General features: G+C 48.0%; 3 protein-coding genes and 1 pseudogene across 4 annotated transcripts; all 4 read right to left on the bottom strand.

Annotated features, from left to right (window-relative positions):
* Nucleotides 1-25128: 25128 nt before the first annotated feature.
* On the bottom strand, nucleotides 25129-39804 carry LOC123394991 (annotated as a pseudogene).
* A 1623-nt stretch (nucleotides 39805-41427) lies between these two features.
* LOC123399464 (pentatricopeptide repeat-containing protein At3g13880-like) lies at nucleotides 41428-46291 on the bottom strand. Of its 2 annotated transcripts, XR_006610375.1 has the most exons (3): nucleotides 44706-46291; nucleotides 42595-43989; nucleotides 41428-41654 (listed from the first exon to the last, which is right to left on the bottom strand). XR_006610375.1 is itself a non-coding variant. In XM_045093871.1 (2 exons), the coding sequence occupies exons 1-2, from the start codon at nucleotides 46232-46234 to the stop codon at nucleotides 43233-43235; spliced, it is 2286 nt and encodes a 761-aa protein (XP_044949806.1). In that variant the 5' UTR covers nucleotides 46235-46291; the 3' UTR covers nucleotides 41428-43232. The 2 variants fall into 2 exon arrangements, 1 of the variants encoding a protein (XP_044949806.1); XM_045093871.1 differs by having other exon boundaries at nucleotides 41428-43989.
* A 907-nt stretch (nucleotides 46292-47198) lies between these two features.
* Nucleotides 47199-49355, bottom strand: LOC123394990. The gene is made up of 2 exons (XM_045089900.1): nucleotides 49119-49355; nucleotides 47199-48347 (listed from the first exon to the last, which is right to left on the bottom strand). The coding sequence occupies exon 2, from the start codon at nucleotides 48332-48334 to the stop codon at nucleotides 47534-47536; it is 801 nt and encodes a 266-aa protein (XP_044945835.1). The 5' UTR covers nucleotides 48335-48347; nucleotides 49119-49355; the 3' UTR covers nucleotides 47199-47533.
* A 3340-nt stretch (nucleotides 49356-52695) lies between these two features.
* On the bottom strand, nucleotides 52696-58735 carry LOC123397380 (ATP-dependent zinc metalloprotease FTSH 4, mitochondrial-like). Its single transcript, XM_045091946.1, has 6 exons — nucleotides 58609-58735; nucleotides 55645-55845; nucleotides 55115-55315; nucleotides 54450-55009; nucleotides 53854-54330; nucleotides 52696-53766 (listed from the first exon to the last, which is right to left on the bottom strand). The coding sequence occupies exons 1-6, from the start codon at nucleotides 58733-58735 to the stop codon at nucleotides 52966-52968; spliced, it is 2367 nt and encodes a 788-aa protein (XP_044947881.1). The 3' UTR covers nucleotides 52696-52965.
* Nucleotides 58736-71769: the final 13034 nt, after the last annotated feature.

Genomic DNA, 71769 nt, shown 5'->3' with positions numbered 1-71769 from the left:
CCATCACACTCGGCGTCCGTCGCCTGATGGTCTATGGCGACTCAGATCTGGTGGTTAATCAAGTAATGAAGGAATGGGATGTAAGGAACCCCACCATGACGGCATACTGCAACGCAGTAAGGAAGCTCGAGAAGAAGTTTGAAGGTCTGGAACTTCACCATGTTCCTCGACTGAAAAACCAAGCAGATGAATTGGCAAAACTTGGATCCACTCGGAGACTGGTCCCGAGTGATGTCTGCCTCGAGCACCTACACCTCCCCTCAGTGAAAGAAGAACCTTTTACAGAGGAACCAGTACAACCGAAGAGCTCAACAGATCCGACTGAAGTCGAGGTCCCCGCTGTGGTTGATTTGATCATGGAGATTCAAGCTGTCATTCCCGAATGGACTGTGTTGTTCATTGCGTACATCATGAGGCAAGAGTTGCGAGAAGACGAAGTCCAAGCTAGGCAGATTGTTCGCAGATCGAAGTCCTTCACCGTCATTGATGACCAGTTATACAGGAAAAGTGTTTCAGGCGTCCTTCAGCGGTGTATCTCTCCTGAGGAAGGACAGTTAATCTTGGAAGAAATCCACTCGGGAACCTGCGGACATCTTGCCTCCTCAAGGGCAATCGTCGCCAAAGCGTTCAGAGCTGGTTTCTTCTGGTTGCAAGCCAATGAAATGGCAAAAGATATGGTCGACCGTTGCGAAGGCTGTCAGTTCTATTCAAACAAGTCCCACAAGCCAACGTCTGCGCTGAAGACAATTCCTCTTGCTTGGCCATTCGCCGTGTGGGGATTAGATACAGTCGGACCATTCAGAACAGGCCAAGGAGGGTTCACTCATCTGCTGGTAGCAGTCGACAAGTTTACCAAGTGGATTGAAGCCAAGCCCATCAAGAAGCTTGATGCCCTTACGGCCATCAAATTTATCAGAGACATCATCGCCAGATACAGGGTTCCGCATAGCATAATCACCGACAATGGCACAAAATTTGACTCGGACAGGTTCAAAGGTTTTTGCACACGCCAAGGTATCCGAGTGGATTTTGCTTCCATGGCGCACCCCCAAACAAACGGGCAAGCAGAGCGGGCGAATGGACTTATTCTTCAAGGGTTGAAGCCTCGACTCCTGCGAGAAGTTGGACATGCCGCTGGCGCATGGGTCACCGAGCTGCCTTCGGTGCTGTGGGGCCTCCGCACAACTCCGAATAGATTGACAGGGCGATCCCCGTTCTTCCTCGTGTATGGAGCAGAGGCAGTCCTTCCGAGTGACTTGCTTCACAACTCTCCACGAGTCGAACTCTTCTCCAAAGCCGAAGCAGAGCCAGCCAGGCAAGACGGAGTGGATCTTCTACAAGAAGAGTGCGAGATGGCACTGATCCTGTTGGAATTATGCCCTAGAGGCAATAATAAATGTATAGTTATTATTATAATTCCTGTATCAAGATAATAGTTTATTATCCATGCTATAATTGTATTGAATGAAGACTCATTTACATGTGTGGATACAAAGACAAAACACCGTCCCTAGCATGCCTCTAGTTGGCTAGCCAGTTGATCGATGATAGTCAGTGTCTTCTGATTATGAACAAGGTGTTGTTGCTTGATAACTGGATCACGTCATTGGGAGAATCAGGTGATGGACTAGACCCAAACTAATAGACGTAGCATGTTGATCGTGTCATTTTGTTGCTACTATTTTTCTGCGTGTCAAGTATTTATTCCTATGACCATGAGATCATATAACTCACTGACAATCCCGCGATCAGTCCCACGATCTAGTACCTCCGGTGTCAGTGAGTTATATGATCTCATGGTCATAGGAATAAATACTTGACACGCAGAAAAACAGTAGCAACAAAATGACAGGATCAACATGCTACGTCTATTAGTTTGGGTCTAGTCCATCGCGTGATTCTCCCAATGACGTGATCCAGTTATCAAGCAACAACACCTTGTTCATAATCAGAAGACACTGACTATCATCGATCAACTGGCTAGCCAACTAGAGGCATGCTAGGGACGGTGTTTTGTCTATGTATCCACACATGTAAATGAGTCTTCATTCAATACAATTATAGCATGGATAATAAACTATTATCTTGATACAGGAATTATAATAATAACTATACATTTCTTATTGCCTCTAGGGCATAATTCCAACAGGATCGAGGGACGTGAGGACGTTCCACTACATCAACCGCGTTCTCTAACGCTTCTGCTGTACGATCTACAAGGGTACGTAGATCACTCATCCCCTCTCGTAGATGGACATCACCATGATAGGTCTTCGTGCGCGTAGGAAAAATTTTGTTTCCCATGCGACGTTCCCCAATAGTGGCATCATGAGCTAGGTTCATGCGTAGATGTCTTCTCGAGTAGAACACAAAAGGTTTTGTGGGCGGTGATGTGCGTTTTGCTGCCCTCCTTAGTCTTTTCTTGATTCCGCGGTATTGTTGGATTGAAGCGGCTTGGACCGACATTACTCGTACGCTTACGAGAGACTGGTTTCATCGTTACGAGTAACCCCCTTTGCTCAAAGATGACTGGCAAGTGACGGTTTCTCCAACTTTAGTTGAATCGGATTTGACCGAGGAGGTCCTTGGATGAGGTTAAATAGCAACTCATATATCTCCGTTGTGGTGTTTGCGTAAGTAAGATGCGATCCTACTAGATACCCTTGGTCACCACGTAAAACATGCAACAACAAAATTAGAGGACGTCTAACTTGTTTTTGCAGGGTATGATTGTGATGTGATATGGCCAATGATGTGATGTTATATATTGGATGTATGAGATGATCATGTTGTAATAGAAATATCGACTTGCACGTCGATGGTACGGCAACCGGCAGGAGCCATAGGGTTGTCTTTATACTAACATATTTGTGCTTGCAGATGCGTTTACTATTTTGCTAGGATGTAGCTTTAGTAGTAATAGCATAAGTAGTACGACAACCCCGATGGCAACACGTTGATGGATGATCATGGTGTGGCGCCGGTGACAAGAAGATCGTGCCGGTGCTTTGGTGATGGAGATCAAGAAGCACGTGATGATGGCCATATCATGTCACTTATGAATTGCATGTGATGTTAATCCTTTTATGCACCTTATTTTGCTTAGAATGACGGTAGCATTATGAGGTGATCTCTCACTAAAATTTCAAGACGAAATTGTGTTCTCCCCGACTGTGCACCGTTGCTACAGTTCGTCGTTTCGAGACACCACGTGATGATCGGGTGTGATAGACTCAACGTTCACATACAACGGGTGCAAAACAGTTGCACACGCGGAACACTCGGGTTAAGCTTGACGAGCCTAGCATGTGCAGACATGGCCTCGGAACACATGAGACCGAAAGGTCGATCATGAATCATATAGATGATATGATTAGCATAGGGATGCTTACCACTGAAACTACTCTCGACTCACGTGATCGGACTTGGGATAGTGTAAGTGGATCATGAACCACTCAAATGACTAGAGAGATGTACTTTTTGAGTGGGAGTTTAGCAAATAATTTGATGAAGTTGAACTCTAATTATCTTGAACATAGTCTAAGTCCACTTTGAATATATTTGTGTTGTAGATCATGGCTCACGCAAGTGTCATCCTGAATTTTAATACGTTCCTAGAGAAAGCTAAGTTGAAAGATGATGGAAGCAACTTTGTAGACTGGGCTCGTAATCTTAAGCTAATCTTACAAGCTGGAAAGAAGGATTATGTCCTTAATGCTGCACTAGGAGATGAACCACCCGCTACGGCTGATCAGGATGTTAAGAACGCTTGGTTAGCGCGTAAGGAGGACTACTCAATAGTTCAATGTGCAGTCTTGTATGGCTTGGAACCGGGACTTCAACGTCGCTTTGAGCGTCATGGAGCATTTGAGATGTTCCAGGAGTTGAATTTTATCTTTCAGAAGAATGCCCGGATCGAGAGGTATGAGACCTCCGATAAATTCTATGCTTGCAAGATGGAGGAAAACTCGTCTGTCAGTGAACATGTGCTCAAAATGTCTGGGTACTCAAACCGTCTAGCTGAACTGGGGATTGAACTCCCGCAAGAAGCTATCACTGACAGAATCCTTCAATCACTGCCGCCAAGCTATAAAGGCTTTGTGTTGAACTACAACATGCAAGGGATGAACAAGTCTCCCGGCGAGTTGTTTGCGATGCTGAAAGTCGCAGAGTCTGAACTCCGTAAAGAGCATCAAGTGTTGATGGTGAGCAAGACCACTAGTTTCAAGAGAAACGGCAAAGGCAAGAAGGGAAATTCGAAGAAGAGCGGCAAGCCTGTTGCCAATCCGCCGAAGAAACCCAAGGCTGGACCTAAGCCTGAAACAGAGTGCTTCTATTGCAAGGGTATGGGTCACTGGAAGCGCAATTGCCCCAAGTATCTGGCAGATAAGAAGGCGGGCAAAGAAAAATCAGGTATATTTGATATACATGTTATTGATGTGTACATAACCGGCTCTCGTAGTAGTGCGTGGGTATTCGATACCGGTTCTGTTGCTCACATTTGCAACTCGAAGCAGGAACTGCGGAATAGACGAAGGCTGGCGAAAGACGAAGTGACGATGCGCGTAGGAAACGGTTCCAAGGTTGATGCAATCGCCGTCGGCACCGTGTCACTTCAACTACCATCGGGATTAGTGATGAACTTAAATCATTGTTATTTAGTGCCTGCGTTGAGCATGAACATTATATCTGGATCTTGTTTATTGCGAGACGGTTACTCTTTTAAGTCTGAGAATAATGGTTGTTCTATTTCTATGAGTAACATCTTTTATGGTCATGCACCGAATGTGAGAGGATTGTTCATATTGAATCTCGATAGCGATACGCATATACATAACATTGAGACCAAAAGAGTTAGAGTAAACAATGATAGCGCCATATTTTTGTGGCACTGCCGCTTGGGTCATATTGGTGTAAAGCGCATGAAGAAACTCCATGCTGATGGACTTTTGGAGTCACTTGACTTTGATTCACTTGACACGTGCGAACCATGCCTCATGGGCAAGATGACTAAGACTCCGTTCTCCGGAACAATGGAGCGTGCAAGTGACTTGTTGGAAATCATACATACCGATGTGTGTGGCCCAATGAGCGTGGAGGCACGCGGCGGATATCGTTATTTTCTCACCTTCACTGACGATTTAAGTAGATATGGTTATGTCTACTTGATGAAGCACAAATCTGAAACATTTGAAAAGTTCAAGCAATTTCAGAGTGAAGTGGAAAATCATCATAACAAGAAGATCAAGTTCCTACGGTCTGATCGTGGGGGTGAATATCTGAGTTTCGAGTTTGGTACTCACTTAAGACAATGTGGAATTGTTTCGCAGTTAACACCGCCTGGAACACCACAGCGTAATGGTGTGTCCGAACGTCGTAATCGTACTTTGTTAGAGATGGTGCGATCTATGATGTCTCTTACTGATTTGCCGTTATCATTTTGGGGTTATGCATTAGAAACAGCTGCATTCACTTTAAATAGGGCACCATCAAAATCCGTTGAGACGACACCATACGAACTGTGGTATGGCAAAAGACCAAAGTTGTCGTTTCTTAAAGTTTGGGGATGTGATGCTTATGTCAAAAAGCTTCAGCCTGAAAAGCTGGAACCCAAAGCGGAAAAATGCGTCTTCATAGGTTACCCAAAAGAGACAGTTGGGTACACCTTCTATCTCAAATCCGAAGGCAAAGTGTTTGTTGCTAAGAACGGAACTTTTCTCGAGAAGGAGTTTCTCTCGAGAGAATTGAGTGGGAGGAAGATAGAACTTGACGAGGTTGTCGAACCTCTCATCCCTCTGGATGGTGGCGCAGGGCAAGGGGAAACCTCTGTCGTTGCAACGCCGGTTGAGGAGGAAGTTAATGATGATGATCATGAAACTCCAGTTCAAGTTTCTGTTGAACCACGCAGGTCGACGAGATCACGCGCTGCTCCAGAGTGGTACGGTAATCCCGTCTTATCAATCATGTTGTTAGACAACAATGAACCTGCAAATTATGAAGAAGCAATGGTGCGCACAGATTCCAACAAATGGCTAGAAGCCATGAAATCCGAGATAGGATCCATGTATGAGAACAAAGTGTGGACTTTGGAGATACTACCTGAGGGCCGCAAGGCTATTCAGAACAAATGGATCTTTAAGAAGAAGACGGACGCTGACGGTAATGTTACCGTTTATAAAGCTCGACTTGTGGCAAAGGGTTTTTCACAAGTTCCAGGAATTGACTACGATGAGACTTTCTCTCCCGTAGCGATGCTTAAGTCCGTCAAAATCATGTTAGCAATAGCTGCATTTTTCGATTATGAAATCTGGCAGATGGATGTCAAAGCGGCGTTCCTTAACGGTTTCCTTAAGGAAGAATTGTATATGATGCAACCCGAAGGTTTTGTCGATCCTAAAAATGCTGACAAGGTGTGCAAGCTCCAGCGATCCATTTATGGACTGGTGCAAGCATCTCGGAGTTGGAACAAACGCTTTGATGAGGTGATCAAAGCATTTGGGTTTATACAAGTGGTTGGAGATTCTTGTATTTACAAGAAAGTGAGTGGGAGCTCTGTGGCGTTTCTAATACTATATGTGGATGACATATTACTGATTGGAAACAACGTGGAGCTTTTGGAGAGCATAAAAGGTTACTTGAATAAAAGTTTCTCTATGAAGGACCTAGGAGAAGCTGCTTACATTCTAGGCATTAAGATCTATAGGGATAGATCAAAACGCCTGATAGGACTTTCACAAACCACATACCTTGATAAAGTTTTGAAGAGGTTCAAAATGGAAAAGTCCAAGAAAGGGTTCTTGCCAGTGTTACAAGGTACAAGATTGAGTAAGACTCAGTGCCCAGCAACTGATGAAGATAGAGAGCATATGCGCTCCGTCCCCTATGCTTCAGCCATAGGCTCTATCATGTATGCAATGTTGTGCACTAGACCGGATGTTAGCCTGGCCATAAGTATGGCAGGCAGGTTCCAGAGTAATCCAGGAGTGGATCACTGGACAGCGGTCAAGAATATCCTGAAGTACCTGAAAAGGACTAAGGAGATGTTTCTCGTGTATGGAGGTGACGAAGAGCTCGCCGTAAAAGGTTACGTTGATGCAAGCTTTGACACAGATCCGGACGACTCTAAGTCGCAAACCGGATACGTATTTATTCTTAATGGGGGTGCAGTAAGCTGGTGCAGTTCCAAGCAAAGCGTCGTAGCAGATTCTACATGTGAAGCGGAATACATGGCTGCCTCGGAGGCGGCTAAGGAGGGTGTCTGGATGAAGCAGTTCATGACGGATCTTGGAGTGGTCCCAAGTGCACTGGATCCAATAACCTTGTTCTGTGACAACACTAGTGCCATTGCCTTAGCAAAGGAACCAAGGTTTCACAAGAAGACCAGACACATCAAACGACGCTTCAACCTCATCCGCGACTACGTCGAGGAGGAGGACGTAAATATATGCAAAGTGCACACGGATCTGAATGTAGCAGACCCGCTGACTAAACCTCTTCCACGGCCAAAACATGATCGACACCAGAACTGTATGGGTGTTAGATTTATTACAATGTAAATCACATGGTGATGTGAGGGCTAGATTATTGACTCTAGTGCAAGTGGGAGACTGTTGGAATTATGCCCTAGAGGCAATAATAAATGTATAGTTATTATTATAATTCCTGTATCAAGATAATAGTTTATTATCCATGCTATAATTGTATTGAATGAAGACTCATTTACATGTGTGGATACATAGACAAAACACCGTCCCTAGCATGCCTCTAGTTGGCTAGCCAGTTGATCGATGATAGTCAGTGTCTTCTGATTATGAACAAGGTGTTGTTGCTTGATAATTGGATCACGTCATTGGGAGAATCACGTGATGGACTAGACCCAAACTAATAGACGTAGCATGTTGATCGTGTCATTTTGTTGCTACTATTTTTCTACGTGTCAAGTATTTATTCCTATGACCATGAGATCATATAACTCACTGACACCGGAGGAATGCTTTGTGTGTATCAAACGTCGCAACGTAACTGGGTGACTATAAAGATGCTCTACAGGTATCTCCGAAGGTGTTAGTTGAGTTAGTATGGATCAAGACTGGGATTTGTCACTCCGTGTGACGGAGAGGTATCTCGGGGCCCACTCGGTAATACAACATCACACACAAGCCTTGCAAGCAATGTAACTTAGTGTAAGTTGTGGGATCTTGTGTTACGGAACGAGTAAAGAGACTTGCCGGTAAACGAGATTGAAATAGGTATGCGGATACTGACGATCGAATCTCGGGCAAGTAACATACCGAAGGACAAAGGGAATGACATACGGGATTATACGAATCCTTGGCACTGAGGTTCAAACGATAAGATCTTCGTAGAATATGTAGGATCCAATATGGGCATCCAGGTCCCGCTATTGGATAATGACCGAGGAGTCTCTCGGGTCATGTCTACATAGTTCTCGAACCCGCAGGGTCTGCACACTTAAGGTTCGACGTTGTTTTATGCGTATTTGAGTTATATGGTTGGTTACCGAATGTTGTTCGGAGTCCCAGATGAGATCACGGACGTCACGAGGGTTTCCGGAATGGTCCGGAAACGAAGATTGATATATAGGATGACCTCATTTGATTACCGGAAGGTTTTCGGAGTTACCGGGAATGTACCGGGAATGACGAATGGGTTCCGGGAGTTCACCGGGGGGGCAACCCACCCCGGGGAAGCCCATAGGCTTTGGGGAGACACACCAGCCCTTAGTGGGCTGGTGGGACAGCCCCAAGGAGGCCTATGCGCCAAGAAAAGAAAATCAAAGGAAAAGAAAAAAAAAGAGGGAAGAAGTGGGAAGGGAGGGGGACTCCTCCCACCAAACCAAGTCCAACTCGGTTTGGGGGGGAGTCCTCCCCCCCTTGGCTCGGCCGACCCCTTGGGAGTCCCTTGGACCCCAAGGCAAGGTCCCCCTCCCTCCTCCTATATATATGGGGCTTTTAGGGAAGATTTGAGACGACTTTCTCACGGCTGCCCGACCACATACCTCCATAGTTTTTCCTCTAGATCGTGTTTCTGCGGAGCTCGGGCAGAGCCCTGCTGAGACAAGATCATCACCAACCTCCGGAGCGCCGTCACGCTGCCGGAGAACTCTTCTACCTCTCCGTCTCTCTTGCTGGATCAAGAAGGCCGAGATCATCGTCGAGCTGTACGTGTGCTGAACGCGGAGGTGCCGTCCGTTCGGTACTAGATCGTGGGACTGATCGCGGGATTGTTCGCGGGGCGGATCGAGGGACGTGAGGACGTTCCACTACATCAACCGTGTTCTCTAACGCTTCTGCTGTACGATCTACAAGGGTACGTAGATCACTCATCCCCTCTCGTAGATGGACATCACCATGATAGGTCTTCGTGCGCGTAGGAAAATTTTTGTTTCCCATGCGACGTTCCCCAACAGATCCGTTCATCAATTTATCAACAAGATCTGCGGCGATTTCACGTGCGGCACGTCAGGAGCCGCACATTCCAAGCAGTCGACCTGGTGCTCCGAGTGGATCAGCAGAGACCACACAAGTTGGCTCCCGCCTGGGAAGGACCGTTCATCATCTCTAAGTTGCTGAACAACGGAGCATATCGACTCTACAACCTCAACAGGGAAACGGACGAGCCGCGAGCATGGAATGGAGATCTACTGAAGCGCTTCTACACGTAACCGCCGACGGAGAAAATGTAAAGAACAAGTATCGTTGAAGTAATACAAAGCAGATTGATTTCTTGCCGATTCAAAATTCTTCCGCGTTTGCAGACTCCGGTCTAATAAACTAACTCCGAGTGTGCACTAAAAGTCACACTCGGGGACTTAGCTGCGACCCAGAGTCGCCTAAGTACAAACTCGCTCCAGGTGTGCACTAAAATTCACACTGGGGGACGTAGCTGCGACCCAGAGTCACCTAAGTAAAAACCCGCTCCGAGTGTGCACTAAAAGTCACACTCGGAGACTTAGCTGCGACCCAGAGTCGCCTAAGTACAAATGCGCTCCGAGTGTGCACTAAGAGTCACACTCGGAGACTTAGCTGCGACCCAGAGTCGCCTAAGTACAAACTCGCTCCGAGTGTGCACTAAAAGTCACACTCGGGGACTTAGCTGCGACCTAGAGTCGCCTAAGTAAAAACCCGCTCCGAGTGTGCACTAAAGGTCACACTCGGGGACTTAGCTGCGACTCAGAGTTGCCTAAGTAAAAAGCTTCCTCCGAGTGTGTACTCGATATACACTTGGAGGCTTAGCAGACCCTCATTGAGGCTCATGTGGATGTGAAGACAACTTACAACTACATGAGTAAAACTCGCTCCGAGTGTGCACTAAAAGTCACACTCGGGGACTTAGCTGCGACCCAGAGTCGCCTAAGTAACAACTCGCTCCGAGTGTGCACTAAAAGTCACACTTGGGGACTTAGCCGCGACCCAGAGTCGCCTAAGTAACAACTCGCTCTGAGTGTGCACTAAAAGTCACACTCGGGGACTTAGCTGCGACTCAGAGTCGCCTAAGTAAAAAAGCTTCCTCCGAGTGTGTACTCGAGATACACTCGGAGGCTTAGCAGACCCTCATTGAGGCTCATGTGGATGTGAAGACAACTGACAACTACATGAGTAACAACTCGCCCGGAGTGTGCACTAAAAGTCACACTCGCGGACTTAGCCGCGACCCAGAGTCGCCTAAGTAAGAACTCGCTCCGAGTGCGCACTAACAGTCACACTCGGGGACTTAACCGCGACCCAGAGTCGCCTAAGTAAAAACTCGCTCCGAGTGCGCACTCGGAGGCTTAGCAGACCCTCATTGAGGCTCATGTGGATGTGAAGACAACTGACAACTACATGCTCTGCATGTTTTCCATTGGCTTCACCAAGAGACGCCAAACAAAAACCACGAGCCAAAATCGTGTCAAAAAAAACTCAGCGAAAGAAGAGCAAAAGATCCGATTCGAACTCAAGTTGGATCCACGATCAGTCGGCTTGGTGTGAATCAAGTTTATCCACACCGAACCACGAATGTGACGGCCAACAGCAGTGGCCAAAGTTTAATACAGATACCACTCGGCATACCGAGTTAAATGTGCGTTCACCATAAAGTTTTTTCAAGCGTCGCCGGGACTGGCAGGCTCCACAAAGGTGTCAAGGTCGATTCCGTCTGCAATGCGAGTGGCTGTGTCGAGGAAGGTATCCATGAAATCTTCGAATCGAAGCTTCTTGGTGTTGGCGCCTTCAACGTCTTCAGTTTTTCTTCACAGGCTTCCTTGCAGTGCACTCAGACCAGAGATAGCGCCACGTCCGCACCACACCGAGCGACAGACTTCTTCCAAGCCTGCACTCTGCCTGGGACGTCCTCCGGGAGTCGTCTTCTGGCCACAGCTCCTTGTCGATTCGGCCAACAACTTTTCTCAGGCGGCCAATGAAAGGGCCCACCCTGTTAAGGCGAGAATGCGCTCGAAGCATGTCCCGGTTGGCTTCATCGCCGAGTGGAACATTCGGAACAAGCGACCGTTCAATTTCGGCTGCTTCAGCCTCAACATCCCGACAGAAATCTGCAAAGAAAAGACAAGCAGAAAATAAGCGCGGAGTGAACTCCAAAGTCAAAAAACACTCGGCATGAACTTACCGCCAAGCAGTGCGACCATCTTCCTCGCCCATTCGCTGACGTAGTTCTCCTACGCTCTGCACCGAGTGTTCATCACCTTCAGCTGAGCCATCCAGTCATATCTCTCCTTCTTCATTTTGTCTACCTCGGCCACTAGTGCCTTGTTGGTCTCCAGGGATTCCTCCAAAGATTTCTCTCGGTCAGCAAGAGCCTTCTTCACACCAGCCAGGTCATTCACAGCCACCTCCAAGTCCGCAGCAAGCTGAATCTTCTCAGCCTTCAGAGCATTGTACGTTGATCCCATTTCACAAGTCTTCTGCCAAAGACACACAAAGGGAGGATCAGCCACATTCAACAAGGAAAAAGTCTCCACAGATATGGCAAAACAATCAAAGCTCAAAATTCTTCAGACCCCTGCCGATGCAAGCAATCGACAGCGGTCTCGGGGACTACACCCAGTGGGTTCACTGAGAGTGACCCCACTGGTATGAAGCTCGAACAGGTCGGCCCTATTGAGCTCCATATCAAACCAACAACACTATGAGATTACTATTACTCGACCCGAGTAACACTACTCTCGGGGACTACACCCAGTGGGTGCACTCGGAGTGCCCCCATTGGTACCATTCGGGCAGATCAGCTCTGATCTGTTTAGATTACAGAAAATACATATAAAGACAACTGCCGGTGCAAGCACTCGGCAGAAGTCTCGGGGACTACACCCACTGGGTTCACTCGGAGTGAACCCACTGCAAAATCATCCTACTGTATCCGAGTATATCGCTGAAACCCCCAGTGGGTAACAAGAGGAAAGTAAACACTTACTAGCGCACTTACTCGGATATCGTCCCGAAGCTCCAAGCTCTTCTTGTATAGGGACGCAATGGAATCATACGCTCCCTTGGCGTCACCCACCATCAGCTCCAACTGCACCATGGCGTCCTTGGCAGCTCCTACCTGATCCTCCGGGAGGCGTCGGGCATCATATTGAACAGCTGACGGACCCGGCGCAGCAGAAGACTCCCTGGGCATCCCGAGCTCCACTCTAGTCGGTTCCGCCGTGAGGGCCACCATCTCAGTCGGCGGCACCGTCTCAGTAGGCGGCACATTCATGGTGGGATTGACAGCAGATGGGATAACTCCAGGGACAGGCGCCAAAGCCGGCTCCGACCCCCTTTGGTCGTCGTCCTCCAGATGGATCACCTCCGAAGGAAGCTCGACTGAACAAAATGAAATTACAGAAAAAGGTCAAGATCAAAGATAGCACTCACGAAACAGTAATGCAGCTCTCGGAGTCCTGACAACGTACCTTGCTGGGACGTGGCGACGTTATCCGTGTCCATGGGATCATCGTCCTGGCACGGCAGAGAGGTGGCGGAGGTAGCAGCTCTGTTGATGAAATCCACTCGACGGATAAGCATGAGTTCCCAAAAAGAGAAGTTCAATCGGATACCGAAGGAAGATAGAAGAACAAGACACTTATGCTGAGGCGACCGAAACAACGATCCTCATCCGAGGCAAAGCTTTCCGAGGCTTAGGCCCACTAGGTTTGGCCACCTTGGACAGCTGGTTCACGAGCTCGGCAGAAGCACCCCTGGCTCTCTTCACGCTCCGAGCACTCGGAGCCACGGGAGGAGCTGTTGGAGCACTCGGGGCCGCGGGAGGAGCCGGCGGAGCAGTGGGGTCATGACGGCGCTTGGTTCGGTGCTCTGGTGGTGAGGGTGGTGAGCTCTGCTCCCCATCCTCCTCCTCCTCCTCTTCCGACTCCTCCTCCGTCTCCCCACTGTCAGAGACGTACTCGGCGCTATCCACGCTGCCCTCCTGGCTGCCCTCCTCTTCCTCGGCTGGATTCCCGTTCGAGACTGCAGAATGCCAGTTAGTCCACTCCTACACAAAACACAGTCGGCTACGTCAGTCAGCGGGACAAGAAAAGCAATAAAGCTGAGAAGATTAAAAGCACTCGACAAGATGTACTCACCTCATTCGGAGGAGGATTTTCAGCGCGGAAGGGCTTCACTCGCCGGGCTCCCACGGGGTTATCACACGCGCCTGTGATGCCGCAGACCCACGCACTCACAGTCTCCCCGCTCACTCCTCTGGATGAGACCGAGTGGAATCCGAAGGCCCCGCGTAGTGCCACATGGCGTGGTGTCGGGCCTGCAGCGGCTGGATGCGCCGACCCAGAAAAGTCTCCAGCAGGTATTAGATATTGTGATCAAGACCCGCCAGGGGGAGACACTACTGGAGGACCTCAAGGAAACATTCGATAATCTACGGGTGTATCAGATGAAGCTAAATCCCACCAAATGTGTTTTTGGTGTGCCTGCAGGGAAATTGCTAGGTTTCCTGGTATCAGAGCGCGGCATTGAAGCTAATCCGGACAAGATCGAAGCGGTTACGTCCCTTGGAAAGCCGGCGAACGTTAATCAAGTTCAACGACTGGCGGGTCGCATTGCGGCCCTAAGTCGTTTCGTGAGTCGCCTGGGGGAGAAGGCGATCCCCCTTTATCAGTTATTAAGGAAATTCGATCGATTTGTTTGGACAGACAAGGCAGACGAGGCGCTCGAAGCCCTGAAGCGCCAATTAGTCAACCCGCCTGTCCTGGCCGCCCCGACTGAAAAAGAGCCCATGCTTCTGTATATCGCGGCAAATTCCAAAGCAGTAAGTGTGGCAGTGGTCGTTGAGAGAAAAGAGGAAGGGAAGGAATACCCAGTGCAACGCCCGGTATATTTTATCAGCGAGGTGCTAACTCTTTCCAAGTAGCGGTACCCACACTGGCAGAAATTGGTGTATGGGGTGTTTATGGCGAGCCGAAAACTTAAGCATTATTTCCAAGAACACCCAATCACAGTGGTAAGCTCTGCCCCTCTTGGGGACATCATCCAGAATCGGGAGGCAACAGGGCAAATCGCCAAGTGGGCGATAGAACTTGGGCCCCATCACATACAGTATACTCCCCGCACTGCCATCAAGTCCGCATTAGTTGATTTTGTCAACGACTGGACGGAGTTGCAGGCTCCGGAGGACCGGCCCGATCTCACTTACTGGACTATTTATTTTGATGGGTCTAGGCAGCTGGAAGGCTCGGGGGCTGGTGTGGTGTTGGTATCCCCTCAAGGAGATAAGTTCTGTTACATTCTCCGACTCATGTTTCCGTGCACTAACAATGCAGCGGAATACGAAGCTCTGCTTCACGGCTTGCGACTCGCCAAGGAGATGAATCTAACACGGGTCAGATGTTTTGGCGACTCTGATTTGGTGGTACAGCAAGTTTCGGGTACCTGGGATTCTCGGGACCCTACGATGGCGGCCTACAGGCGGGCTATGTCTGATGTGGCGGGTCATTTTCATGGCTATCAGGTGGACCATATTGATCGGCGCCTCAACGAAGCAGCTGGCCCTCTCACGGCTTGGCTCCCAGAGAAAGCCGGTCCCTCCTAATGTTTTTTTGGATATCTTACATAAACCATCCGTGATTTTACCATCAGAGGAGGAATTGGCGATACCGGATCCTGAGTCTCAGCTCGTGGCGGCTCTCCATGTCACTCCGGATTGGGTTCTCCCTTATCTGGCTTATCTCGCTCGGGGCGAGTTACCGGCCGACGAAGTTTTTGCTCGCCAAATCGTTCGGCGCAGCAAATCCATGGTCATCATTAATGGCGAGTTATATAAACGGAGCGCCTCTGGAGTTTTTCAGCGATGTGTTTCCTCCGAAGAAGGATGCATAATCTTAAATGACATTCATTCCGGAGATTGTGGGCATCATGCCGGGTCACGTTCTTTAGTATCGAAGGCTTTTTGTCATGGTTTCTTTTGGTTGACGGCTCATGCAGATGCAGAGGATATAGTTCATCGGTGCGAAGGGTGCCAGCGTTACGGGAGGCAGGCTCATGTGCCGGCTCAAGAATTAAGAATAATTCCCATTACTTGGCCTTTCGCAGTCTGGGGGCTGGACATGGTCGGCCCCTTTAAAATGTCCTCCAACAAGAAAACCCACATGTTGGTGGCGGTTGACAAGTTCACGAAGTGGGTTGAGGCGGAACCTGTTGGAGCTTGCGATGCGGAAACGGCGGTCAAATTTTTGAAAAGGCTGATTTTCCGGTTTGGATATCCACATAGTATCATTACTGATAATGGTACTAACTTGTCCCAAGGGGCGATGCAGGAGTTTTGTCGTCGAGAACATATCCGACTTCATGTTTCTGCAGTCGCTCACCCACAATCTAATGGGCAGGCAGAGAGGGCGAATCAGGAGGTTTTGCGGGGGATTAAGCCCCGACTCATGGTTCCCCTGGAAAAAACCCCAGGATGTTGGGTTGATGAATTACCTTCGGTGTTGTGGAGTATTCGGACCACCCCGAACCGGTCCACGGGTTTCACCCCTTTCTTTCTGGTCTACGGAGCAGAGGCTGTTCTCCCTACTGACATAAGGCATGACTCACTTAGAGTCGCCGCATATGTGGAACACGATAATGAGTTGGCGCGTCAAGACTCTTTGGACGCCTTAGAGGAGGCACGTGACCTGGCTGCGGCTCGTTCGGCTATCTACCAGCAGGATCTGCGGCGTTACCATAGTCGTCGGGTTAAGAGTCGGACCTTTCAGGAAGGCGACTTGGTTCTTCGGTTGATCCAAGATCGAGTCGGCATGCACAAGCTGTCACCACCTTGGGAAGGGCCGTTCATCATCAGCAAGAATCTCCATAATGGCTCTTATTATTTGGTGGATCTCCGGCCTAATCGGCCAACCACAGAGGCTGAGTCAACTCGCCCCTGGAATATTACCCATCTGCGGCCTTATTACACTTGAGCTTTTAAGCTCTACACTTTGTAAGTTTTTCAATTTCATTATGAAGTAATAAAGTTGCAAATACTCCCTGGCTTGGGGGCTTCTTCATCATAGAGCAAATTGTGTCATCCTGTCGGGACCTTATGAGCCGACAGAATCATGCATTTAGGGTGTGTGCACGAGCTTTTTGACTCACCTCATCCTGTCGCGACCTTATGAGCCGACGAAACTTGCATTTAGGGTGTGTGCTTGAGCTTTCTGACTCGCCTCATCCTGTCGCGACCTTATGAGCCGACGAAACCTGCATTTAGGGTGTGTGCATGAGCTTTCTGACTCGCCTCATCCTGTCGCGACCTTATGAGCCGACGAAACTTGCATTTAGCGTGTGTGCTTGAGCTTTCTGACTCGCCTCATCCTGTCGAGACCTTATGAGCCGACGAAACCTGCATTTAGGGTGTGTGCACGAGCTTTCTGACTCGCCTCATCCTGTCGCGACCTTATGAGCCGACGAAACCTGCATTTAGGGTGTGTGCTTGAGCTTTCTGACTCGCCTCATCCTGTCGCGACCGTATGAGCCGACGAAACCTGCATTTAGGGTGTGTGCTTGAGCTTTCTGACTCGCCTCATCCTGTCGCGACCTTATGAGCCAACGAAACCTGCTTTAGGGTGTGTGCACGAGCTTTCTGACTCGCCTCATTCTGTCGCGACCTTATGAGCCGACGAAACTTGCATTTAGGGTGTGTGCTTGAGCTTTCTGACTCGCCTCATCCTGTCGCGACCTTATGAGCCGACGAAACCTGCATTTAGGGTGTGTGCACGAGCTTTCTGACTCGCCTCATCCTGTCGCGACCTTATGAGCCGACGAAACTTGCATTTAGGGTGTGTGCTTGAGCTTTCTGACTTGCCTCATCCTGTCGCGACCTTATGAGCCGACGAAACCTGCATTTAGGGTGTGTGCACGAGCTTTCTGACTCGCCTCATCCTGTCGCGACCTTATGAGCCGACTAAACCTGCATTTAGGGTGTGTGCACGAGCTTTCTGACTCGCCTCATCCTGTCGCGACCTTATGAGCCGACGAAACCTGCATTTAGGGTGTGTGCACGAGCTTTCTGACTCACCTCATCCTGTCGCGACCTTATGAGCCGACGAAACCTGCATTTAGGGTGTCCACACGAGCTTTCTGACTCGCCTCATCCTGTCGTGACCTTATGAGCCGACGAAACCTGCATTTAGGGTGTGTGCACGAGCTTTCTGAGTCGCCTCGTCCTGTCGCGACCTTATGAGCCGACGAAGTTGTTGTTGCTATTTTTTCTTCGTGGCATAGCCTCGAGGGTTTTTAAGCCTTTCTTTCTGACACCTTTTGAAAATATTTATCATTTTTTTTTATTTCACATATGCTATTTTTAAACCTTAAGTCAGGAGGATGATCAGAACTGTTTCATCCATGGCAAATTAAGCATCATAAAATATTCTTATAAAGACGGGTCAAATATTTCAAATCGCCTTAAGGGCGATATAAAGATTCTTGCAAAGGGTATCACCAAAACAGTACTGATTTATGGAAAAAGACCTATTACATGGCTCTCGGGCCAAAATCAATAAAGTTTATCTTGTTGGCGCCTTAGGATCATCCTGATGTGAGCTTTGGCCGACTTCGATTTGCAAGTCGCCCAGTACCCAGTTGCACTTAGCCAAAGCTGCGAAGTCGTCTTCATCAGTTAGGATTGATGCCAGGTCTGCTTCCAAGTCGAAAGGGTTCTTGGGTCGCCGAGGAGTTAGACTGGTCGTCACAAAGGTTGGCGGGTTGACCTTCTTGTTTTTGCTATCATAAGCCACCTGATACTTTGATAAATCAAGGCTTGCTGCGAGTTGGGTTGCTGCCAGCCGGGAGTCCTTGACGACACGTTGATATTCCTCTTCAACAAATTCTGATCCATCGTCTTTAAGCTGAGGAAAGCCTGCTGCTACCTCTTCCAGGTTGATTTCTGGAGCATACGCCAAGCAGCGACTCAGGGCAGTCAGAACACCCTTTCGGGCGGCTGACCGAGTTAACTCGCCAATCTGAGGGGGAAGTGTGGATAAGCAGCCAAGCACCTTCTTTATGGAAGTTATAGGTTCTTTGGCACCCATCATAGCTTTAACAGTCAAGACACTGCCTGCGTACAATTGCTCTGTCAGCGTGTAAATCGCCTTCAGCATCAGCACGCAGTCTTCTTGAAGGTTGGCGGCTCTCGGACCTGAGCAAGGAATCATGTTGATCAGCGACTTATGATAAGATTTATTTAAAAAAAAGAGGAGATCAAAAGTTTAAGTAAGCTTACCGAAGACAGCTTGTGTCATGTTGGAGATATGACAGTTCAAGCCGGACAATTCCCGTTGTACAGTGGCCAGCCTGGCTTCAGCCTTCTCTACTCTTTTCACGGCGGCATCTTGGTCAGCCTGAGCTCTTTTCAACTCGGCCTTGAGTTTCTCCAGTTCGGCCAAGGCCAATTGACATCTCTCCTCCGACTTAGCTCGGGCGGCTTGTTGACCAGATAAGTTTTTCTTTAAATCGCCCAGCGCCGATTCAGTCTGAGCAAGAGTTTCCTGTTGAAAGAACAAAATAAGGGCAAGTCTCAGAACTACTGCAAGCAATATTCCTGACACTTGGGGGCTAATGTATAATTTTTCAGATGAAATTATACAAAATCAAGACCCGGCTCATCTTTTACTGATGACCCGACCCTTGGGGGTTACTGGTCGCAAAGTTTTTCTAAATTTTTCAAGACCCGGCTCATCTTTTTACTGATGACCCGGCCCTTGGGGGTTACTGGTCGCAAAGTTTTTCTAAATATTTCAAGACCCGGCTCATCTTTTTACTGATGACCCGGCCCTTGGGGGTTACTGGTCGCAAAGTTTTTCTAAATTTTTCAAGACCCGGCTCATCTTTTTACTGATGACCCGGCCCTTGGGGGTTAATGGGAATAATATAGTATAACAACACTCACCTCATGTTTATTTTTTAACATCCATAGCAGGCTTTTCTCCATCTCATAGCTCACCTCCAGGCGACTTGCAAAGCCAGAGCACAGTTCCTTAAACTCCAGATTTTCATATTCGGAAAGCTTCGCTTTGGAGAGCTCAGACTCGGGAATGGCTTGAGAGGAGGATGCTACATGTTTGGACAAAATTGTTGCCGCCGGCTTAGAAAAGCCGGTACCAGTAATAACCACAGCATCTGGGTCTTCTGTTGTCATCAATGGACTTGGCAGCTTAGCTGTATCCATTGTTTCCTTTGGCGACTCAGGAAGATCCATTTGATTTTCAGGCTCAGTTTGATCCGGGTTGTCTTGAATCGGAGTTGATTCTCTAATGGGTTCTGAAGTTGCGGCAGGAGTTGATCCACTGGTTTTCCTTTTCTTGGCTTGTGCCCTAAAAAGAGGGAATAAGCATATTAAGGAACTGAAAATTCATTACTCTCAAGATTCAAAGCAAGGTTATCAAAAGACTTACCCTGGAACTCGAATCATTGGTGGAAGTGTTGACATCACTGAGTCACCAGATGTGGGAGGAGAATTCTGCAAGAATTATACGTCAATAATACAGGCGGGTTACAAGCGTGATCCAAAGAGACATGAAGAATTGTTATTCATAAAGTACCTCGTTTGTTTTCCTTTTGCTCGTTGCTGGTAAGCCGGATACCAGATCGCCGGAGTGACTTCGTGTTTTCCGATTTGAGGTATGCTGTGCTTTCTTCAGTAGGAAATTTGGGTCCAAACAAGCATTTGGATGTGAGAAGGGAACTTTCCCAGAAATTCGCCTGGCCGGCTTAGGTGGAGAAGGAGATGAATCGGAGGAAACAGAAATTACCTCAACAGAGTCCTCCTGGCTTTCGTTGTCTTCATTCTATTACAAGGAGAGGGAGAGATATAAATACAAAGGTTAACAGTAATGGATGGCGAGTGAAAAGAGGACGAATTTTTACCTCCGAAAGTGCATCGCCGACTTGAGATTCATCGACTTCGGATGGCTCAGCCGCAGCAGATTTGCCCTTGCCCTTGGTTTTCTTTGAGGGCGGCTTAGCATTCTTCATGGCTGGCCTTTTGGGCTTCCTGGACCAGAACTTATCGCCTTTCTGAAATGGCATATGTTATGAAACCATAATACAAATGAAGCATAAAGAGTAAAGACCAAAGGCGGGTTAGGTTTGTTCACCTTGGGCGCCGGGTTAATTTTGCAGAAAGGCTTGAGGCCGATTTGGCCGCATTTTCCCGCAGGCTCGCCAGTCAGCTTTTTGATAATGGTAACAATGTCCTTTTCTGTTAAAGCTGTATGGAAATAACATTGAGGATGATCCAGGGTGCCATCAAATTCACACATCAGACCATCCCGGCGGCTCAGAGGAAGGATACGCCATTCAACCCAACAACGGATTAGGTCGACCCCAGTAAGGCCGTTGTTCGTCAAGGATCTTAATTCACATAGTATCGGGATGAATTCCGATTCTTCCTCTCGGTGAGCTTGTCTGGGAGCTTGAAGTTGGTCGGAAGGCGAGTTGGCCTGTAGCCCAGAAGCTTGTTTTCGCCTGCAGGAGACGTCTCTTGACAGTAAAACCAAGACTCGCCCCAGCCTTTGGGATGGCTAGGCATGGTGAGTGAGGGGAACGGGCTATCCCTGCGGCGTTGGACATTGACGCCGCCGAGTTCCAAGCTGGGGCCATTGTGGAATTCCGTTTGGCGATTCAGATGGAAAAAATGCCAGAATAAAGGAACAGAGGGCTCAATCCGCAGATAAGCCTCGCAGAAAACTTGGAATTGGCACAAGTTACTTATGGAATTGGGTCCCAAATCCTGGAGGCGGACGTTCATGAAAGTCATGGCGTCCCTAAGAAACATTGATCCGGGCGGCTTAAAACCTCGTTCCAGGTGTTCAACAAAAACGACTATTTCCCCTTCTTTGGGGTTAGGGAGATCTTCTCCGAACCCGGTGCGCCAGCCAATAATATCCTGAGGATCCAAGCTGCCCGTTTTCACATAATCGGCTAATATGGTGTCATCGACCTTGGTAGGAAGCCAGACACTTTTGAAGACGGCGTCCATGCTACAAATGAGTAAAGTATGAAATTACATGCCTTGAACATCTACTGTATGGGATGAAAATCAGTTCATTTGACTCGCCGAGTACTTTGATTAAGGAAGGGTTTGACCCGCCAGATCAAAGGGCCGAGTTGGGTCACTATGGCGACTTACGGAGTGTGGCTATTCGCAAGGGCTACGTTCTAAATATGGTAAAGGCGTTCGTTTGAAGTGCCAGGGTATGAAGACTATAAACAACTTTTTGCAAACAGTAAGTAAAGAGTGGATCTACCAGGCAGACGGGAAAACCTAAGAAAAATGACTGGACGCAGCAGTTTATTATCAGATGACGCCCTTCGCTTGGTGAAAACATTATTTTCAAATATTCACAAGTAAAGGTATTCGAAACATTAGCTATCCTATCAACATTCATGCTAATCGGTTCAGAGTAAGCGGCGTCTGTATGCAAGGAGTGTCAAGAACATGGCAATGGCTGGAGTTTCAAACGGAGATTGAATCTACTCCTAACAATGGGCGGAGGCCTCACCTGATGCTGTCGGGTAAAAGGAGCCGATGGTGATGGAGTTTGTTGGAGAAGCACGGGCGTCCCGTCGAGCAAGGAGGTCTTCGGCGGCGGCAGAGTTCGTGGTGAATGGCGAGGCGGTCGACGGTGATGCAGTCGACGATGACGACGGCGGATGTGTTGGTTGCGGCACGAGACTGGACGACGACGAAAGCCTACAGGCGGCACCGAAGCTCCTCGCGTGAAGGCCGAAAGCACGGTCGGCGGCGGATTCCTCGAGGGCGATGAGGTTTTCTCGCTGCGTAGGTGGGGAGGAAGGTGACGGGACAGGTAGGTGGGAAGCGCCAGTTCTGTCCCCCCTGGCCTATTTATCAAGGCAGGTGCTGGAATCGAGGCGCCGTGAGCGGGAACCGCCGGGGGATAAAAAGATTCGCTATAAATGCGTGCCGAAGATTTCGGGATAACAATGCGCTAAAGATCCGTTGGGGTTGTGACTGTCTTCCCGAAAATCGAGGAATAAGAAGAGGCCAATCAGTAATGGTTTGGCGACTTAAGGGATTCTCAGTGCCCAATGGCGGGTGTACAATTTGTGACATATGAAGAAAAATGAGGGATGAATCGCCTTCAATGGAGCAGAGGCATTGGCGTGAAAAAGAAAGGTTCAAGTCAATTTGGGGCCTAATGTTGGGGATATTACCTGTGGATGACCCGCCCTAGTTAGGGTCGGGTTATCCATTGGGCGATTCACCCAAACATTTAGTTGGGCCTCGTTTTGGCCGAATCAAGGTCGTATGACGGTTATGGCTCTTGGAAGGTCTCCAGGCTTCGGAAGGTGGCGACTTAGAGACCGCAGGGGTCACGAGTTGTAGGAAGGAAAGAATCCTTGTAAACCCTAGGGAATCGACCTGTATATAAAGGTGAGTCCCGGGGGACAGAGTGTAGGTTAGAAATCATCGAGTGCTAGGCTTGGCGAATTACGCCCCCCTTGTAATCGAATCCATATCAATACACACAAAAGCAGGACGTAGGCTATTACCTCCTCTCGAGGGGCCGAACCTGGGTAAATCGCCGTGTCTTTCCCGCTTAACCCCTTTGAGTCGCCACCAAGGTGCGATGGCTCCAGTATTAAGTCCTTTCACGAGGACATCTGCCGTGAAAAAACCACGACAAGGTCCGTGCCGGTGACTCCCTTACGAACGACGGCTATCAGCGCGTCGACCAAAGGCTGGATCTGGATTCTTTCCCCCTTAGAGATTGCAAGCTTCCTAGGAGGGCCCGGATGGTCTAAACTAAAAGGTGGCAACCCGCTCGAAGCATTCGGACAAGCAATGTCCTGGCAATAGAACCAGGACGATTGCCAGTTCCTAACTGACTCGGATAGCTGGAGGGGAGGATAGCTACTCTTTGTTTTCTTCTCGAAGCCTAAACCCCCGCAGAGCTGGAGGATGTGGGTCGTATCGTCCGACTGGCTAAGCTTTTTGACGGTTTGGGATCTAGCGGAGAAGACATACTTAAAGAGCCCCCAGTGGGGAGGACATCCGATGAAGCACTCGCACAGGGTGACGAATGCAGCAAGGTGAGCTATTGCGTTCAGAGGAAAATGATGGAGCTGCGCCCCGAAGTAAGTCATGATACCTCGGAAGAAAGGATGGGGAGGCAAGGAGAAGCCTCTGGCCTGAGCAGCAGAACGCGCTCCCCCTCCTTCGGCGCCGGCTCCGTCTCGCCTTCCGGCAGTCTCCAGGTCTTGTTGACGACCATGCCATGCTCCACCAGCTCCAGCACGTCGTTCTCCGTCACCGAGGAGGGGAGGAAATCCCCCTTGATCCAACCCACCGGCAGCGCCCGCTGCCGCCGCTTTGTAGGGGCCGCCCCCTTCTTCTTCTTCTTCTGCGACTCGAGCTTGCTGGTCTGCCCCTTCGTCATGGCGAAGGCGACGGATTCGCAGAGGAGGAGGGGAAGGAGGAGGCTTGAGGTGTGCAGAGAGCTGCGGGAGGAGCGAGATTAATGAGAGGAGGTTGAGCAGCGCCACAGGAAATCCCGCCGGGGAGGCTTAAATAGGCTTCCGACTGGGTCACTAACAGGTGGACCCGAGATCTTATCCCCCCAGCCGGCCGCTGCGAGGTTAGTGGAGAAGATAAAGGCGCGGTAATCGAGGAGGCAAAACCTACTCGATGGCGATGTCGTCATCCCTGCTGAGCGCGCGGCAACCGAAATTTGAGGATCCCGGAAAGTCCGGCGCTGTCAGTTTGACCAGTCACGTCGAAAGATTCCGCGGAAGCACTCGGTCCGTGACGGTTCGTTTCACTGGTATATTCACTCGGATCACTGGTTGAAAGGATAAAATGGATCGAGGCAAACAACGCCAAAGTCACCTCCATACCAGTCAGTTCCATACTCCAGACATCACTTCATCGTTCCAACCCTGATCCATTCGGGGACTAATGATGGGGTTATAGTCCCAGGGTAGGGTCATAGGCCTGCCCTATAGGTCCTACCGAAGGACTACCCTTCATAGAAGACAAAGCCCTTAGACAGTTCCGACTGAACTAAGGACGCCCCCATCATCCAGTCGGCGACGATCCACTCGGAGCATATTTAACGTACCGACTGGAATCCACTCTGTACATCGTAACCTCCCAGGAGGGCAACGGTCATACGTTTTCATACACCATTATTAGCATTTAAGGCTTACGTTGCCTGTAACGTAGGCATTTATTCGTCACTATTCCACCCTTGTCCATCGGGCCATTATGAAGGGCAGCGCACTCTATATAAGCCGCCCTTCCCCACTGATGCAAGGGTTGGCACTTGCTGTAATCTTATAATCCACTCGACACTAAGCTCCCAAGAGCACTGAGACGTAGGGCTTTACCTCCACCGTAGAGGGGCCTGAACTCATACATCCTCGCCGTAGCTAAGGCTCTGCCCATCCTTTCGTACCCTACACTTCTACTGTCAGACTTATACCCACGACAGACTACATACGGAGCAAAATGAATGAATCTATACTCTAAAGTATATCTATATACATCCGTACGTAGTTTTCTAGCGAAACATCTAAAAAATATATATTTAGGAACGGAGGGAGTACTACGCAAAGTCGCTACCACAACTGGAATGGATCATATGACTAATTATGTTTAGGAAAGGATCATATGAAACAGATTTAGCTTAGAACACAGGGCATGCACTATCCGGGCCCAAGTCTACCCCCTTAGCAGTGGGGCATGAGGCTAGAGGGCAGTGCTCACCGGCCGTGCCCCACCAGTCGACGGTCCGGTTCTCCATAGTCAGTGAGAAGTACAGCAGCACAGCCATGAACGCGACCCCTGCATCGAGCGCGCCAGAGAGCATGTAGTTGTATCTCTGCCACCACGTCTTCCGGTACCGGAACACAAAGAAGTTGAAGATGGTGCCAATGAGCAGCCACGAGTTGTAGTTCACGGCTGTCGCTGCTGGCATGTAGGCTGTAGCGCCGATGAGCACTGGCAGGTTTATCATGAGTATCCACTTCTGGCTAGGGAATATCCTGTGGAAGATGTACACCATGACAGGGCCTGCTGCCCCTACGAGGAAGAACCAGTTGAGAGCTTCATAGTTACCATGTGGCCCAAAAATGCGTTTCGGGCCAACAAGACCCCAGATAACTGACGCATCAAAGAAGACACGGTCACCGGGGCATGTCCATGGGCTGTCTGGTGACAGTAATTGGTCCTGGCAGATGTTCTCCACGGATCCAAGTAGCCACAATGCCACACTGAGATTGATAGTCGCGGCCACCAGTGTACCGACAACCTGGATAAATATATAGTGCGCGAATGTCAGGAAAATTTATCTTCCTGCATATCACACTTCGCTTACAACGTGAGCAGATTTAGTGGTTTAGATACCTGGACAATGAACATAGATCTGGGAGGTATCTTCATGTAGTGTCCGAGCTTGAAATCTGAGAGGAAAGCAACTGCCTGCAACATGCTCATGTAGCCGTATACCTTGAAGCAGACATTGGCGATGGGGTATCCAGGCACTATTAGTCCCATTGCATATTCGGTGATGACATTCAGACCAGGAGTCTGTACATGAAAATTTGGAGGCCTTTGTCAGTTTTTCATGCAGAAATCTTGAAAGAGCAGGAGAAATATAATGGAGAAACATTAAAATTCGAAAATATATTTGCCTGGTTAGTGGTTGCAGTAATGATGCTTATGGGGAGCGTGAAGACGAAGGCCATGCCACAAGCGAAGAGGAGGCCCCACCATGGGAGCTGAACTTGGTCCTTGAGGACGGTGCAGAGGATAAGAGACACTGTCATCGACAATACCGTCAACGTATAGAACCACCACGTTGGTATGTCGTCATACTTCCTCATCAACTTTGTGTGGATGTCAGGCTCCTCCTGGTGTGAAGCTCGGAAACGAGCGTCCATCAGTTTAGAAACCGCGCCCATGTATTAATTCACAGCGTACGTACAGAGTTAATTGAGAGGCCTTACTTCCCGTAAAAGATGCCGACGTGGGTGATGGTTGCGGCAATGGTGGCAAAGTTGAGCCCATAAAAGAGTGCAAAAAAGGTACTAAGGTTTATCCTTCCAAGCTTTGCATACGTGTCCGTGTCAAGTTGGAACTGTTGGTTCACGATGTCAGTGATTTCATAGGCGGATCCATTAGACATGAAGAGGTGTGAGGAGAATATGGGGAACGTCTTGGCGTTGTAGAGGTTCATCCACCAATACGCCGTGGGCACAAGCACATAGAGGAAGCAAACATAGCCGACGAAGATGTTGGCAGTGCCGAAGAATGGCGATATGAGGGGGCTGAAGAGGAAGGAGGAGACGGCTGACCAGTCGAGAGTGAAAGCTCCAAGGCCCAGTCCCTTCATGCCCGAGCCGAGCTGTTGCGCCGTCACGGACTTGGAGAAGACCCAGCATACCCATGAGATGGAGGTCAACGTCGGGAACAAGTAGCCAGGGACGATGTACCACGCAAAGCTGCACATGAGCGCCACCAGGAAGAACTTGGAGCGGGAGATCTGCCGTGAGCCCTTGGGAGATTCTTCCTTCTCGTGCAGAGCCCTGGTGCATACATAAATTCATCCGTAATGTCAAATGAGAAAGGTATAACACCATCCTACAGCCTAGGCACCCTCTATGAACAGTAAAATCAAAAAAATAGAAAAATATCGAATTTTAGTCAAAAACCACCTGCCCAGCGTAATTGTTAAAAAGACCATTTCAGAATAAAATTGTCAGAAAAAATCACACCAACCGTCGCGGTGTCACGAGACAGACTGCGTATAACAAACAGTCAGCGCCCTCAACGAAACCGTGCACTGTAGGTGGGCCCTGTTGCCTCACGGCATGGCGGCAGGATTGTTCCTGCCCCGCGTCGAGGTTGGCCAAAGTCCATTACAACATCTACACCCACGTACGGCTAATATGGCCCCTTAAACACCTGCAAACACGCCCGGTCATTGACCGTTTCTACCGCCCATTCCTCGCCTCATTCGCGTCGTTCCACCCTGGTCGCGCCACCATCTCTTCGTCATCAGCTCCTGCTCTTGGGCACTCACCGCCACCGCCAGTGCGGCTCCCCGCAGATGGGGAAACCCTGGAGCATGTCTCCCGCTGCCTGGACTACTTGTTGGGCCAGTCCTCCCGGGGTGAGCTGGCGGTGGAGGTCTTAGGCTGCAGTGCCTCTGACCCTCTGGTCATGCATAGGCCTATTCGGGGCGAGGACGGTCCGGTCGAGGCGCTGGCCCAACTGGAAGGATGTCCCACGGTCCAGGCGACGGCTCCACGCCGTGGATGTGCCTCTCCTCATATCAGGTGGCTCTGGCTCCCCAAGGGTATCTTGAACCCTAGCTTAGGATCCCCCACTGCTCCCGACGAGGTCCGTCTTTTGCTCACTCTGCTGGTGCCCTCCGCCGCGATCCCCCTTCCATCGCCGCTCTCACTCTTGTTCACCGCGGTCGTTGCAATGCCACGCGATTGGGATGACGTCTCCCAATGCCCGAAGCGATGCTACGACGAGCACTACGAGCGTGCACGCCTCTCCACCCGATGCCCAGCGCCTAAAGGAGGACCTGCGATGTCAGCTCTAGAGCTCCCGCCCGAGGGGCTGGGGGGAGCAACGCTGCTAGCCGGGACCACCATCAATCTCCGAGGCGCTTAGACAACTGGGACTGGCCTCGCTCCCCTGATGCTTGGCATAGACCTTTCCGTCACTCACCGTCCTCCCCTCCATGCTATTCAAGGTCACCGGCCCTCGCATCCTCCCCTAGTCGCTCCTACCAGTCGCCACGGCACCAAGCCCAGCTCCCCCCATCAAACAACAACCCCAATAACAGGGGCAAGATGGGCACCAAGAAGAAGAAGCGGAAGATGCCAAACTGTTCCTCCGCCAACCAGGACGTCGTGAACCCCGCTGGTGGGGGGCGGCTCCCCCCTAAGGGCCGACACAGACGCTGTTGTGCTCTACTTCAATTGCGGGTTCTTTGTCCATTACCAAATCTCTTGCAAGAAACCCTCGATGTGCTATGTTTGCAAAGAATCGGGCCATCCTACTGTGCTATGCCTGGACCGATCGGTCGGCGAGGAGCTGATCATGTATGGTCATGGCATTGAGGGCCTTGGTCTCTTCCATATTAAGCTCCCGAAGGTTGAGCCTTCCAACCCCTCCTTGTTGTTGACAGTCTCGGTGCTAGGCAAGGGCAGTGCCACTTCGACGTTGATAGTTGCTGAGCTCAACCACATATCCAAGGTGGAATGGGACTGGCAAGTCTCTGCCCTCACCGACCGCAAGTTTTGTGCCATATTTCCTAGAAAAACAAGCTTTGGCATGTGTACCTGGAGCATGGACATCACCCTCGCATTGAACAAGTTGGTCGTCGACATCTCAGCACCCCACAGCTGTGGCCGATCTTGACACGGCGTGAATCATCATCAAAGTTCTCCCAGACATCGCTAGGCACGAGCGGGTAATCCGCAATATGTTAAAGTTAGTTAGCAAAGTTATGGTGGTCGATGAGATTTCCCTACACAAAGATGAAGAGGTCCGGGTCAATGTAATGGTTCTCGCCTCCAAGATGTGTACCATAGTCCGTGTGTTCTTCAACAAGATCAGGTATGAACAGAGGATCTATTCGCAACCACCTCTCCACCAAGGTCGAGCCCGCATCCCTGAAGATCGTGATTCGGAGAACCAGGACAACCATCAAGGCCATCGAGGCCATCGCTCCCGCACCTTCAATAATGAGGAGGAGGATTCCCCTGAACATAGTCGGTCCCCCTCTTGGGAGCCACCTGCTCATTCCCATGGGGGGGACTCCAAAACCGATGTCGCTCATCTTCTTCAGGTTGCGGTGGCAGCGCCTGACGCCCCCTCCCCCTCCGGCTATGGTGTGTGAGGATCCACAGGTCACGGTTGCTGACGCCACCGCGTCCCTCAACTCTTGGGCTACAACGTCGTTTAGGGGCGCCGTGTAGGAGGACAACTCCAATGTGTTGTTGGGGCACGCAATGATCGACTGCATGCGCTCCCCTGTGTCACCGACACCTAACCGGGGCTCCTCCCCCTTCGCTTCTGATCAAGCTAGCGATGCTTCCTGCATCAGTATGCAGGTGATCACTCCCTCTGCACCCCGATCGTCGTCGCCCTATCCTCAGGACTGGGTAGAGCACGGTGAAGAACTGCCTCAACGCCGCTTTGGTGGATTCATGTGGCAGCGCGTCCCCCGACATCACGGGATCGTTCACCCTGGCCACTCCAGAGCCATGGTCTACTTCCATGCCCCCTCCATGGCTGCTCTCATGCCCACACTCGTCCTACCAGTAGTGAAGATAGAAGCCGCTACTCCTGTCATGCCCCCGACGGTGCAAGGCCCTTCAGCTTTGGACGAGGTCGTTGGTTGTTCGCTGTTGGGCGAGGTAGCAGTGTCCACATGAGGAGATGGCGTGACCCTGACCAGGCCCCCACCCCCTCCTCGGCATCCTCACAAATCTAGCTCCAGGAAGGGGCACTCGTCGTCAACCTCGGTGATGGCATCTCGCAGAAGCGCGTGCACGAACCTGGCCATGACGGTTGGGGCCTTGACCCCATCCATCGCGGAGCGCGCCGTGCTCCGGGCTGAGGCTCGGGATTTTCTTGGTACTTCGGCCTCTGATGATCACACTACCCTGTGCTCTTTCTCTTCATTAGAGTATGTTCCTTTAGAACATCTTGTGATGATTTTGAATGATTCTTAGATAAAATAGTTGCGATGCGTGCTAAGGAGATCCTCGATGGAAAGCTTGTTGGAAATATGCCCTAGAGGCAATAATAAATTAGTTATTATTATATTTCCTTGTTCATAATAATCGTTTATTATCCATGCTAGAATTGTATTGATTGGAAACTCAAATACATGTGTGGATACATAGACAACACACTGTCTCTAGTGAGCCTCTAGTTGACTAGTTCGTTGATCAAAGATGGTCAAGGTTTCCTCACCATAGTCAAGTGTTGTCACTTGATAAAGGGATCACATCATTAGGAGAATCATGTGATGGACAATACCCAAATTATATATGTAGCATATTGATCGTGTCATTTTATTGCTATTGTTTTCTGCGTGTCAAGTATTTGTTCCTATGACCATGAGATCATATAACTCACTGGCACCGAAGGAATGCCTTGTGTGTATCAAACGTCACAACGTAACTGGGTGACTATAAAGGTGCTCTACAGGTATCTCCGAAGGTGTCCGTTGAGTTAGTATGGATCAAGACTGGGATTTGTCACTCCGTGTGATGGATAGGTATCTCGGGGCCCACTCGGTAATACAACATCACACACAAGCCTTGCAAGAAATGTGACTAAGTGTAAGTCACGGGATCTTGTGTTACGGAACGAGTAAAGAGACTTGTTGGTAATGAGATTGAAATAGGTATGCGGATACCGACGATCGAAACTCGGGCAAGTAACATACCGAAGGACAAAGGGAATAACATACGGGATTATATGAATCCTTGACACTGAGGTTCAACCAATAAGTTATTCGGAGAATATGTAGGATCCAATATGGGCATCCAGGTCCCGCTATTGGATATTGACCGAGGAGTACCTCGGGGCATGTCTGCATAGTTCTCGAACCCGCAGGGTCTGCACACTTAAGGTTTGGCTATGTTTTAGTATAGTTGAGTTATATGTGTGGTTACCGAATGTTGTCCAGAGTCCCGGATGAGATCACGAACGTCACGAGGGGTTCCGGAATGGTCCGGAGACGAAGATTGATATATAGGATGACTTCATTTGGTTACCGGAAAGTTTTTGGGCATTACCGGGAATGTATCGGGAGTGACGAATAGGTTCCGGATGTTCACCGGGAGGGGCCAACCCACCCGGGGAAGCCCATAGGCCCTAATGGTGGCGCACCAGACCTTGGTGGGCTGGTGGGACAGCCCAAAAGGGCCCTATGTGCCAAGGATAGAAAATCAAAGAGAAAAAAAGGGGAGGTGGGAAAGAAGGGAAGGACTCCACCTTCCAATCTTAGTTGGACTAGGATTAGAGGTGGACTCCTCCACCTCCTAGCCGGCGCACCATAGGGGGCCTTGGCCCTCAAGGAAATCCTCCCCTCCCCTCCTCCTATATATAGTGGAGTTTTAGGGCTGATTTGAGACAACTTTTGCCACGGCAGCCCGACCACAAACACCACGGTGTTTCCTTTAGATCGTATTTCTGCGGAGCTCGGGCGGAGCCCTGCAGGAGTAGATCCTTCACCACCACCGGAGCACCGTCACGCTGCCGGAGAACTCATCTACTTCTCCGTCTTGCTTGCTGGATCAAGAAGGTCGAGATCATCGTCGAGTTGTACGTGTGCGGAACGCGGAGGTGCCGTCCGTTCAGCACTAGATCGGAGCGGATCGTGGGACGGATCGCGGGACGGTTCGCGGGGCAGATCGAGGGACGTGAGGACGTTCCACTACATCAACCGCGTTTCTTAACGCTTCCTGCTGTGCGATCTACAAGGGTACGTAGATCCAAATATCCTCTCGTAGATGGACATCACCATGATAGGTCTTCGTGCGCGTAGGAAATTTTTTGTTTCCCATGCGACGTTCCCCAACAAAGCTCACGGCTACCCGTGCCCCGCTGACTAGTTCTAGAGTGGCTGCACGTGTCGGCGAGCCCACCATGAGCTACTCTGGCCTTGCATCTCAGGAGGAGGCACCATCACGTGGATGAACCCGCTCACGTGCAATTTACCTTCTTCGGGCCCAAAGCGCCTCCTATGCCACGGGCAACCGGGATCCCTTCGCGGTACCTTGATGCGGACACTATTCTGGAACATGTTAGGCTTCGGCCAAGATGGTCGTCGCCGCCAGATCATAGAGTACATGCAAGATGAAATTGTCGATATCATGGCAATCTAGGAAACGATGTGATCTGAGTTTTCCCTCCAGGAACTTGAGTGGCTTAGAACCCACCTTTTTGTAAGGCATTGGCTCCCTTCTAGTGGGAGCTCTGGCCATTCGGTTGGTATCCTAGTAGGTGTGAAGGATGCCACTTTTAAGGTGAGCTCTATGGACCATGGTGAATTCTTCGTTAGCATGAAGGTGTACAAGCGGTCCATTAACTTCAAGTGGGAGTTCATCACCATAGGAAAATCCATGGGAACTCGTCGGGGTTCTTGGAGGAACTCCATAGCAAAATCTCGGGCACTTCTCTATCAGTCGTCGTGGGGGTGATTTTAATTTTGTCCTCCACCCGGAGGAAAAGAATAACCCGCTGGTTAAATACCCTCGGATGCAGCAATTTAATGATTGCATTGCGGATTGGGATTCCGTGAGATCGACCGTGTACGCCTGAGATTTACATGGACGAATAAACACATAATCCCTACTTTTTGCATCAAATATCAAGTATTTATGTCTCCGAACTAGGAACTGCATTTCCCCCTTGTCTCCCTACGCGCTATTATGAGGATTGTCTATGACCATGTCCCCCTCCAAATAATGCGACGAGCAACCCTCCCCCTCGCTTTCGTTTCGAAGCCTTCTGGCTGCAGCAGTAGGCCTTTGTTTAGGTTGTCCAATCTCGGTAGCGCGTTGCTAGGGCAGAACCCCATCAAGCGATCTCGGCGATAGACTCTTGGCAATATTGTGCCAAGAGAGCTAGGCACTTCATGAAATGTTGGGGGCAACATTGGCCGATACATTTGAGAATGAAAAAAGGAGCTGCTTGCAGTCATCCAGGTGCTTGACATGCGGGCGGACTGTATTGACCTCCCACTGAATGACTGGATGCTTCGCTACTCCCTCGACGAGGAGCTCATGGATATTTATACTAGTGAAGAATGCTATTGGCGCCAACGAGGGACCCAAAAATGGGTACTTCAGGGCAATCCTAACACGACATTTTTCACGTGATTGCCAATGGCTGCTGACGGTGCTACACAATCCCCCTCCTATGGGGTGGGAATTAGTTGCTACAACACCTGGGCAAGATCCGGTCTTAGGCTGGCCATAGTGGGGAGTAACATAGTAGTAACATCACACATTACAATGCAAATTTGCTTATGTGGCAGTGAGTTAATGAGGAGAGAGGTGCTTGTGGTAACTAGCTATGTTACAGTAACATCACACATACCAATACAAAATGAGTCTATATCCTAATTAATATGACATCCCACAAATGTTACTACCCACTATGGAGGTAGTAACATAGACCAGTAACATGTGCATGTTACTTGGCTAAGTTACTTCCCACTATGAGCAGCCTTAGGTAGATGGTTTTTATCGGGAGCTTTTTTCCTCGAAGGCACGTGACGGGATTGTGTTAGCCACTCACAGCTGGATGGGCCCCCACCTTGTATTCGTGAACGACAATGCGACCTTGCTCGTTCCCTTCACCGAGGAGGAGGTCTTTGACACGATCAAAAGCATGAACTCATCCTCGGCCCCGGGCCCTGACGGGTTGCCGATTGGGTTCTTCCACATGTTTTGGGCCGTGGTGAAGGACGAGGTGATGTCCATGTTCCAGGATTTTTATGTCAGCATCCTCGACCTAACCAGACTCAACTTTGGGGTCATCACTCTTATCCCGAAGGTTATAGGGGCCTCGGACATCCGTCAGTTCAGACCTATCATGGTCATCAAGTGATCTTTCGTATCCTCGCGAAAGTGCACACCAGTAGGGCGGCTCTGCTAGTGGACCGACTTACCTACCAAAACCAATTGAACTTCATCCAAGGCTTGTTCATTCTGGATGGAGTCCTTGTCCTCCGTGAGTTCCTCCACGAGGTCAAGCGTAAACGCCTTAAACCAGTCTTCTTAAAGATTGACTTTCATCAAACTTATGACCGTTGGTCCTTCCTTCGGGAAGTACTAATCAGGAAGGGTTTCGACGACCATTGGATCACGAGGGTCATGCAACTACTCTACAGTGGCCGCACCACTATTAATATCAACGGGGAAATCGGCCCTTACTTCCCCACTAGGTGTACGGTTAGACAAGGCGATCCCTTTTCCCGTTCCTATTCAACATGGTGGTGCATGCTCTAGCGGCCATCCTTGATAAGGCCAAATATGTTGGACACATCCACGCCATTGTCCCACATCTTGTCCTAGGAGGCGTGTCCCTCTTACAATATACTGATGACACCGTTATTATGGTGGAGGGGTCCGGGATCTAGACATCTGTAACCTCAAACTCCTCCTCCTTTGCTTCCAAAAGATGTCCAGCTTAACCATCAACTTCTCCAGGAGTGAAGTGATGGTGTTGGGATACTCGAAGGAGGAAAAGCAGCGCATTGCGGACCGCCTCAGTTGGTCGTTAGGTTCATTCCTAGCCTCCTACTTGGGACTACTCACGTCTGACCTTAGGCATGTGGTCACCAAGATTCAACTCTGTGTCACCCCACTGGCAGGCTCACTGTCTATCTAAGGAGGCTAGGACCATCCTGATTGGCTCCTCCTTATCGAGCCTGCTTCTGTTCATTATGAGCTTATATAGCTTGAATGAGTCCCTCCACCAAGACATTGCAAAACTCCAGTCCAAATTGTTTTAGGCCGGGAAGGATGGTACACAGAAGTACCACATAGTGCGTTGGGCCGACATGTGTCGGCCTAAAGACCAAGCTGGCCTTGGCATCATGTCCTCCAAGCGCATGAACTATCGCGCTCCCCACCAAGTCGCTATGGAGGATAAATAATAACGAGGGTGGACTTTGGCTTGATATCATCAAAGTGGCGAACCCCTTGCATGTTGCCAACAAATGGGTGGATCTCCGACTATCCCGCTCCATCCTGTCCTATGGATTGTATCGTCGACCTCCATAGGGACCGTATCATCGACCCTATTCTGTTTCGATCGATGGTTTGGAGATGATCACATAGTTCTCCGTCTCCCGGAACTGTTCTCCATTTATGTTTCCTCACACTTGTTAGTGAATTGGCCTGCCCTTATTGAGTTAGGAGCATCGCCTTTCATCGCTCCTTTGGCCCGGTTGAGCAGGCGGCCTGGGAGGACCTGCTTGAGTGCATTGGCCTGCAACCCCCCTAGCCTACAGGAGGATTTATAGGAGGACCGCATCTCTTGGCTCCTCCAGGGGAACAGCCGCTTCTCGACTAAATCCCTATACCAGGCCATCGCGATGACCTGGGCACCATCACAGCTTGTCCACCTTTGGACGATTAGACTTCCACTGAAAATCATGATTTTCATCTCATAATGGATATGCGGGTCTCTTCCATCTGGGGTGAAGGTCCTCAAACGCAACAGCCCAGGGGACGATATTTGCCCCATGTGCGACATCCAGGAATATTCCAACCAGATTTTCTTCTCTTGTGTGAATGCCCAAATCCTTTGGGACGATTTCAGGGAGGTGCTTGGGGCAGGTGGTGCCACTCCAACTTCCCTGATCTCTTCGACGAGTCTGGACTTCATCTCATGGTTCACGCCACATTAGGTGGCTGGGTGATTGGGGTGTTAGCATTGACGATCCGCAACAAACTGTTTATTGAACGGTCTCCTCTCCGGCAATCCTCTGACGCGATCTACAAACTCTATGGTTTTATACAGCTTGGGAAGCCACTTAGCCGCAACCAGGACAACCGCCATGGGCGGGATAACTATTGGCTTTAGGTGCTTGGTGCGCCGTATCCTTCCGCTGCTACCGCCACCCCTTCCGGGCCTGGATTAGCTCCTGGGCGACGCTGTAGCGGCTGGTGATGCCTTTTATTTCTTTGGCGTTGTTGAGTTGTGCCCTCAGCAGAACATATTTGTAGATTCTTGTGTGTGCGTCTGTGTGTGATTGTTCCGTTTGTGTGTGTGTGTGTGTGTGGGGGGGGGGGGGGGTGGGGCTTGTCTCCTACGCTTGTATCGTACTTTGCTGGCTCATGTGACGGTTGCTTTATCTATAAAGCGGGACGAAAGTCTTTTTCAATATGATAATTTATCTTGATGCGAGAATGACAAATTTAGTTTGTGTGCACAATAATTTCGTGGCAAACAAAAGGACCCGAGGCAAATTTTATGTGCTTGCTAACTAAAATTGTCATCGGCAAACATAATTTGCTATAAAAATGTTTGATTTGCCATGATAAAAAATCAAATGTTTAACTAGTGTCTTTTGTGTCTTGTTATTCTTTTATTGTACCGTTTTGTTTTTCTTAATAAATAACAGATATGTGTTAAGTGTCTTTAAAAAAATAAGACACATCGGGATAACAATTGGTTGTTTACTGACTATACTACTTCCCCCTTTCTAAGTATAATTTTTTTAAAGATTTCATTAAAGACTATATACACAAAGAAATAAATGAATCTATATTTTAAAATATATCCATATGTTTGTTCGGAGTGAAAACTCTAGAAAAAAAACTTATATTTAAGAATAGAGGGAGTAGTCATCAGTGGATGCAACTGTTCTCTCTCAGTGACAATGGCATGATAGCGTCTTTTCTGGATCTGGACCACAAAAATACAACACTTCATGCATCCAGTTGCACGCAAATTTCAAATGTGCGGTGTCATTTCCCCCACATCAAAATTGTGTGGTGTAAGTTTAGGCGTCGCAGCTGGGTGTGCCATGGGGCTCGGCGTGTCCACATCATGCCCATGGCGTACCGCCAATTTTCCGTCACAATTTCTGAATCAAGAGCGATTCGTCTGCCCGGTGCCCGTACACGTCCAAGCGTACGTCGCCATTTGTTTCTGCCAAAGGAATCTAAATGTGCTCCCAAGTCAAAACTGTCTTGAAAGCTATTGCTGCTAAGTATCATTCTATTTTATTATTATTATTTAAAGAGTTAGGAAAGCCCCGGCCTCTGCAGAGTAATGCATGTAATTTTGTTGTTCCTCAGAGCTCGGGTTTGAAATTTTTGAAAAACATAATTGATAATTTCAAAAATATCTCTTTCGTTTTTAAATATAAGTTTTTTAAATATTTTACGAAAAAGATACATACGAAGCAAAATAAATAAATCTACACTCTAAAATACGTCTATATATCTAGTGAAATCTTTAAAATGACTTAGAGAAAAGATTACATTCTATCGGCTGATCACGCGCGCCCGTCTGCCGGCTCCGTGGCCATTCGATCATGTGTTGATCAGACAGTCGACAGCGTCCCGCATTCGCCGAAGCCGCTTTCGTTTTTCCTGCAGCTCATCTATTGTTTCAGAACAGTTTCCTGCAACTCACCTGTTGTTTCAGGATAGTTTGCCGAAGCCGCTTTCGTTTTTCCTGCAACTCACCTATTGTTTCAGGATAGTTTGCCGAAGCCGCTTTCATTTTTCCTGCAGCTCACTTATTGTTTCAGGACAGTTTTCTGCAACTCACCTGTTGTTTCAGGATAGTTTGCCAAAACCGCTTTCGTTTTTCCTGCAACTCACCTATTGTTTCAGGACGGTTTCCTGCAACTCACTTGTTGTTTCAGGATAGTTTCATGCAACTCAGCTGCTGTTTCAGGACAAACATTCCTAATACTGGATAACAATAGGGTTCATCCGACTGATCTGAAAATGTCGTAATTTTTGCAACATGAGTGAGAAGATGTCGTAATTTTTTGCAACATGTCTTAATTTTTGCAACACGGGTTAAAAGACGTTGTAAGTACCACATCCTCCTTCCAGAGGAATCGAGCCCGAAGGCCCCGAATCAATGCCACCGTCCTCCCCGTCATCGCCGGTCGTTGGGTCTCGCTATCGTCGATTTGCCGGATTCAGCGCGCCCCGACCCTGCCGTCTGCGCCAGAAGCTCCGCGGTGAGCTCCGGATCCATTTCCCCCTAGCCCTATCGTCGTTTCCCTCTCCAGCACCATTCGCCGTCAAGCCCGAGCTCCGACCATGGCCATGTCTGTTGAGATCCCAGCTCCTGAGCTCCTCTGCTTGTCGGAGTAACCTCATCGCATTCGCAACACTTTCCTGAGCCCGTAGCTGCCTCCAGCTCCATCGTTGCCCCTAGTGACGGGCCCGACCTAGTCGAGCTCCGGCGGCCGCCTCCGGCGTCGTTGCCGCCATCTCCGACCATCCCTCAGCCCCCGAGGACCCCCCCCCCCCCATCCGATCTGGCTAAGTAGGGGCTACGCCCCAGTGGCCTCAGGTCATGCCGCCCCCGTGCGCGGCCGTGCGGTCTCCACCGCGATCGGAGACGTTGATTTAGAAATTGTTTTCGCAACGCATCCGTTGTTTCTGCAACTAGACCGTTGCTTTAGGAATTAATTGGTCGAGAGAAACGACTGAGCCGCGTGCTAGCAGGTAGATCGGACGGCTACGAGCGTGTACATCGAACGGTCATTCGGGTGGCGGATGTTTAGTATGGATCCGCCGGTGGACTAGCTGCTCCCAATGACTTATATTTGAAAACGGAGAGAGTAATACACGCATGAACATAGGGATATATATATATATATATATTGCATTTTTTAAGATTTTCATCCAGCAAAAGGTAGCAGTATGTATAGTGGGCAGTGTGGTGCTGACCGAAAGAGCGAGACCTGGACGAGGGTACTGGCCACCACATGTTCGCCGGCTCCACCACATACTTGCGCAACAGCCCGGCCCACCCGTACCCAAGCACCTGATTTGGATTTGGATTTGGATGCCACGTACGCATGCAACACAAGCTAAGTAAGAAATGGGATAGATAGATAGATAGACGACGCGTCCTTGAATGAGATGAGATCCAACACGGACGTACCTGGGTGGTGGTGATGAGGAGCCAGGCGGCGAGGAAGGAGATGGAGCGGCGGTAGAAGGCGCGGATGATGTCGACGATCCCGACGGCGTAGCCGTGGCCGTTGCCGAAGGCGTAGCCGGCGTTGGCGAAGGTGGAGATGAGCACGTGCTCCTTGATGTTGAAGGGCCCCGGGTTGAGGCTCCACTCCCCGCCGCCCGCCGTCGAGCATCGGCCGGAACTTGCGGCGCGGCAGCACGCGGGCGAGGAAGTGGCCCATGGGCAGCGACGCCACCTGCACCGTGATCTGGGTCACGACCAGCGGCTCCGTCCGGTAGGAGAAGAACTGGTTGAGGAAGCTCATGAGCGCACACGACAAGAGCCCGATGCTCCACATCCGGAACGTCCACACCGGCAGCGTCGGGTCGTCGCCGGAGGGGACCGTCAGCCGCACCTCCTCGATCGGGGACGACGACTCCTTGCCGCGCTCGTTCGCCGCTATGATCTCACCCATGGCGCGTCAGACGTACCTACGGTTTTTAGCCGTGACTAGTGACTGTGCGTGTAGTCCGTGTCTACCGCGCGCCTACCGCGTGTGTGCTTATATTACATGGTCCGTGAATAGCCGAGCAGTCACGCGTGTATACCTATAGCTCTGTTCTTAAACAAGTAGTAAGAGCATTTCTAACAGCCGTGCAACCGTCGCGCGCTAAAAACATTTTGCATCATTAAAATAATGACTTTTAGCATGTCGGGGAAAATGCTGGCTTCATCGGCCGGCGTAAAAAATTACACGAAAGAACCATTTTAGCAGACGCGCGTCTAACACGAACAACATATTACACTCCAAACGAAACCAATTAAAATCAAACATAAAAATAATCAACAATAAATAGTTCATTTTTTTATAAATAGTTTACCTTTCAATACAACAAATAGTTGGACACTACAACATCAAACATACAAATCATCATTCGTTTTGTCGGTCATTCCACGTCCACCACCCCTCGATTAGATTCTTCTGAAGATCATTATGTGATTGGGCACGTCTAATGCCAATGATAGGAGGCAACAAATCGGGCCATCCTCGCAGCACTCCACCGCACTCGCACGGGATGTTCCAAGAGCTCATACTGAGGGTGGTCTAAATCTTGATCACACTCATTCTCGATGATCATGTTATGCACGATCACACAAGCGTGCATGATGTACCAAAGGATCTTTTGATCTGAAAATCTAGTCGGTCATCTCACAATAGCAAATTGGACATGCAAAATCCCAAAAGCTCTTTCTACATCTTTCCGAGCCGTCGCCTGAGCATTGTGAAAATCTAGATTTTTCTTACCTTCTGTTTTTTACAACGGCTTCACAAATGTTTACCCCTTTGGGTAGATGCCATCCGCAAGATATTAATTATAGTTGTAGGTATGGCCATTTGCCACAAACTCCACCGGTGGCAGTTCACCATTTGCAATCTCATTCATCGGTGGTGACCGATTAACAACGTTGATGTAATTCAAAGATCGAGGCATTCCAAAAAAAGCATGTCAAATCCAAGTCTCTTGATCGGCCACCGCTTCAAGGATTATAGTTAAACCCTTTTTCTGGTCGTCGAATCGCTCATGCAATACCTTAGGACAGTTCTTCCAACTTCAATGCATGCAATCTATTGAGCCAAGCATGTCTAGGAACCCGCGAGCTTTGTTCATCTCCAATAGCCTTCCGAATTCTTCATGATTGGGAGATCTCATATACTCCGGACCAAACACTTGCACAATTCCGACTGCGAAGCGCTTGACACACATAATGGCCTCACTCTCACCCATGGCCAAGTGGTCATCAACTAGATCAGCCAGAATACCATATGTCAACATACGCAAAGCAGATGTCACCTTTTGAAAGGTGCTACGTCCAAGTTCTTCGACGACATTCCTCCTTTGCTGAAAAAACAATCAATCATTTTGGTCGTTAGAAGTCCGTCCAAGCCACGTCGGGTCCAACGTGGCAAGCTGACATGGCAAAGTTACGACCAATTGGATTGGTCGTTGATAAGAATTGACCCGGTCCAGTTCGATGTTTTACGTGGACCGAGCCCAACAATTCAGCCTTTTTATATATATATTTTTTCCTATTAATTTTCACCATCTACATGGGCCGGGCCAAATATGTCAGTCCTTTTAATTTTGGGTTGTGGCCTTTTACTTTCTATTGATTTTCGTTTTTTGCCATTTTATTTTGGTACTGGTCCCACTAGTTAGATTGATCCCACATGTCATGCTGATCTCATAATTCGAATCCACACCATAAATTTTGTAATTTGTGAAACAATTTTCATAAGTGGTTACCCCTTGTGAGGTTTCCATTTCATAGGTGTACAAATCACATACAAAATCAATATTTTGAACAGATCACGGAACAAATGAAATTCATCAAAAACAACACTGAATTATTCTATTAAAACCTAGATATTCTACTCTTCGTTGAGTAGGGCTTCATGGCTTCATACTTCCAGCTTTCGTTTAGGCTTGAAGCTCCTGAAAAAGTGGAATCACCACATTTTTAAGTAAGAGCTACAATACAAGAATTGATAAAGACAAGGCAGAACAACAAGTAAATCTCATGACGACCTGTCTAAAAAAAATGCGTCGAGCTAGCATGACTCCTAGCCAACAGTGGCGGTTAACAAAATTCGGGGGTCCTAGAAACATACATTTTCCCAGCTGCAAAAGCCTGTATAAAGATATCATTAGGTGCTTTACATAAACGTTTCATGTGTTTGTAACTACACCTGCTAACCTATGGTATGAGTGGGTGGGTTGGGCTTGTTTCGTACGACGCCGATTGTGATGGTGGCAGGGGAGGATGGGGGCACCATGGTACTGCTCCCACTGTTCCATAATTCTTGTCGTGGTTTTAGTCCAAGTTTGAACTAGAACCACGACAAGAATTATGGAACGGGGAGAATAGTATTTAGTATAATCCTCTGTGTATTATAGGTGTTAAAATTAGCAGGGCTAAGCTTTTTTATTGAATGGGGCCAAGAGCCAGTACATACAGACAAGAGGGAAATAAGCAAAGAAGCCCCTATACAATATGGTAACTACACACAGCACAACCCTGTTCTAACACATATCACCAAACTACTAAACAGTTCTAACAATTGTCGGCAGAATCAAGAAACACCTCCCTCACCCTAAAAGGTAAGAAGCTAAATAGTTCTGGCTTAAGGGGATTATTTTCTTTTTATTATGTATGTATGACTTTTGTTTCTTAAGTCTGAAGAGAATGATATGTATTTTGAATCAGTAAAAACTACTGCATTCGGATCTAAAACATGAATGTACACCAAGGATTTTATTATTATAATTTATGTGATTGAACACAAGGATGTATATAAATGCAATTCAGCTGCAACAGCTATGTAAAAATATCATAAGGTACTTGCATAAACGTAGCATGTGTTTGCAACTATACCTGTAACCTACGTCAGCCTGTGCAAAAAAATAAAAAAAATAAAAAATCTCAGCGTATCTTTCATCTTGGTGAGAGTGTAGCGCATCATTTGTTCCGCAATGGGCTTTTCTCCCCATCAGGAACTTCTCAATATTAACACTTCTGACCACAGCTTCTACAGCAGTATGACCACAGTGTACGTGCTGCAGATGGGTCTCAGATTAGACCATGGCGCAAAGACAGCAGCTGCCGGCTGTTCAGGTCAGCACATTTTGCTCACAAGAATGCCCCAAGTATATATGATTAAGCCACAGTTCTAGCTGAGATGCAGGGAAGCAGCTCTGCCTTCACATCTCCAGCAATCCCACGGTTTCATCAAAGATGACCAGCTTGAGACGTGTGATGCTTAATCGCAAAGTGATGCGTGGCTGGGGTTGGACATCATCAAGCACAATCGTATGCTACATGTACACAGCTTCTATTCAGTGGAATGACGCAGCTTCTGTTCAGTGCAATGCCACTGAACCCTTTACCGTAATCCTCTCATTCCTCCAATCCAAACTGTCAGCCAACAGTTTCAATCTCAGTTGCAAGAATGGCCAAACTGTTCCGCTGACCCTTCTAAGGTTTGTACTCCCAAGGTTATAAATCACTTATGTCTACCAGTAGTCTCTGCAAGAGCATGAACCTTGATCAAAACGATGAAAATGAGTCGGATCTCTGACAATTATTCCCCTGCTTTCCCTTGCTGATAGCAACTTAAGTGTTTCATGGCTTTCCCAGGATATCCTCTGGTTCTTCATAACTGTTACAGGAGCACCAGATGACAAAGTGGACAGCCCAAGAGCCACACCCAGTAGTTCACCATGTCTGGCGAGTGAGGTCTCACCATCCTTTCTACTCTGGAATCCTAATTCCCAAATGTCCGTTCCACCACGCTCGGTCCTCTGTTTCACACTGACTAACAATTCTTCTAATCTGGCATGAACTGAATTATTGTGTGGGCAGGAGTTATTTCCGTCAGTGAAATGAAGGATGGATCCCCCAAACTCGGCCCAACTAATCCCAGCTTCCTTACTCATGCCCCGCTCTCTCATTAGGCCTCTTGTCTTCATAGCCAATGAGATTTTGCCCGCATCCATGTAGAGGTTGTACAGAACCACATATGAAGTAACAGTGAAGGGCTCGAGTTCCATTAATTTCTCTCCGGTTTTCATACCCCTCTCTTTGTCCCCATGGATTCTGCATGCACGCAACAGTGCATGCCAAAGTATTGGGTCATTTTCTGATCCAGATCCCATTATGAAATCTTCAGCCTCAGACAGTTTACCAACACGGCCAAGGAGGTCAACTACGCAAGCTTTGTGCTTCATATTTGGGGAACAGCCATAATCTGATAGCATGCTCTCATAGTGCCTGCATTACAAAAAGACAGATACTTAATGAATTGAGAACATTGTTGAAAAGTTGGATAGAAGTGCCAGAAATAGAGGAGACTTCCCTATTTCTAACGTTCCTTTATAGCACATTCTTCAATTAGCATCATAGACTTTAGTTCTGAGCATACATAATTTTGTTCAGGAACGGTATGTCAAACTTGAACCCTCCACCTTTTGCATCCGGGCTTGGGACCGGCATTGGCGGTGTTACTTCAAGTCTGATGATCTTACCAGTCCCTGGAAATTGGTAATTCGGAAAGGTATAAATACAGTTCACATGAGAAACTGAACGAAGCTACAATTCCTATCTGGAGGGTAGGTATGATATCACAATATAGGTAACCCATAGGTTTGGCGCAAGTAAATAGCTAATTTAACATTTCTTTTAAGCTTACTAAGAGAGAGCAAGAATGTGGTGCATTTGGCAAATCGATTTTTGGAGCTAGACGTAGCTATGTTGCATTGCACAACACAATTCCCAGACTATCATATCTCCCTTGCTATGGCATATACCTTCTGTGTAGGATGACTTGAATATTGAACGTTTAATGTAAATTAGAAAGGTCCTTCATCAGTTGCTAGTAGCATACATAATGTAGACGAGGATACTAAAAACTCACAGGAGGAAAACAAAGCACTTTTTGAGAAACAACAAAACAGGCAGGTCAATCATTACTTTGCAAGAGTATGTACCTGAAACCTTCGTGTGCCAGCCCCTGCTGGCTGCAAGCAATGAGAACGGCAAGAAAAGCAATATCATTTATCAAGACACCACAATCCTTCATCTTCTCCAGGAGCACTAGAGCCTCACCTTCATGGCCATGGACCGCGTAGCTCAAAACCATTGCAGACCATGAGAATATGTCCAGGCATGTAATCTGTTCGAATGTCTTCTTTGAAGCCTCAACATCACCTATATTCCTATACATAGAAATCTGAGAATTGCCGCACACAGTGAACTGACTGAGTCCAGATTTGACCGTATAACAGTGTATCTGCTTACAGGTTGCTGGTAGACTCAGAGCAGCACAGGCATTCATCACACTAGATAAAGTGAACTGGTCTGGCTCTTTTCCAAGAGAAAGAAACTCTAGGAACAGGCCTAGTGCCTTCTCAAAATTCTCATCATGTGTGAATGCTGTAATCATGGATGTCCATGTGACGACATCTTGCCTGGGAGTCATATGGAAGCATCTCAGACTATCACTTACCGACCCTGCTTTGGAGTACAAGTTGATCAGCGCATTTGCTATGAACTCATCGTCCTGAAACCCATTGAATACAACATGAGCGTGTATCAGCCTCCCACAGTGCAACGCATTGGTCAAATTGCAGACTTCGAGCACACTCTTGAAAGTAAACCTGGACGGTTTAACACTCATCCGGAGCAAGTCTGAGAAAAGCCTGACAGCTTGGATTCTAACCTCAGGGCAAGGGTCACTACCTAAGCGAGCGAAACCCGCGATCATGGCACCGTAAACCACCGCGTTCTGATTCGGGATGCAGTCAAACACCTTGATCGCCTCCTCAAGTCCACCGTTTTTGGCATACATGTCCACCATGGCACTCCCGACGAACATATCCAAGTCCAGACCAACCTTAACCACGCAACCATGCAGCATCCTGCGTACATCCTCGGAGCCCTCGAGCTGGGAGCAAGCCTTGAGGATCCCACCCAAGGCAAAGCTATCAAGCTTCACCCCTGACCGGTGCATCCAGACGAGCACGTGAACGGCCACCTCCGGCCACCCCATGCGCACGTACGCCGACAGCAGCAGGTTCCACGACGCCTCGTCCCGCTCCTCAGCCCGGTCGAACACCAGCCTCACCTCGTCAATCATCCCGCACTTGGCGTACATGTCGATGACGGAGTTGGTCAGGAACACGTCCTGCACGAGCCCACTCGCCACGGCCAGCCCATGCGCCGCCCGGCCGTGCCTCGAGTCCCCGGCCCTGCCGCACGCCGCCAGCACCGCGGCGTAGGTGAACCTGTCCGCCCAGACGCCGCCGCCCCGCGCGTCCCGGAAGGAGGCGAGCGCGAGGCGCGCGGAGGACCCGCTCTGGCTGGAGTAGCCCGCGATGAGGGTGTTCCAGGACACGGCGTCCCGGCGCGGCATTCCGTCGAACAGGAGGCGTGCGTAGCGCATGTCGCCGCCGCGGCAGTATGCAGCGAGGAGGTTGTTGCGCAGGAAGAGGCCCGGACGGAAGCCGGCGCGGAGCATGTGGGAGTGGGTCAGCCTGGCCAGCGGCAGCGACCGCGCCCTCGACGCGGCCCGGAGGAGGCCCGCGTAGGCCGACGGGTCGAGGGGAGGGGCGCGGTGGCGAGGTGGCCGTGGAGCCTCCGCAGGATGGCCGCGCCGGCGGGTCGGCGGCGGCGGCGTTTGGGGTGGCGGAGGGGACGGCTGCTGCCGGAGAAGACGGTGGCTGGGTCTCCGGTGCGGGAGCAGCATCGGTCGACCGAACCAACGAGGTTTAAGCGAGGTTTATTATATTTATTAATTTCTCTTTTTTTTCTCTTTGCTTGGAGATCACACTAGTATACTACTGTACTACCAAGGATGTGGAATTGTGGATGTGAACGAGGTTCCATGTGACGCTGACAGCTGGCCCCGGTCTCACTCACTCCAGAGACATTTTATTAACGGCCGCCAAACTACTTAGAATAATATTTTTCTTAATTTTTTGGATGGATGGGAAATGATTAGAATCAGCGCCTCAATTTTTCTGGATCCGTCACATTGTGAGCCAATCATGTGTCACCTAGTCCCACACACCTCAATTATTAGGATTTTGCAACATCGTGTATGTTTTCGAAACATGAAAAGTATTGCATTGATAATGTGATGGTGGGACGATGAAGGCAAAAAAATTCTGCAATATAATCCCTCTTGCAAAAGAATTCCGCAACATAATCCCTGTTGCAAAAACAATTCTGCAACATAATCGTTGCTGCAAAAAATTATGTAACACAACCTCTATTACCAATGTCTTTACAACATGACCTCCGTTGCAAGAAAATTCTGCAACACAGCCTATGTTGCGTAGTCAGTCAGATCCGACGACTGATATAGCACCGGGCATCTGTCAAGATGCACTACATGATATCAAGATGCACTAGTACACAGCAAAACTGAAGTAGAAAAGCTCAGTCGGAATTACATGGCAGGGTCTTGCAAAGAAAATATGTGACAGCTTATTACCACAATCTGATTATCACAAACCCAAAATAGCACAAAGTAGCCATCAAACTTTACAAAGTTTGACTTCAGATAAATCTTGTATGCTGATTAAAAAGGAATGGAGGGAGTAAAACTGAAGTGAACAGTTCAGTCAGAATAACATGGCAGGATCTTGCAAATAAAAATTGTGGCGGCTTATTACCAGAATCTGATTATCTAAGACCAAAATAGCACAAAGTAGTCATCAAACCTAGACAGGCCAAGAATTAAAGGAGCATAAGAAAGCGTCTAAACTCTCGGCATCTTGTATGGAGAAAGACTCTTTCCTCCCCTGAATCGAACTCAACGAAGTTTCTCCTTCACTGAATACTTCTTGGCAGCGTCTCGCACCTTTTCAATATATCCTTCAATTGGCGGCGTGAGCGTTGCCATGTAGCGGTTTGCAGGGAAAGGGGTCATGTCAGGAACCATAGCAGCAGCTCGCAGCTTCTCAGGTAGTGCAGCAATGGCCTCCTTCTTGAGCCTCAACAGCGTTGACTCTGCAGTTTGACGTGCGCGGTGTCGTCGCATTAGCACACGGCTGTATTCTTTGGCAAGACGCCGTCCATCTTCAACTGTCAGCTCATACTCAGGGATAGCCTCCTCATCTACCAGGCCAAGACTGATATAATCAAGGCCTGGCGGACCCATCAGAACACGGTCACCATCACCTCCACTCTTACCCTTAGACTTGGCTTTAGCTTCAGCCTTGGCCATATCAAGCTCACGTTGCCGTTCCTTGGAGATGAGCCCAAGCTCCTCACGCTTTGTCTCGCGGAGACGCTCCTTGGGGGACAGGTGCCGTAGAGGAGTAGAGGACTTGAGACAAGACTCTGCAATCTGAGTAATACGCTCGATGGCTTCACGACGACCACGGCCAGCGCCGCCGCTCCCAGCAGTGGCAGGCGCGCCCCCCTTCTTCGCTATGACGCTACGCCTCAGAGGCATCCCAGCTTTGAGCTTCGCCTTGCCCTTGGATGTGCCGCTCACCGGTGCTCGCTGCTGAAGCTGGTGATGCTGGCTGGTCATACCAGATGCCACTGCTGCTGCTGGGCTCATGGTGAGTGTCTTGGAAAGGCGTCGGAGCATGATGCCTGAAGCCATTGGACCACCTTGGCTGCACAAACAGAAATGGGTCGCTATGTTATACATATCATCTAGCTCGGTTCATCAGATGAAATTCATTTTGGATGAGAAACTTCATGCTGTGTGCGTGGAACATTGAAACAATATATGTAACCCTACATGGAAGCATCACATGTCATGAAGTAGCAATCTGCTGAACAAACTGACAACAAACCAGCATGACACACCTAGGCAACCACATGAACTAAAATTCCAGCAACCAATTTCTCCTTACAAAAACGCAACCACCGGAATTGCAACCGTAATACTCTGAACAGAAACGTGTCACTATGTTGTACACATCATATAGCCCAGTTGATCAACTGAAACCCTTTTTGAACCAGAAACTTCACACTGTGCAGAACATACAAACAATATACATTTAATCTTACACGGCAGCATGACATGAGCTAGCAATTTCCTGAACAAACAAACAAACAAACAGCAATCACCACAATGACACATATAGGCATCGCATGAACTAGAATCCCATCAACCAATTCCTTAGGAAACAGCAAACACTGAAATCGCAACCGTGTCATGCTCTTAATAATCGGTCCTTAATCATCCGAAATGAGTGACATTCAAATCCAAGCACCAATCTAATCTGTAGCGCCGGTCCAAGTTGAAGAGCAGCGCAGATTTGCAACATGGAGGCATCGATTTCTCAGATTAGCAGCAACAGTTGAGGTAGTACTACAGATGCACATACTGGAAACAATCCGAAAGGGTGGCGCTAGAAGTGGTGGGCGGAGGAAGATACCTGGCGGGGCGACTCCGGTGGCACGGAGGTGACCGGGGTGGCGGGGCGCGCTGGAGGCGGAGGACGACGAGGCCGTCGGAGAGACCGGACCCGCTGCGCGAAGACGGCGCGGACGGGGACGGCGGAGTTGGATTGGATCTGGGCGGCGTCGGCGAGGCGGAAGAGCCGGGTGGCGGCGGCGGCGGCGGCTGGCAGAGGAGAGACGAGTGAGGGGAGGGAAGAAGGGGAGGGAGGGAGCTCGGCAGAGAGGACTGGGCCGAAAAACCTCTCTTTTTTTTTCGACCCATGAGAGAGAGAGGGGCCCAGCACCGTGAAGCCCAATTAGCCCAGAAGAAGACGCCCTTACCAAGCACAGTGGACGATCAAGGGTCCAGAACAAAATAGGAAATGAAGATTACAAGGCAGTAAAATGTTTTTTTTATTCATTAAAAAAGGTACTATAACAGACTTGCCCGGTTAATTAACGGATACCCGAGCAAAAACCGTTACAACACACCCACAAAAGGGCACCCGGCCGACCTGACACCAACAAGACCACACACACCACCGAGGAAAGAACACCGTTTAGGCAGACCGCAATGTTATCGTCATCACCTCTCCCCGAGCAGGCGACTCCGACTTCGCTGCTGACAACCCGTCGAGGCCCCTCCGAACGGAAGACACACAGGGACCTTGCCAGCCATAGCCAAACAATCGACCGGAGACGTCGAGGAAAGACAGCTCCGATTTTGCTGATGTGCATCACTGGAGAAAAGTTGCAAGCCTCGTACCGACCTGGTCCAGTTCAACCTCCGAAGAGCACCGTCGATCCGCTGAAGCCGTCCTCATGGAGTCATCGTTGCCGCAGGGACCCCGCCACACGCAGCTCCGACTTCTCTGTCACAGTAGTGAACAAACCTTCAACATCAGAAGGACAAGCCACGACCCAGCTCCACGCACCACCATCATCGTCGCCGCACCAGTCGTAACGCCAACCACCCGCATCACCGGTTGGACACCAGCCAACCACAATGTTGTGAGCGTCTAGCATATGAAATGCTCGAACAGGAACCAAGAACTTCAAGGCGATGCCGCCAAGGGGGGAAGCGACGAGGACGACGCCGTCGCCCGACCCGACACCGGGCCTTAGGCTTTCATCCGAAGGTCTTGTACCAAGGGTGGGAGGTCGAAGATCTCCACGGCAGCGCCTCCAAGGCAGTAAAAAGTTTGAAGCAAGGTACTTTCAAGCGAATCGAGAGGAAGAAAGGAGTCCAGCAAATCAAGCAGATATGATGGACTCAAAGAAGAGGAGGGTTGATTTAATGAATGTCCATGAGGTGATACAAGTAGCTAACAAAGCAAAGATGGAGACTGACGGCGGTGAAGAAAAAGAAGAAAATCCCAGTTGGAGCATGTTACATTACAAATTCTGCCATGTGTAGATGTTCTGAGTTGTATTGGGAAAATCCTGAGCCTCAACGAGGAAGAAAAGCTTAAAATTTTCCTCCTCCTTTGGTGCTGGCGGCATGAAACGAACAGAGCAAATGTAAGAGATAATATTAGATCTTCTGATGAAATATGTCATACTATTGATTATCTTTTTATGCATATTTTTAAGGTTGAACAAATATGGGGGGAGGCAAAAGCAGTAGCAAAAGGGGTGATGGTCCAGGCCTCCACCAGAAATTTTGAAAATCAACACCGGCAACGCTTTCCTGAAATGAAACAAAAACTCTGGAGGTTTGGGCTTCGCCGTCAGAAATGATTGTGGTATGGCGATGGCTGGTGGTGCAGGTAATCTGGAGCAAGTCTCGGATGCCCTTCATTTCAGAGGCTTTGGGGATATTTTATGCCATGCCATAAGCACAACCAATCAAATGGGCTGTAATCGAGTGATGGTGGGAACTGACTCTGCAATTGAAGAATATGATATGTGGACTCTGCGAGCTATTTTCAAAGACATCAAGTTCCGGTTGCGTGTGGGCTTCAATGCTGTGTCTATTGTGCCATGTCCCCGATCTTGTAATACAGTTGCACGCTGTTTAGCAGCCCATGGTGCTAAACTAAACTCGAAGCTGGCGCATGTGAAACTTGGCTTGGCTGGTTTCCAGATTTTGTAAATGATACTGTTGCTACTGACTTGTCCAGCTCTGGTATACAATGGACTGCAATTGTGTTTCTCTTCAAAAAAAAGAGGAGGATCCTGCTGCCAAACAGCGGCATGGTGAGAAACATTGCTTTGGATTGTCACTCTGCCGCTTGGCGCTGCTGTGAAGAGTGAGTACTCAGGGCCTGGAAGCTCTTCATGAGTTCCATGCCACATATTGTGATTGCTGTGTGTGTTCTTGTGCTCCCTCACAGAAATCCTATTCTTTCTGTTCTGATGCTGATCTTTGGCATGAAAAGATGTACGGAGCAACACCTTGCCTCTTATATTTGCCGATCTATGTAGTGTTTTTTTTGGAGATTATTTTGCTACTAGGCGTTGATATCTTGTTTGCCCAAACAGGGAAATAACAAGATTTTCAGAGGGTGAATGCAGATTATTATTTTTTCACAAGTGGCAGTAAGTATATTTTCCAACATGAACTACAAATGGTGGCTTGTAGAATCAGAAAACAATATGCTACTTACTACTACATTATAATTGGTTCAACACTCACTCTGTAGCCAATCCCTTCGCCTAGTTTCTTACTGTCTAATCTAGGCTGTACAATGCATAATCCTCTTGTACGAGTAGCTCGCCATAACTTGACCATGCACTTTTTTTCTGATTGTTTTTTTTTTGTTTTCTTGTTTCTGTTTTCTCTCTCTCTCTCTCTCTCACTCCAGTCTCTTTTTTTGTTCACGAGTCTCTCTCGTTTTGTTACTTTTTACCCTTTTTTTTTGTGTGTGTGTGCCTGTTCTGTGGTTACAGTATTCTTCGATCTCATGTTTCTTATAAAACAAAAGGGAAACGAAAATGCTCCACGCGGTCTGATTTCTGAGAGATGCATGGAGCAGCACCTACCAACACCCAGCCTCTTATGCCAAGGAACAAGAGCATCCCCATGCATCAGGTTGTCAACCAAGAAATTTGAGAAGGTTTGTTCTCCCTACCAATGTCACAACTTGAACCAGTAAATTCTCGGGAGGGGTAAAACTCTTTTCATCTCTTTATTATTTCCTATATATAGTACTAGGTGTTAGGATTTTACTCCCTCAAAAAAGAAAAAGAAAAAGGTGATGAGATTTTATTTGCCCAAACAAGCAAAAGCCAATCTGTCAGTGCAGGAGGGTTTTACAGACATCAGAAGTAAACTAAAGCAACGTTGTCTAAGAAATAATAAGATGTTCATAGGAGAGAACGCATACTTTCAGAAGTGGCAGCAAACATATATGCAAGCATGCTCCAAATGGTTGCCTGCAGAATCAGAAAACTAGATGCTACTTACTAACTTCTTATAATTAATGGTTCACCTTGTACATGAACTCTTTTATAATTAACTAAAAAATAATGATTCCAGTGGGGTTATACCCCAATGTACACAGGTCAAAGAATTTTACCAATCTTGGGGCACATTACATTCATGTAATCTGAGATTCAAAAGCACTGGTTTTTACAGATTCACAACACGGTATTCCAAAAAAACAAGCCGCATTTCCTTCATAACAGAGAAACAAAAACAAGAGGAATCCAGACTGTGCGCATCTTCTTTACATTTGTGCGCGTGCAACTATTCTACGAAACCATTAAGCTTTTAGGTCAACCCAAAAAACACGCCGCATTTTCCTTCGTAAAAGAGAAACAAAAACCAGAGGAATCAAAAGAAAAAGAAATTGCATCATAGGTCGGCCAAACCATTCTACATCTCCACTGCTACCGCTATCATGAAGAAGCTGTTTCCTGATTCTGAGTATTGCTACCAATTTTAAGGACATTTACCAACTGTTTGATCTGGTCTCCAGTGAGAGTCCCGTGCTCGAGAAGGGCATCGGCTAGCACATTAAGCTCGTTGCGGTGCGCCGTGACAATCTTTTTCGCATTCTTTTCTGCTTTGACCAGTAATTTTTTCACCTCCTCGTGAACCAGGCCTGTCGCATGCCAGCTCAAGCTTTTCATCTGTGTCCCATCATTTTTGTGGTCGTAGCAAACAGGGCCGGCACGCTCGCTCATGCCATACTTGGTAACCATGTCTGTTGCCAGCCGAGTCGCTTCTCTTATATCAGACAAGGCGTCAGAGCTCACCTCACTCTCTCCAAATATAACCTCCTCGGCCACCTTGCCGCCCATGAGGATGTCCAATTTCGCCAGCATCTTCGTCCTAGAGAATTTATAGGCATCTTCTTCCTCAGGCATCTGGATCACCATGCCAAGAGAGTTTCCCCTCGGGATAATGGTAGCCTTGTAGATAGGGTGAGCGCCATCCGTGTGGATAGCAACAAGGGCCCTCCCTCCCGTGTGGTACGCATTCATGTTCCTGCAGTTATCAGGTATCACCGCCGATTTGCGCTCGCAACCCATCATGATCTTGTCCTTGGAATATTCAATGTGATCCATCGTAACAGCTTCTGACCCATCCTTGGCAGCCTTCAGAGCAGCATCGTTCACCAAGTTTGTCAGTTCTGCACCTGATAATCCCGGTGTCCCATTCGCAATGGTCATCAGGTCCACACCCTTGGCTTTAACCTGAAAAAAAAAGAATGGTAGCAAAAGGTCAAAAGTCTTGTGTTAAAGTCTGCGAAGACGCCTTATCCTTCTGGACAGAGTATGTACCCTTGACACACAAGCCTCTAGGATCTGCCGCCGGCCCTCGACATCTGGATTAGGAACCTGAATATGACAGTCAAAACGCCCGGGTCTAATAACGGCTTTATCTAGCGACTGCGGGAAGTTGGTCGCTGCGAGAACAATGATGCCGTCATTATGCTTGAAGCCATCCATCTCAACGAGCAGCTGGTTCAGAGTCTCCCTAGCCCCATTTCTGTCACCTAGTTGCCTTTGCCCAGCAATCGTGTCGATCTCATCGATGAATATTATGCAAGGGGATTGCTTCTTTGCTTCACTGAAGAGCTCCCTCACTCTTTTAGGACCAACACCCACATACATCTCCTCGAAGTCACTGCCGCAGCGCACAAAGAATGGGACGCCGGCTTCCTCGGCCACAGCTCTTGCCAGCATGGTCTTCCCTGTGCCTGGTGGGCCAGCAAGCAGAACACCCTTTGGAAGCTTTGCACCAAGGCTCGTGAAACGCTACAAATTAAGCATGCTAGGTTAACAACACAATCAACATCTATCTAGAAACAAAAAGGAGAATTGAATTGCACCAGGCTGCATGTAAGTTTAATAATTGGTGATGGTGACTCTCTCACCTCGGGATCTCTTAGGTAGTGAACTATGTCCTCGAGCTCAGCTTTTGCTTCGTCAACTCCCTTGATATCACGGAATCTCGTGGTTGATTTCATGGACACACTACCTTTTTTGGCGTCAACATAACTGGATTTCCTGCGTGAATCTGTGGTCCCTTTGTTCAAATCATTGAATTTACCACCTTTTCCACTGACACCACTGGTCTTCGTGCTTGAATTTGCGGCCGCCTTCTTCAAATCATCCACGGCTTTGATCGTATCATCCAACAGTTTGTTCACTTCATCCAGGTTACGGCTTTTTCCGGTGCCCTCCTTGTTCAAATCATCCGACACTTTGATAAAAGATTTGCGATATTCTTCATCCGTGCCTAGCTTATCCGATCTGTTAAGCATACCATAGATCACAAGGCCATAAAATGCAATGATCCCCATAAGAAGCCAAAAATAGGTGTCAAATGGTTTGCATGGGTGGACCAGTTCTGACTTAGAAGTTCCTCTTGAAGAAAACAACTTGTTAAAAAAATTGAGCGTCCTGTCGGCCTGTTCTGACTTAGCAGTTTCTCCTGCAGGCAACAAGTTGTAAAATAAATTGTGTGTTTATTTTTTTGTGTGGGAGAGGAATAACATACAGTTAGTGAAAGAAACCCGCGAAAAGAAACAGCGGCTACCTCGAGTTTTCAACTCAGCACTGATGAGGGCTTTGATGTACTTGGAGAGAGCTGAGTGCGAGGGATTCTGTGATTCAAACTCTTGTATAGCTTTCTCGTCATTAAGGTCTCTAATATGAGAATCAGTTGCAGAGCACGCCCATGCCCTCTGTTCAGAATAATTTGTTCCGTATCTCCTTTGTAGGTTTGTGGGCACGCCACCTGCATTATTAAGCATCAGAGTTGGAAAAAAAACTTAATCAGTTCCTCCATACAGATGACTCAACCAACAAATTGAAGTCACAGGATATAATGTGACACTATGCCGATATGATTGAAAGCAGGATATATACTGGACAAAATTAAGTGTTTTCTCTATATATCTGTGTGTGTCATCCTTTGGCAAGGGCAAATTTCATCGGGAAGTAGTAGTAGTAGCAGTAGTAGCAGTAGTAACAAGTTGTAAAATAAATTGTGCGTTTATTTGTTTGCGTGGGAGAGGAATAACATAGAGTTAGAGAAAGAAACTCGCGAAAAGAAACCGCGGGCACCTCGAGTTGTCAACTCGGCACTGATTAGGGCTTTGATGTACTTGGCGAGAGCTGAGTGCGAGGGATTCTGCGATTCAAACTCTCGTATAGCTTTCTCGTCATTAAGGTCTCTAATAATAGTATCAGTTGCAGAGCGGGCCCATGCCCTCTGTTCAGCATAATTTGTTCCATATCTCCTTTGTAGGTTTCTGAGCACGCCGCCTGCATCATTAAGCATCACAGTTGAAAAAAAAAACTTAATCAGTTCCTCCATGGAGAAGACTCAACCAACAAATTAAAAGTCGATATGATTGAAAGCAGGATACATACTGGACAAAATTAAGTGTTTTTTCCATATATCTGTGTGTGTCATCCTTTGGCAGGGGCAAATTTCATGGGGAAGTAGTAGTAGCAGCAGCAGCAGCAGCAGCAGTTGTTGGCAGTTGCGAGATAAGTATAGATGGATGAAAGCAAAGCATATATACCTGCGGCAGCGGTTGATTTTGTGGGCTCGCCGTGAATCACGTTTGCCAATCCACGCCTTGCAAGATGTGTCCCAGCCTGTGGCACAAGCAGGCAGAGAAATTAAGATGACCTGAACATATATGATGGTATTCAACAATGAATCCCCTATAAAGTGGCAAGCCCTAGATCCAAAGGGCACGCTCTGAAACACAGAGAGGCAATGTCGCTGGCTAGCATCAGCTAGGAAAGAAATACTACCCTGGATAGGGCGAGACGGCATGCCATGACAGGACAATCTGTTGCTGCCGCTGCCGCCGCCCGGTCGAGATAAAAGAAGGAAGGATCAGCTCGGAATTTGTCAGGGATTTGCTTTTCTTGGCCTCGTATGTAGAGTATAGATTTTGTTGCTAATTCCTACAGTAGATTAATTCCTAGATGAGATAGACTAGTCTATATATATCTTTATCTTTACCTAATAATAAAGAGGCTACCGTTTCCGTCGGAAAACCCATCGAGGTGATTTTACAAAAAAGCCCTTACTGTTTATGACATTAAACTCGTACTATATATTAAATGTTTTTTAAAATACTCATATCTTTTAAACCGTAACTTCAAATTTAACATATTATATATGGAATTTGATTAGAAAAATATGTAGAATTTAAATATGATATTAGTTTATCTGTTAAAGGTTTAATAAAAATACTATCTAGGGTGCAATCTTAATAAATAAGTCATTATTCGTCTTTCTTTCATTCCGGTACTCATCCGGGTTGGGGATGAACACATCAATAAAATCAGGATTAGAGATGAAACTGAAGGTCACTTGACTGATTCTTTGTACGTATTAAATCTACATGCAAGCCGTGTTAAAATAAAAGACCTGTGAATTTTTGAACTGCATTTTTGTAGGATAAGACGATCTTTATTTGTGTCGTAACTACAAATTCTCAGATTATAGACCATTTTTTGTAAATTAAGAACGTGTGGTATTTCTTTCTCCCGTTGCAACGCATGGGCAATAATAATAAAGCGGCTATTGCTTCCGTCGGAAAACCCACCGCGGTATTTTTATAAAAAAAACCTGTAATTTTTGTTATTCAACCCGCGCTCCATCATTTATCTGCAACGTAAAAGGAAAAAACGATTCGCTGCAAAAAATATACTGTACGCATCGCCTCCTCCCGTCGACCCTGGGCCACCCTGGCCTATGCCCAGGCCGCCGCCACACCACTCGCCGCCGCGGCCGACCTCAACCGCCACCGCTGCCGATCTCAACCCACCCGCCTCCGCGGCCGTACCTCTCCCCACTCACTGCCCCCGTTGCGGCGCTCGAGCGCATCGCGTCGACCCTGGTCCACCCTGGCCTGTGCCCAGGCCGCTGCCACACCACTCGCCGCCGCGGCCGACCTCAACCGCCACCGCTGCCGATCTCAACCCACCCGCCTTCGCGGCCGTACCTCTCCCTGCTCACCGCCCCCGTTGCGGCGCTCGAGCGCATCGCGTCGACCCTGGTCCACCCTGGCCTGTGCCCAGGCCGCTGCCACACCACTCGCCGTCGCGGCCGACCTCAACCACCACTATTGTCGATCTCAACCCACCCGCCTCCGCGGCCGTATCTCTGCCCGCTTGCTGCCCCCGTTTCGGCGCTCGAGCACAACTTCTGGATCAAATCAACGCGACAGCTACAGTGACTGGGGATGATGCGTCTGCTCGATGCAGAACGACGGCGGCGCGGCGGAGCGAAATACTTGCAGGTGGAGGCGGGCCTCCATGGCTCACACGGGGAACTCCGAGGTTATGCGCGGCAGCGACGACTCCTTATGGCCAGATAGAGGCGCCTAACCCTTGCTCCCGTCATCGTATCCCCTCCGCCGGCAGGAACTCATTATCTGGTGTGATCCCGTCCCCATGCCTCCAACCGTGTGCCAAACACCGGCAAGAAATTTTGTTTTATGGAGATTTGTTTGCTGATAAATGAATTTATTGAATGTAAGATTGTATTGTTGTAGAGACGAATGGAACACCACCTTCAGTTTGTCATCTGATCCCACATTCTCTATCCCATTAGTGAAATAAGATAACAGTCCATTGATCAATTCACGTAGCCTCTTTGTTTTGCTTTGCTTGTCCCGCTTAATTTTTCATCATGGTGGAATTAACAATGGACGGGTTGATTTCTCAACAAAATAGGATAGGACTGACTACATTAGTTAGTTAGCTTATTATTTTAATAAATCAAAATAATTATAAAAAGATTAAATGTATGTGGTATTTTTTTCTCCGGTTGCAATGCACGGGCCTAGTATTTATTTATTTAACCGCGTCCATGGATGAAACGTGCTTGCTTCTGTCTCTGCTGTCTGCTCTAATCTGGATATGAACCCAAGAAACCCAAGGCAAGGGGAGGGCAAACAAGGAAGGAAGGAACCGGCAGTCTCCCGCCGGCCAACGAACGAACGAACGAACGAATCTGGAGAGAAACATATGCATGCCGTATCTGGAGAGGAAAAGATTCACCTTCGACGAGGCCGCTGCCCCTCCCCGGCCGGATCTGGGCTACGCCGGCGGCCAGCCGGCCGGCGCCCAGAGAGGGCACGGCCGTCACGAGCGGCAACAGAGCTCTGCCGCTCCTCGCCGAGATCATCCACCATCACGCCCTCGAGGGTTGGGATGGGCGGCGAGCTGTCGCCGGGACCCTGACTCAAGATTTTGGCACCTCAACTCGACCTCAAGAGGAATGCTTTCGGATCGGTTTTGCACGGAAGACGGAACCCCGGCGTCAAACTTTAATTCCACAATTTTTTCACGAGTTAAAAAAAGTCTAAGACTTAACTCCATCAAAATTTCTTTTGCTAACTTTTGTTTTGCAAATTTCGTTTCAACCAGTACATTATTTGCACACATGTTAAGCCCAAACTTGATTAAAAAAAAGGTGTACATGTAATTCACAAGCATTACAACCTTTTCGAATTCACGCACACGAAAGGTCCAAATAAAGTAATAATTCAAATAAAACCATGATAGAAGCGCAACGATCAAGTGCTCTGAAGTGCCCACAAATGCTCAACAAGAGCATTTCGGAGCTGAGCATGAACTTTCCGGTTCTAGATAACTTGATGCATGCGAGGAATATTTGTATCTTGTTTGCATTGTGTTCCAGCTTGGCAGGATTCTCATTGATGATGTATCGGAACATCTCTGACATGTCTTTTATCCTCAATGATCATGTTATGCAACGTGATGCAACGTCATAGGACCCATGGCTTTCAATACTATGCAGGACCATGGATAATGCAAAAGCAGTTTTGAAGCACACCGAAAACCCTCTCAATATCCTTTTTTATGGACTCTCTACGTGTTGCAAAGTTGGTTCTCTTGTGCCTTGCGAACGTTGGATTGTCTTCACAAAAGTCGCCCATGGTGAATAGATGCCATCCGTAAGATAGTAGCTCATCGTATACTGGTGGTCATATAACAACATAGTTGCATGGTGGAGCATCTTCAGTAACAAGCCTTTCCGAACAGTGATGATCTCGAAAGCACATTTAGATCATCATGCTAGCTATAGAATCCATGCTTCCAAAGTGCCCGTGCAATTGCTATGGTTATGGTTCCCTCAAAGAACTCCTCTCCTTATATCTCAATCATGCTTGTGTGTATCTCCAAACAACCTGCACGATTCTACCTTCCCCGATGCAGACATAGCCATTAATGGCGTCAGTCGAACACTCATAGGCAAGCACTCAAAAATCGTTGTGACCCACTTTATCAACATGATTACACATATTTATCCTGATGCACTCCTCAGTTTAAACCAAGGATAATGCTCCTCAACAACTTTTGCAATGGTGTTGAAGAGACTTCCATGCATCCGAAGTTGCCATCGAAAATACTTCTCTGGATACAAAGTAATCCTTCATATTCTATCCAGTTGGTATACAAGCAGTTCAAACAGTGATTGTGGTCTAGGTCACCGAAAGTTCTCGTCAATGATCACGACAATAGTCATTTCAAGATCATTTATTCTTCCTCCTTGTCCGACACGAAGTCAGGGACGGCCCTCACGGGGGGGGGGGGGGGGGGGGGGGTATACGTATGTTCTTGTATAATTAGGCCTTAGCTACGACTGTGAGCTAAATTAGTTGCGACGGGCCTATACATACATGCTCTCGTGTGGGCCTGTGCGCGATGACAGATGCGATCGATGATGGACTACAGGTACGACGCATCACGCACGGACCACACCTCCTCAAATTCCATGACCTCCAGTTTAAGGGTAACCGCGCCACCGCAGCAGCCTCCTCCTGTGCAGGCCTCCCTGACACCTCCCTTCTTCCAACTCTGGGGTGGCATCGGTAGCGGCTCAGTTAATCCATGTGCAACGGCATGGACAAGCATCGAGCCAAGCAGTTTCGAAGTAATACTCCATCAAATCAGCCATGCATCTTTTTGATTAATATCCTTCGAGAAATAACTAGGCTTTACTTTTTCTCTGTACATATGCTTAGTCAAATGACTAGCTAGTGCAAGAATTAGGAGTATCTAGCGAATTATCGGAAGGAGATGGTTCTATTTTTAACTTATTAATCTGGCGTGTACTGAAAATCGATGAAAGACAAGGCCACACGAGAATAAGATCACTAGTATCGATGGCTAGACGATGATGTCGGTGAGAATGACACGTCAGAGTTGAAATTAATCAGAGAATGCATGACAAATTAATTATGTGTGGTAAATTTTAAAATTAGCTCCGATTATGCAATGGGAGCAGTAAAGATGAATTTTTGTGTGGCAAATTTTAAAACTAGTTTTGATTATGCAATGGGAGCAGTAAAATATAATATTGGTGTGGCTAATTATGAAAAATATAATGCAAGCAATTTCGGTGTCGAAACTAGATGAAAATAAGATTATATTAATATAACCCTAGTGCTTGGTTGACATGCTAGTTTTGCAGTGCATTGATACAAATGTCAGAAGCAATAAAAGCACTTAAAAATTTTGGAGGCGATGCGGCGCAAGCGGCGAACCAAAGGTCAACCCCACGCAAGGGTTCGCGGCTGGCGGCGGCGGCGGTAGAGGGGTCGTGGGTGTACGGAGGGGTTGCGGGGATGTCACATAGCCGTCCATTGCAGAAATTTCGCAGGCAGCGGCGCAAGGCGGGCGAAGGCAGGCGCGGCCGGAGAATTCAGGGGGACGGTTGCTCGCTCGCGTGCAGTTGTTCGTTGTCCAGCGCTTTGGAGCTGGCACACCATATACCTAGCGCACGATGCAATTTTCCCCAGCACGTTGACGCTTGTTTACCGCGCGCCGGATTATCGTGCATATGCTAAAGCGCTACTTTCGGTCGCGCGCATGCTATATAGCCGTTTTATCCAGCCCGCTCCCAAGAAAAATGTTGAGCCTACTGAAAAAAGAGCTCAACAGGGGAGAAAACATATTTTCGCTTTACCGCTTTAGCTTAACTAGGAAAATTACCCGTGCATTTCAACGAAAGAAAACAATGGGATGTAGATCATGAGATCATATAACTCACTGACACCGGAGGAATGCTTTGTGTGTATCAAACGTCGCAACGTAATTGGGTGACTATAAAGATGCTCTACAGATATCTCCGAAGGTGTTCGTTGAGTTAGTATGGAATCGAGACTCAGATTTGTCACTCCGTGTGACGGAGAGGTATCTCGGGGCCCACTCGGTAATACAACATCACACACAAGCCTTGCAAGCAATGTAACTTAGTGTAAGTTGAGGGATCTTGTATTACGGAACGAGTAAAGAGACTTGCGAGTAAACGAGATTGAAATAGGTATGCGGATACTGACGATCGAATCTTGGGCAAGTAACATACCGAAGGACAAAGGGAATGACATACGGGATTATATGAATCCTTGGCACTGAGGTTCAAACGATAAGATCTTCGTAGAATATGTAGGATCCAATATGGGCATCCAGGTCCCGCTGTTGGATATTGACCGAGGAGTCACTCGGGTCATGTCTACATAGTTCTCGAACCCGCAGGGTCTGCACACTTAAGGTTCGACGTTGTTTTATGCGTATTTGAGTTATATGGTTGGTTACCGAATGTTGTTCGGAGTCCCGGATGAGATCACGAACGTCACGAGGGTTTCCGGAATGGTCCGAAAACGAAGATTGATATATAGGATGACCTCATTTGATTACCGGAAGGTTTTCGGAGTTACCGGGAATGACGAATGGGTTTCGGATGTTCACCGGGGGGGGGGGGGGGGGGGGGTAGCCCACCCCGGGGAAGCCCATAGGCCTTGGGGGTGGCGCACCAGCCCTTGGTGGGCTGGTGGGACAGCCCAAGAAGGCCCTATGCGCCATAGATAGAAAATCAAAGAGAAAAAAAGAGGTGGGAAGGAAGAGAAGGACTCCACCTTCCAATCCTAGTTGGACTAGGATTGGAGGAGGAGGACTCCTCTTCCCCTTGGTGCGCAGCCCCTGGGGCTCCTTGAGCCTCAAGGCAAGCCTCCCCTCCCTCCTCCTATGTATATGGAGCTATTAGGGCTGATTTGAGACAACTTTTTCAAGGCAGCCCGACCACATACCTCCACGGTTTTACCTCTAGATCGCGTTTCTGCGGAGCTCGGGCGGAGCCCTGCTGATATTAGATCACCACCAACCTCCGGAGCGCCGTCACGCTGCCGGATAACTCATATACCTCTCCGTCTCTCTTGCTGGATGAAGAAGGCCGAGATCATCATCGAGTTGTACGTGTGATGAACGCGGAGGTGCCGTCCGTTCGGCACTTGATCGTGGGACGGTTCGCGGGACGGTCCGTGGGACGGTTCACGGGGCGGATCGAGGAAGGTGAGGACGTTCCACTACATCAACCGCGTTCACTAACGCTTCTGCTGTGCGATCTACAAGGGTACGTAGATCGGAAATCCCCTCTCGTAGATGGACATCACCATGATAGGTCTTCGTGCGCGTAGAAAATTTTTGTTTCCCATGCGACGTTCCCCAACAGTGGCATCATGAGCTAGGTTCATGCGTAGATGTAATCTCGAGTAGAACACAAAAGTTTTTGTGGGCAGTGATGTGCGTCACGCTGCCCTCCTTAGTCTTTTCTTGATTCCGCGGTATTGTTGGATCGAAGCGGCTCGGACAGATATTACTCGTACGCTTACGAGAGACTGGTGTCATCGCTACGAGTAACTCCGTTGCTCAAAGATGAATGGCGGGTGTCGGTTTCTCCAACTTTAATTGAATCGGAATTGACCGAGGAGGTCCTTGGATGAGGTTAAATAGCAATTCATATATCTCCGTTGTGGTGTTTGCGTAAGTAAGATGCGATCCTACTAGATACCCATGATCACCACGTAAAACATGCAACAACAATTAGAGGATGTCTCACTTGTTTTTGCAGGGTATGCTTGTGATGTGATATGGCCAACAATGTGATGTGATATATTGGATGTATGAGGTGATCATGTTGTAATAGATAATATCGACTTGCACGTCGATGGCACGGCAACCGGCAGGAGCCATATGGTTGTCTTTAAACTAACGTTTGTTCTTGCAGATGCGTTTACTATATTGCTAGGATGTAGCTTTAGTAGTAATAGCATGAGTAGCACGACAACCCCGATGGCGACACGTTGATGGAGATCATGGTGTGGCGCCGGTGACAAAGAAGATCGTGCCGGTGCTTTGGTGATGGAGATCAAGAAGCACGTGATGATGGCCATATCATGTCACTTATGAATTACATGTGATGTTAATCTTTTTATGCACCTTATTTTGCTTAGAACGACGGTAGCATTATGAGGTGATCTCTCACTAAAATTTCAAGATGAAATTGTGTTCTCCGCGACTATGCACCGTTGCTACAGTTCGTCATTTCGAGACACCACGTGATGATCGGGTGTGATAGACTCAACGTTCACATACAACGGGTGTAAAACAGTTGCACACGCGGAACACTCGGGTTAAGCTTGACGAGCCTAGCATGTGCAGACATGGCCTCGGAACACATGAGACCGAAAGGTCGATCATGAATCATATAGTTGATATGATTAGCATAGGGATGCTTACCACTGAAACTATACTCAACTCAGGTGATGATCGGACTTGAGCTAGTGTAAGTGGGTCATGAACCACTCAAATGACTAGAGAGATGTATTTTTTGAGTGGGAGTTTAGCAAGTAATTTGATTAAGTAAAACTCTAATTATCTTGAACATAGTCTAAGTCCACTTTGAATGTATTTGTGTTGTAGATCATGGCTCACGCGACAGTCACCCTGAATTTTAATACGTTCCTAGAGAAAGCTAAGTTGAAAGATGATGGAAGCAACTTTGTAGACTGGGCTCGTAATCTTAAGTTGATCCTACAAGCTGGGAAGAAGGATTATGTCCTTAATGCTGCGCTAGGAGATGAACCACCCGCTACGGCTGACCAAGATGTTAAGAACGCTTGGTTAACACGTAAGGAGGACTACTCAGTAGTTCAATGTGCAGTCTTGTATGGCTTAGAGCCGGGACTTCAACGTCGCTTTGAGCATCATGGAGCGTATGAGATGTTCCAAATGTCAGAATTCTTCAATCACTGCCGCCAAGCTATAAGGGCATGCCACTGAATTATTCTGTCAGTGAACATGTGCTCAAAATGTCTGGGTACTCAAACCGTCTAGCTGAGTTGGGGATTGAACTCCCGCAAGAGGCTATCACTGACAGAATTCTTCAATCACTGCCGCCAAGCTATAAGGGCTTTGTGTTGAACTACAACATGCAAGGGATGAACAAGTCACCCGGCGAGTTGTTTGCGATGCTGAAAGTCGCAGAGTCTGAACTCCGTAAAGAGCATCAAGTGTTGATGGTGAATAAGACCACTAGTTTCAAGAGAAACGGCAAAGGGAAGAAGGGTAATTCAAAGAAGAGCGGCAAGCCTGTTGCCAATCTGACGAAGAAACCCAAAGCTGGACCTAAGCCTGAAACAGAGTGCTACTATTGCAAGGGTATGGGTCACTGGAAGCGCAGCTGCCCCAAGTATCTGGCTGATAAGAAGGCGGGCAAAGAAAAATGAGGTATATTTGATATACATGTTATTGATGTGTACTTAACCAGCTCTCGTAGTAGTGCCTGGGTATTCGATACCGGTTCTGTTGCTCATATTTGCAACTCGAAACAGGAACTGCGGAATAGGCGAAGGCTGGCGAAAGATGAAGTGACGATGCGCGTGGGAAATGGTTCCAAGGTTGATGCAATCGCCGTCGGCACAGTTTCACTTCAGTTACCATCGGGATTAGTTATGAATTTGAATAAATTGTTATTTAGTGCCTGCGTTGAGCATGAACATTATATTTGGATCTTGTTTGTTGCGAGACGGTTACTCTTTTAAGTCACAGAATAATGGTTGTTCTATTTCTATGAGTAACATCTTTTATGGTCATGCACCCAATGTGAGAGGATTGTCCATATTGAATCTTGATAGTGATAATACACATATACATAACATTGAGACCAAAAGAGTTAGAGTTAACAATGATAGCGCCATGTTTTTGTGGCACTGCCGCTTAGGTCATATTGGTGTAAAGCGCATGAAGAAACTCCATACCGATGGACTTTTGGAGTCACTTGACTTTGATTCACTTGACACGTGCGAACCATGCCTCATGGGTAAGATGACTAAAACTCCGTTCTCTGAAACAATGGAGCGAGCAAGTGACTTGTTGGAAATCATACATACCGATGTGTGCGGTCCGATGAGCGTGGAGGCACGCGGCGGATATCATTATTTTCTCACCTTCACTGACGATTTGAGTAGATATGGTTATGTCTACTTAATGAAGCACAAGTCTGAAACATTTGAAAAGTTCAAGCAATTTCAGAGTGAAGTTGAAAATCATCGTAACAAGAAGATCAAGTTCCTACGGTATGATCGGTGGGGTGAATATCTGAGTTTCGAGTTTGGTGCTCACTTAAGACAATGTGGAATTGTTTCACAGTTGACACCGCCTGGAACACCACAGCGTAATGGTGTGTCCGAACGTCGTAATCGTACTTTATTAGAGATGGTGCGATCTATGATGTCTCTTCTCGATTTGTCGTTATCGTTTTGGGGTTATGCATTAGACACAACTGCATTCACTTTAAATAGGGCACCATCAAAATCCGTTGAGACGACATCATACGAACTGTGGTATGGCAAAAGGCCAAAGTTGTCGTTTCTTAAAGTTTGGGGATGTGATGCTTATGTCAAAAAGCTTCAGCCTGAAAAGCTGGAACCCAAAGCGGAAAAGTGCATCTTCATAGGTTACCCAAAAGAGACAGTTGGGTACACCTTCTATCTCAAATCCGAGGGCAAAGTGTTTGTTGCTAAAAACGGAGCTTTTCTCGAGAAGAAGTTTCTCTCGAGAGAATTGAGTGGGAGGAAGATAGAACTTGATGAGGTTGTCGAACCTCTCATCCCTCTGGATGGTGGCGCAGGGCAAGGGGAAACCCCTGTCGTTGCGATGCCGGTTGAGGAGGAAGTTAATGATGATGATCATGAAACTCCGGTTCAAGTTCCTATCGAACCACGCAGGTCGAGGGGACCACGTGCTGCTCTAGAGTGGTACGGTAATCCCATCTTATCAATCATGTTGTTGGACAACAATGAGCCTGCGAATTATGAAGAAGCAATGGTGGGCCCAGATTCCAACAAATGGCTGGAGGCCATGAAGTCCGAGATAGGATCCATGTATGAAAACAAAGTGTGGATTTTGGAAGTACTACCTGAGGGCCGCAAGGCTATTCAGAACAAATGGATCTTTAAGAAGAAGACGGACGCTGACGGTAATGTGACCGTTTATAAAACTCGACTTGTGGCAAAGGGTTTTTCACAAGTTCAAGGAGTTGACTACAATGAGACATTCTCACCCGTAGCGATGCTTAAGTCCGTCAGAATCATGTTAGCAATAGCTGCATTTTTTGATTATGAAATCTGGCAGATGGATGTCAAAACGGCGTTCCTTAACGGTTTCCTTAAGGAAGAGTTGTATATGATGAAACCCGAAGGTTTTTTCGATCCTAAAAATGCTAACAAGGTATGCAAGCTCCAGCGATCCATTTATGGACTGGTGCAAGCATCTCGGAGTTGGAATAAACGCTTTGATGAGGTGATCAAAGCATTTGGGTTTATACAAGTGGTTGGAGAATCTTGTATTTACAAGAAAGTGAGTGGGAGCTCTGTGGCGTTTCTAATATTATATGTGGATGATATATTGCTGATTGGAAACAACATAGAGTTTTTGGAGAACGTAAAGGATTACTTGAATAAAAGCTTCTCTATGAAGGACCTAGGAGAAGCTTCTTACATTCTAGGCATTAAGATCTATAGGGATAGATCGAAACGCCTGATAGGACTTTCACAAAGCACATACCTTGATAAAGTTTTGAAGAGGTTCAAAATGGAACAGTCCAAGAAAGGGTTCTTGCCAGTTTTACAAGGTACGAGATTGAGTAAGACTCAGTGCCCAGCAAATGATAAAGATAGAGAGCATATGAGCACCGTCCCCTATGCTTCAGCCATAGGTTCTATCATGTATGCAATGCTGTGCACTAGACCGGACGTTAGCCTGGCCATAAGTATGGCAGGCAGGTTCCAGAGTAATCCAGGAGTGGATCACTGGACGGCGGTCAAGAATATCCTGAAGTACCTGAAAAGGACTAAGGAGATGTTTCTCGTGTATGGAGGTGACGAAGAGCTCGCCGTAAAAGGTTACGTCGATGCAAGCTTTGACACAGATCCGGATGACTCTAAGTCGCAGACCGGATACGTATTTATTCTTAATGGGGGTGCGGTAAACTGGTGCAGTTCCAAGCAAGGCGTTGTAGCTGATTCTACATGTGAAGCGGAGTACATGGCTGCCTCGGAGGCGGGTAAGGAGGGTGTCTGGATGAAGCAGTTCATGGCGGATCTTGGAGTGGTGCCAAGCGCACTGAATCCAATAATCCTATTTTGTGACAACACGGGTGACATTGCCTTAGCAAAGCAACCACGTTTTCACAAGAAAACCAGACACATCAAACGAGGCTTCAACCTCATCCGCGACTACGTCGAAGGGGAGGACGTAAATATATGCAAAGTGCACACGGATCTGAATGTGGTAGACCCGCTGACTAAACCTCTTCCACGGGCAAAGCATGATCCACACCAGAACTGTATGGGTGTTAGATTTATTACAATGTAATTCGCATGGTGATGTGAGGGCTAGATTATTAACTCTAGTGCAAGTGGGAGACTGTTGGAATTATGCCCTAGAGGCAATAATAAATATAGTTATTATTATAATTCCTGTATCAAGATAATCGTTTATTATCCATGCTATAATTATATTGAATGAAGAATTATATACATGTGTGGATACATAGACAAAACAGTGTCCCTAGCAAGCCTCTAGTTGGCTAGCCAGTTGATCAAAGATAGCCAGGGTCTTCTGACTATGTACAAGGTGTTGTAGCTTGATAACTGGATCAAGTCATTAGGATAATCACGTGATGGACTAGACCCAAACTAATAGACGTAGCATGTTGATCGTGTCATTTTGTTGCTACTGTTTTCTGCGTGTCAAGTATTTGTTCCTATGACCATGAGATCATATAACTCACTGACACCGGAGGAATGCTTTGTGTGTATCAAACATCGCAACGTAACTGGGTGACTATAAAGATGCTCTACAGGTATCTCCGAAGGTGTTCGTTGAGTAAGTATGGATCAAGACTGGGATTTGCCACTCCGTATGATGGAGAGGTATCTCGGGGCCCACTCGGTAATACAACATCACACACAAGCCTTGCAAGCAATATGACTTAGTGTAAGTTGCGGGATCTTGTATTACGGAACGAGTAAAGAGACTTGCCGGTAAACGAGATTGAAATAGGTATGCGGATACTGACGATCGAATCTCGGGCAAGTAACATACCGAAGAACAAAGGGAATGACATACGGGATTATATGAATCCTTGGCACTGAGGTTCAAACGATAAGATCTTCGTAGAATATGTAGGATCCAATATGGGCATCCAGGTCCCGCTATTGGATATTGGCCGAGGAGTCTCTCGGGTCATGTCTACATAGTTCTCGAACCTGCAGGGTCTGCACACTTAAGGTTCGACGTTGTTTTATGCGTATTTGAGTTATATGGTTGGTTACCGAATGTTGTTCGGAGTCCCGGATGAGATCACGGACGTCACGAGGGTTTCCGAAATGGTCCGGAAACGAAGATTGATATATAGGATGACCTCATTTGATTACCGGAAGGTTTTCGGAGTTACCGGGAATGTATCGGGAATGACGAATGGGTTCCGGGTGTTCACCGGGGGGGGGGGGGGGGCAACCCACCCCGGGGAAGCCCATAGGCCTTGGGGGTGGCGCACCAGCCCTTGGTGGGCTGGTGGGACAGCCCAAGAAGGCCCTATGCGCCATAGGAAGAAAATCAAAGAGAAAAGAAAAAAAAGAGGAGGTGGGAAAAAGGGGGAGGACTCCTCCTTCGAAACCTAGTTGGATTCGGTTTGGAAGGGGAGGACTCTCCCCCTTGGCTCGGCCGACCCCCTTGGGGCTCCTTGAGCCCCAAGGCAAGCCCCCCCTCTCCCACCTATATATACGGAGGTTTTAGGGCTGATTTGAGACAACTTTTGCCACGGCAGCCCGACCACATACCTCCGCGGTTTTACCTCTAGACCGCGTTTCTGCGGAGCTCGGGCGGATCCCTGCTGAGATTAGATCACCATCAACCTCCGGAGCGCCGTCACGCTGCCGAAGAACTCATCTACCTCTCCGTCTCTCTTGCTGGATCAAGAAGGCCGAGATCATCGTCGAGCTGTACGTGTGCTGAACGCGGAAGTGTTGTCCGTTCGGCACTAGATCGTGGGACGGATCGCGGGACGGTTTGCGGGGCGGATCGAGGGACGTGAGGACGTTCCACTACATCAACCGCGTTTCTTAACGCTTCTGTTGTGCGATCTACAAGGGTACGTAGATCGAATATCCCCTCTCGTAGTTGGACATCACCATGATAGGTCTTCGTGCGCATAGGAAAATTTCTGTTTCCCATGCGACGTTCCCCAATAGTGGCATCATGAGCTAGGTTCATGCGTAGATGTCTTCTCGAGTAGAACACAAAAGTTTTTGTGGGCGGTGATGTGCGTTTTGCTGCCCTCCTTAGCCTTTTCTTGATTCCACGGTATTGTTGGATCGAAGCGGCTCGGACCGACATTACTCATACGCTTACGAGAGACTGGTTTCATCGCGACGAGTAACTCCGTTGCTCAAAGATGACTGGCGGGTGTCGGTTTCTCCAACCTTAGTTGAATCGAAATTGAACGAGGAGGTCCTTGGATGAGGTTAAATAGCAATTCATATATCTCCGTTGTGGTGTTTGCGTAAGTAAGATGCGATCCTACTAGATACCCATGGTCACCACGTAAAACATGCAACAACAATTAGAGGACGTCTAACTTGTTTTTCAGGGTATGCTTATGATGTGATATGGCCAACGATGTGATGTGATATATTGGATGTATGAGATGATCATGTTGTAATAGATAATATCGACTTGCACGTCGATGGTACGGCAACCGGCAGGAGCCATAGGGTTGTCTTTAAACTAACGTTTGTGCTTGCAGATGCGTTTACTATTTTGCTAGGATGTAGCTTTAGTAGTAATAGCATGAGTAGCACGACAACCCCGATGGCGACACGTTGATGGAGATCATGATGATGGAGATCATGGTGTGACGCCGGTGACAAGAAGATCGTGTCGGCGCTTTGGTGATGGAGATCAAGAAGCGCATGATGATGGCCATATCATGTCACTTATGAATTGCATGTGATGTTAATCCTTTATGCACCTTATCTTGCTTAGAACGACGGTAGCATTATGAGGTGATCTCTCACTAAAATTTCAAGACGAAATTGTGTTCTCCCCGACTGTGCACTGTTGCGACAGTTCTTCGTTTCGAGACACCACGTAATGATCGGGTGTGATAGACTCAACGTTCACATACAACGGGTGCAAAATAGTTGCACACGCGGAACACTCGGGTTAAGCTTGATGAGCCTAGCATGTGCAGACATGGCCTCGGAACACATGAGACCGAAAGGTCGAGCATGAATCGTATAGTTGATATGATTAGCATAGAAATGCTTACCACTGAAACTATTCTCGACTCATGTGATGATCGGACTTGAGATAGTGGATTTGGATCATGTACCACTCAAATGACTAGAGAGATGTACTTTTTGAGTGGGAGTTCTTAAGTAATATGATTAATTGAACTAATTGTTATGAACATAGTCTAATGGTCTTTGCGAATTACGATGTAGCTTACGCTATAGCCCTACTGTTTTTTATATATTCCTAGAGAAAATTTAGTTGAAAGTTGATAGTAGCAAAACTTTGCAGACTGAGTCTGTAAAACCGAGGATCGTCCTCGTTGCTGCGCAGAAGGCTTATGTCCTTAATGCACCACTCGGTGTGCTGCACCTCGAGCGTCGTCTGTAGATGTTGTGAACATCTGACATACACGTTTCTGATGACTACACGATAGTTCAGTGCAAAATACTTAATGGCTTAGAAGCAAGACGCCGAAAACGTTTTGAAACGTCACGGAACATAGTGATGTTCTAAAGAGATGAAATTGTGATTTCATGCTTGTGCCCTTGTTAAGAG

Source organism: Hordeum vulgare, chromosome 5H (genome assembly GCF_904849725.1).
Source record: "Hordeum vulgare subsp. vulgare chromosome 5H, MorexV3_pseudomolecules_assembly, whole genome shotgun sequence".
NCBI lineage: Eukaryota > Viridiplantae > Streptophyta > Magnoliopsida > Poales > Poaceae > Hordeum > Hordeum vulgare.
The sequence above is the reverse complement of the archived record's forward strand: the minus strand, read 5'-3'. Positions and strand labels throughout refer to the sequence as shown.

Coding starts and splice junctions, on each gene's coding strand:
- LOC123399464 (XM_045093871.1), bottom strand. CDS start 46,234: ATGCTCCGCGCCGGCTTCCGTCCGGGCCTCTTCCTGCGCAACAACCTC. Junction 43,990..44,705: donor CTGGCACACGAAGGTTTCAG/GTACATACTCTT, acceptor TTTGTAATGCAG/GCACTATGAGAGCATGCTAT.
- LOC123397380 (XM_045091946.1), bottom strand. CDS start 58,735: ATGATCTCGGCGAGGAGCGGCAGAGCTCTGTTGCCGCTCGTGACGGCC. Junction 55,846..58,608: donor GGGCAGCGGCCTCGTCGAAG/GTGAATCTTTTC, acceptor TTAATGATGCAG/GCGGCGTGCTCAGAAACCTA. Junction 55,316..55,644: donor TGCCGAGTTGACAACTCGAG/GTGCCCGCGGTT, acceptor TTAATAATGCAG/GTGGCGTGCCCACAAACCTA.
- LOC123394990 (XM_045089900.1), bottom strand. CDS start 48,334: ATGGCTTCAGGCATCATGCTCCGACGCCTTTCCAAGACACTCACCATG.